Source organism: Triticum urartu, chromosome 3A, assembly GCF_056163025.1.
Source record: "Triticum urartu cultivar PI428250 chromosome 3A, HENAU_Tu73, whole genome shotgun sequence".
Lineage (NCBI taxonomy): Eukaryota > Viridiplantae > Streptophyta > Magnoliopsida > Poales > Poaceae > Triticum > Triticum urartu.
In genome coordinates this window covers 132038127-132110215 of record NC_141875.1, presented here as the reverse complement: position 1 = coordinate 132110215, position 72089 = coordinate 132038127, and the positions used below count along the sequence as shown (strand labels likewise).

The 72089-nt window shown below is 48.9% G+C and overlaps 1 pseudogene; it reads left to right on the top strand.

Annotated features, from left to right (window-relative positions):
• The first annotated feature begins 32400 nt into the window (after positions 1–32400).
• Positions 32401–39874, top strand: LOC147978927 (uncharacterized; annotated as a pseudogene).
• Positions 39875–72089: the final 32215 nt, after the last annotated feature.

Below are 72089 nucleotides of genomic sequence, written 5' to 3'. Positions count from 1 at the left end.
TGACCTAACTAAGCATATTATGAGATATAACTTAGAGCTTACTTCATTTTGGAGAAGAAGAAGAAAATCTTCTTCTTTTCTTCTTCTTCTTCTTCTTCTTCTTCTTCTTCTTCTTCTTCTTTTCTTCCTACTACTTCTTTTCTTCCTCTTCCTTGATTTTCTTCATCTTATTATGTCATTTGTGGACTAAATAGGCTAAATTATGTCATAAATGGACTAAATGGGCTAAATAAGAAGAAAAATTCCATTTTTGAGCTTACCTAGCTAATTATGACATTTTTTGACCTAACTAAGCATATCATGCCATTTTTGATATAACTTAGAGCTAATTTCATTTTGGAGAAGAAAAAGAAGGAGAAGAAGAAGAAGATCTTCTTCTTCTTCTAGTCTTCTTCTTCTTCTCCTTTCTTCTTCTAGTCTTCTTCTCCTCCTCCTTCTTCTTCTTCTTTTTCTTCTTTTCTTCCCATTCCTTCTTTCCTTCCACTTCCTTGATTTTCTTCACCTTATTATGTCATTTGTGGACTAAATAGGCTAAATTATGTCATAGATGCACTAAACACGCTAAATAAGAAGAAAAATACCGTTATCACGGAGGTGTAGGAATGGTCGGGGCTGCGCCAGTGCCAGACGGAGGTGAAGGACCGGTCGGGGTTCCGGCGTTGGCAGAAGGAGTGGTCGATGCTTGTCTAGAGCCATGCTGCACCAAAGATCATTTCCAATAATGTCTCGTTAGCAAGTTCGCAAACTGAAATGTGAATAGTGGTAAGCAACGACAATTCAAATCAAACTCACCGTGGTCGCCGGAGCAATCTGGGGCATCGGCGGAGGGGCCTGGCTGTTTTTCTCGCACATGGTCTGCACATTTGGTTCTCACGAGTCAGTCATATTAGATAGTAATGCGAACATTACGTGCATGATTGGGCTAATATGCACGAGAAACGTACCATGATGAGCTCGTATAGGGCCCGGTTAGCGCTGTCGTTCTAGTTCCTCTCCTCCTCCAACAGCTTAGCAGTCATCTCTTCCATCTCCTTTTGTGCCTCCCTTTTGCCTCCTCCACAAGCTTCTTCGTCTTCAATCTCTCTTTCTCAACAATAGCCTGCAACACACCACTCCTCGTTAGCATTGTAATCATCGATGGACGCACACACAATGTAATGGAGCAAAGGTGAGAGAGTCTGTATAACTAACCGCCATGGCAATCTCTGCGGGCTGTGCACGAGGTGTTATCTCAGGATCAGAGCTAATCAGGCACTTCTTGATCTGCGGGAGAGTCTTAGGACAACGTATCAGTCCATCACCAATGGCTAGAGAGCCATGGGACCTCCCGCCACCAGATATCATCACCAGCTCTGTATCAAAAGGATCCTGGCTCGGGTTAAAGTCCTCCCCTTTCCTGGCCTTCCCCTCATGTCTATACTTCACAAGCTTGTGGTGGGAGGTCTTGTTGGTGAAGCTCTCTGGATCATCTAGGTCAGACTCCGTGAATGGCTTGGCCCTCTTGTATGGGGCCATATGGGCCATGCCATAGAGGCTGAACAGACCCAGCACAGGCTTCTTGTGGTGGTGCGCCTGAGAGAGAGGAACAAAATATTATTTAAGGGCTCAAGCTAGCATGAAGAATGATATTGCTATGTAAATAGGTCATTTTGGAGCTAACTAGCTAAGATTAGTTTAGGTCATTATTGAGATATCAAAGGTAGTTATGCCATTTTTTAACTGACTAAAGCATATTAAGTCATTTTATAGAGTTATCTAAGGTTATTATGTCATTTTAGAGCTAAATATGTCATAAATGAACTATCTAGCATGAAGAATGAATTGCATGAATCATGTAGCAAACCACATACCCAGTTATCCCCGTACTCAAACAGGTTGGAGCTGCCTTGATGGTGTGGCACACCTTCCATTTGGTCACTGAGGGAGTCCTGGATTAGGGGGTATCTGGACAGCCGGACTATATCTTTGGCCGGACTGTTGGACTACGAAGATACAAGATTGAGGACTTCGTCCCGTGTCCGGATGGGACTCTCCTTGGCGTGGAAGGCAAGCTTGGCAATACGGATATGTAGATCTCCTTCCTTGTAACTGACTCTGTGTAACCCTAGCCCCCTCCGGTGTCTATATAAACCGGAGGGTTTTAGTCCGTAGGACAACATACAATCATACCATAGGCTAGCTTCTAGGGTTTTGCCTCTCTGATCTCGTGGTAAATCAACTCTTGTACTACTCATATCATCAAGAACAATCAAGAAGGACGTAGGGTTTTACCTCCATCAAGAGGGCCCGAACCTGGGTAAACATCGTGTCCCCTGCCTCCTGTTACCATCCGCTTAGATGCACAGTTCGGGACCCCCTACCCGAGATCCGCCGGTTTTGACACCGACAGTCACGCTTATCCTTGGCCCTTTGGTGTTTCACATTCCATTGGGCAGAGCACCACGCATCTACCGACACCTCCCAACAGTCCATCTTATCCAAACACCATCTCTGGGGCACCTAAGTGAGTCAAGAGAAATTTCAGCGCTACGCCTACGAATAAAATCAATAAAACTAAGTTCAAGACCTTAAGAATAGGTAATTACCTGCATGTACTTCTCCTTACTCAAAAACTTGCCGCGACACTTCTGCTTGCCCCACCTAATACCCTTCGAGGCGTAGTATCTCGAACGGCCTGCACCCGAGCCTCGTGCCTTAAGTTCTGAAGTAGGCGCTTGCACTCGTTGTCGACAACCATACACGCAGCCACCTGCTATCCCTCTAAAACCATGTAGAAGGTCTGCAATCAAACAAGACAACACTGATTAGTACAATCACTAGGTAGTGTTGATTTTTAATTTCGTAATGGAGAAATTACCCAAAACCGACGGAACACAATGTCAGTCACTATCTCGCACAAGACATCGTCGACCCGCTCCTCCGGCGGGGCCGGGACAACCGAGTACAGCTCCCAGGTCAGTGCTAGCTGTGGAACCTGACCCTCATCGGGCAACGTGACCCACCCAGGGAAGTGCTGCTGGCAAAGCACACCAAGGACCTGGTTGGGCCTACGGGAACCATGGGGGCGTACCCAGCCCCTGCAGTATGACAAGGCCAACTCATTAGATATTAATTTGAAGGAACATGAAGGCAAAAGGTTAAAAATAGTAAATGCACTTACTTCAACCCTTTAGGCGCAATCAACCACCTCTGGTCAGGGGTCGTCGGCACGGGCGGGAGCTTTGTAGCGCCACGCTTGTAGACCTTCTTTCCCTTCTCAACCAGCTCGTCGTCGATGTAGCTATGATCTGAAAAGGTGTCCTCACTACCATCCTTCGAGCCAGTAGCCTCCGGAGTCTCGTGGGCCGAAGACCCCGTGACCGGAGTCTTCTGGGATGAAGACCCCGTGATCGGAGTCTTCTGGGACCAACACCCCGTGATCGGAGTCTTCTAAGACAAAGACTCTGGGACCGGACTCACGTGGGGCGAAGGATCGGCGACCCGAGTCTGGTCGGGCGAAGGATCAGCGACCGAAGGCCCATGGACTGGAGTCCGAGACGGGTCCACGTCAAACGGAGCACTCCTGTGGTCAGGTGAATCAGCTGAGGGTGGCGGCGAGGAAGGCGTAACAGCCTTCCTACCTCTCCCACTGCCACGTCCACCTCTAGCAGGCTTCTTCGTCCTCCCCCGACCTCTCCCAGCCGAAGAAGAAGCGCCCGCCGTAGTTGTCTGCATACTGTCTAGCAGCGATCTCCGAAGGGGCTGGGCTGGAATAATGGAACCACCCCTCCCAGTAGCGCTCGCAGGAGGATCGGGGCGCTCTGCACCCTTGCCCACCATCCTATCAACACCTGCAATGACAAAAAGTAAACGAAATTAGTACAACATAAAAAAATTGGATACCTGACATGAACATAATAATATGTATATAATTTAAGTGTATCATAATAAAAATACACCCGATCAACACAAATATATATGGGGTCGGGGTGTGGTTTCAGGGTGTCGGGTCGGGGTGTCAGGGTCGGGGTGTGGTGTCAGGGTGTCGGGGGTCGGGGTAAGGGTGGGTGTGGTGTCAGGGTGTTGGTGGTCGGCGTCGCGGTCGGGGTGTCGGTGGTCGGGGTCGGGGTCGGGGTGTGGTGTCAGGGTGTCGGGGTGTCGGGGTCGGGGTGTCGTGCCGGGGTGTCGTGTCGCGGTCAGGGTCGAGGTCGGGGTGTGGTGTCAGGGTGTCGGTTGGTCGGGGGTCGGGGTGTGGTATCAGGGTGTCGGGGGTCGGGGGTCGGGGTTGGGGTGTCGTGCTGAGGTGTCGGGGTGTCAGTGTCGGGGGTCGGGGTCTCTTTTTTCCTTTTCTTCTTCTCTTCTTCTTCTTCTTCTTCTTCTTCTTCTTCTTCTTCTTCTTCTTCTTCTTCTTTTTCTTCTTCTCCTCCTCCTCTCCTATTTCTTCTCCTCCTCATCTTCTCTTTCTTCTTCTTCTTCTTCTTCTTCTTCTTCTTCTTCTTATTTTTCTTCTTCTTTCATCTCCTCCTCTTCTTGTTCTTCTTCTCCTTTTTCCTCTTCTTAAACCTAGCACTAATTAACCTAAAACAAAACAGGAAAAATACACCTAAACCTAGCTATTCTTCTTCTCCTCCTCTTCTTCTAATTATTCTTAGTTTTTTTCATGACTAAACATAAACCTAAAACTAAACTAAACCTATGACCAAACTAAAAGTAATCTAAACTAAACTAAATTCACAACAAAACTAACAGTAATCTAAACTAAACTAAATCTAAAACAAAACTAAAAGTAATCTAAAGTAAAAAAAGGAGAAGAGGGGTGCGGCCGGGGCTCACCTGTGGCAACCCCAGGGGCACCGGGCGGCTGGGTTGCTCGGCGGCAGAGGGGCACTAGATGGGCGGAGGGGGCACCGGGCGGTTGTGGCGACGGGGCCGCAAGGCTTCGGGGTGGCGCTGGCTGAGCGGAGGGGGCGTCGGGCGATGCTGGCGACGAGGCCGGGGGGCTCCGGGGTGGTGCTACGGCGGGGTGGGGCGGCGGCAGCGTGGGGGGCGGCAGCGGGGCGGCGCTGGCCGGGCGGTGGTGGCGACGGGGCTGCAGGGCTCCGGGGCGGCGGGTTGGTGCTGCGGCGGTATGGCGGCGGCGGTGTTCGACGGTGGCGTTGGGGGCGCGGGCGCGGTTGAGTTGGGAGAGACAAAGAGCGAGCATAGGAGGGGGGAGACGGCCGTTAGCTGGGCCATTTCTTTGTCGTCAGCCAGTGAACGACAAAGGTCCATAAGGCAGACGGCAAAAACCAGATAGACGGCAAAGGTCCATAAGGCAGACGGCAAAGACCAGGCTCATGGCAAATAGACTTTTTGCCATCTGCCCATTCTTTGTCGTCCGCTATGTGGAAGCATATGACAAAGAGGCTCTATGCCGTCCGCTGGCGGACGACAAAGAGTTGGCACACGGCAAATTACCAGATTTTAGTAGTGTCATAAGAAACAAGTTGCCTTGCAGGAAATATTTAACTTTGTTCAAATTAATGAAGAGAGTCTCCCACAAGCTTGGGGGGGGGGGGGGCTTTGCCAATTACTTAATGTTTTGCCTGATCATCCTCTTAAGAAAAATGAAATACTTGATATCTCTTATAATGGACTAAACAATGTTTCTAGGGATTTCCTAGATTGTTGTGCCGATTGTGTTTTCAAGGAACAAACTGTTGGTGAAGCTGAAGAATTATTGAATAACATATTGAAAAATTATGATGATTGGACTCTCCCTGAACCACCGGTTAAACCCACTCCGAAGAAGAGGGGTATATTATATGTCTGTCCTGAAGCTTCGCAAGAGGTATAGAAATCTATGAAGTAAAATGTATTAAAGCCGAGGATGTTAAAAATTGACCTCCTATTGAAGAAATACATGGGCTTAATACACCACCACCTCCTAAGGTGGTAGAGGTAAATTCTCTTATGATATTCAATGATAATGAAAATCCTCACAATATGCCCTAGCCAATTCCTTTATGAGTTTGAAAACTATACTAGAAAACAAGATCACTTCAATGCAAATGTCATGAAACAATTGAAATACAATTCTGATAAGATTGCTCACTTGAGTGACTTGTTATTTAGAATCTCAAATGATGTTAGAGGTGTTGGAAAGCATGCTTCTATGATACAAACCTAGTTAGAACAAGTTGCTAAATCTCAAAGAGAGTTGCTAGATGAAATAAGTAATAATATACATGACTTTGCTGTTACAGGTGCAACTAGAGGAGGTAAAATGACTCAGGAGTCACTTTATCCTGAGGGACACCCAAAAATAATTGAACAAGATTTACAAAGAGCTAACACTAGTGCACCTAGTTCTTCTACAAGGAAAAAGAAAAAGAAAAATGATAGGACTTTACATGCTTCCAGTGAACCTGAAGTAGAAAAACCTCCTGATAATGATAATGAAGTTAATATCTCTGATGCTAGAACTCAGTGTGGCAATGAACATTCACCTTCTGATAATGAAAAAGATAATGTTCATGTTTATTAAGACTCTCAAACTAATAATAATAAAGAACCAGACAATGGTGTTGAGATAGAACCACCAGTTGATCTTGATAACCCACAACCTAAGAATAAAAGATATGATAAAAATGACTTTCTGGCTAGAAAACACGGTAAATAAAGAGAACCATGGGTTCAAAAACCTATGCCTTTTCCACCTAAGTCAACTAAAAATAAAGATGATGAAGAATTTGAACACTTTGCTGAAATGATGAGGCCAGTGTTTTTGCATACTCGTTTGACTGATATCTTGAAAATGCCTCCTCATGCAAAGTATATGAAAGACATCATCACTAATAAAAGAAAAATACTGGAAGCTGAAATCTCCACTATCCTTGCTAATTATACTTTTAAAGATGGAGTACCTAAAAAACTTGGAGATCCGGGAATACCAGCTATACCTTGCTCCATGAAAAAGAAATATGTGAACACTGCTTTGTGTGATTTAGGAGCCGGTGTTAGTGTTATGCCTTTCTCTTTATATAAAAGGCTTGATTTGAATAAACTCACACCTACTGAAATATCTTCGCAAATGGCTGATAAATTAACTGGCATACCTATCGGCATCTGTGAGGATGTGCCCGTTGTTGTTGCTAATGTTACTATTTTGACTGACTTTGTTATACTTGAGATGCCCGAGCCCGACAACATGTCGATTATCCTTGGTAGACCCTTCTTGAATACTGCAGGGGCTGTTATTGATTGCAACAAATGCAAGGTCACTTTTCATATCAATGGTAATGTGCATACGATGCATTTTCCAAATAAACAATTCCAAGTGAATGGTATTAATGTTATTGAAAAATCTCTGGCAATCACTATTGGAAGTTTTCAAATACCTCTACCTACTGTCAAAAAGAAATATGAAATGCTTATTGTTGGGGACATTCATATCCCCATTGAGGTAACTTAGTAATTTATGAAAGTTCTTCGGTTTCATGCTAACCAAAAGTGGTTATTAATAAGACCTGATCAACCTTATTAATGAATCATTTTTGAGCGGTATGAAGTTGATGAATTTAGTAAGCACTACCTTCTATCTCTACTTTTTGTTTTCTGTTTTTATTAGTTAAATAAAATAAAATGCCTTGTTTTGTCTTTTTTCTAAATTTCACGTGCAAAAAAATGACCCAAAAATAAAAGTTCTCAGTATGCCCTCAAAATTTAATATGATTTATTTCTGAATATTTCTGAATTTATGGTGCAAATATCATCAAAGGGAGGTGCACCGGGTAGGCACAACCCACCTGGGCACGCCAGGAACCCTAGGCGCGCCCTAGTGGGTTGTGGTCCCCACGTGGGCCCCCTCACTTACCTCTTTACACCACATCATCACTTACCTCCAGAATAAATTCCCCATTGCTCTCTCCCGTGTTCTTGCTCTCAAGCTCGTGGATTTCGATCTCTTTGCTCGAAGCTCCGTTTCCAAAACTGTTTCAGGGGATTGTTGCTTGGTATGTGAATCCGCCGTTTGTCCAACTAGTTTTTGTTTTAGTGGTTTATATTTTGAATAATTTGCTACTCTTGGTGCTGATGTAGATGAGCTTGCATGTTGAATTCTTAGAGTTCTCAATAGTTTGAATGCTTGATAAGGTCTCTATGTATCCCTATGAGTAGTTTCTATCAATTTTGCGAAGTTTTGTTGAGAAAAATTTATGGGCTAATAAATTTCAGAATTTTGTTCATAGGAAAACCATGAATGTCTTTAGGAAGTTTGATTCCAAGAATAACTCCAAGGGTGTTACTGGGGAGTCATCTGACAGTGATCTCCATCCTCGGAGGTTGATGGAAGTACGGCCATGCGAATGGCCGCACACCCCGTTCATGGAATAGGCTAGGATCCTTCAGGAGTTCACACAATATTCTGTTAATGCTAGCCTCACCGACTTCATCGCAGCTGAATGCGAACCGTATCATCTCCTCAGAAACTCCTTTGTTCAAAGCTTTACTTTCCTTCATAGGAATAATCCTCCTGAAGTACGGTTTGTTTTATATGCTGACACCCATCAGATACCACTTACTAAAGTTTGTAACATATGCATGATCCCTTCTGATGCGAGTTTATTTGAGCATCGGACGATAGAGTTTGAGGCCTTTTATCGTACCTTGAGGATGGGAGATGAGAGAGGGTTGTCAACTATCACTGCCGCTAGCTTGCATTTTCCTACTATTCATTACTTTGATCTTTTCATTGCCAAATGCTTGCTTGCTAGAGAGAAGGTGGGTGCCGCTTAGCTCAACAGACCTTGCTATTTTGCGTCGTGCATTAGAGGGCGACAACACTTATAGCTTGGGAGGTATTGTGGCACATTGCCTAGACATTAATAGGTCCAAGTGTAAAATACATGGTGGGAATTTCTCTACTCGTTTGGCGGCTCACTTCGAGGTTGAGATAGACCTTCATGATTACCCTCTCATGAAGGTTTACCTAGACCGGGCAGCCATGGAACACCACCATTTTATTGCATGAGATTACCCTCACATCCCTATTCCTTATAGCTTGGTTTTTAGCATTGAAACTCATGATATTATTCCATTGCATGCTCCTGCTTTGTTTGATCATGTTGTCAGGGGCGGATACAAGATTATGCCTACGGACATCATCACCTACTGGAACGATCAGCATACTGTAGAGGAGGAAGAAGAGCCTCAGCAGTGGGATCAGTGGTTGCCCGCTCCTCAGTACCCCAACTACTATCCAGGCTTCTGATCCATTACCAAGCTAGGCCAAAAGCCTAAGCTTGGGGGAGTACGTGTTTCCCACCAACATTACATTCATGTTCACTTATTTAATCTGTCGGTGTTCACACTTTTTCAATGTATCAGCCATGGTTAATTTTATTTTCTTGCTTTCTTCTTGTGTGTTTGGAAAACTTTAGAAAAAACCAAAAAAATTAGTTGTACTTAGCTTACTTTCTATGCATGCTTAGTTGTAGTACTAAAAAGAAAACCCAAAAAGATTTCCTTGTTCTTCTTTTGCTTGTTGGGAGCTTTCCCGTGTAAATAGTTTTTCTCGTTTTTACTTTTCCCTTTTATTCTCTTGTTCAAGAAAACCAAAAACTCCAAAAATATTTCAGTGTGTTTCTCTGAATTTCTTTTCTTCCTATTCGAGTCACCCCGAAGAGAAGACCACGATGAAAATGTTGAGTGGCTCTCATATGAATAAGTGTTGATCTAATAAAGAGCACATTTTACCTTGTCTTCTCCTATTGAATAAAATGTTTTGCCGATTCCAGCTTAGTCCACGACACTCTTGTACTATTATTATTTTCACATCATTCGGTCATGCAAGTGAAAGGCAATAATGACGATATTCGATGAACTGGTCGTGGCAGAGAGAAACTGGTATGCACTCGACTTGTTCTGTTTGTGTAAGTATGTTTAACCTAGTATCCATGATTCAGCCCATTATGATTAAACATGTTTGCAATGACAATTAGAGATTGTAGTTTCTGATGCCATGCATAAGTAGCTAGGAGTAGATAATGATTTATCTTAGATATCAACATTGCGTTAAAATGATTGTGATGTAGTATGATGATATTGTATCCTCCTCTAAATGTTCGAGTGGCTTGACTTGCCACATGTTCATGCATGTAGTTGAATCAAAACCAACATTGCCTCTATGACATTTATGTTCATGGTGTTCATATCCTACTCATGCTAGTGTCCAATGTTACTTATGCATAATGCATGTTCATGACCGTTGTTGCTCTCTAACTGGCCGCTTCTCAATCTAATTACTAGCCTTTGCCTGTACTAAGTGGGAATTCTTCTTGTACATCAAAAACCTTGAACCAAAAATTATTCCAGATGAGTCCATCATACCAACATATATGCGGTATTACCCTGCCGTCCTAAATAAATTTGCATGTGCCACCTCGAAAAACTTCTAAAAATATATCCTTTGTGTGTGCCTGGATCGTTCATGGAACGACAGGAGGTGGTCGGTATCTTCCATGCTAAGCGGGTTATTCTCAGGTCGAATGTTTATTCACTTGCCATCGCACGAGAAAAGGGCGGTAAAAGGGACTCCCAGTCCCGAACTAAAAAATGCAAATAATTAAACAAAACTCCTCAGGATTTTTGTTGGTTTGGACGACACCCATTGTTTCGGACAAGCCGTGGAGTGTGATTGCTGGTGGAGGGGGAGTAAACCATTACTTTTATCGTTTGGGAACCGCCACTAGTGTGCTTAGCATGGAAGATATTTATAACCGATGGTCGTGAAGTAAAGGAGAAGGGTCCATGTCTCAAAATATCATTTACCTCTGTTTTAAAAACTTTAGCTCTAGCGCCTCTACAAATCACTCCTTCCATCTGCGAAGGGACTAAGTTTTATGTTGTGTCATCACCTTCCACAACAAGCGCTAGAACCCGGGAGCACTGCTGTCATGATTTATGCATTGTGTGTAGCTAATGTTGGGTGCATCATGACTGGATCTTTTCTACCATGAATTAAAATGTTTTTTCGCTGCTTGGACTTTGGAGGTGCTCTGAATTTATGTTTTGCAGTCTCAGAAAGGGCTAGCGAGATACCACTATTGTCATATTATATGACGGTTGTTTGGACAACATGTTGTTGTCTAGGATATCTTATTATTGCTCGCTAGCTGATTATGTCATTGATATGAGTTAATATAATATTTAAGAGTTATTGTCAGCATGGTTAGTTATAATGTTGGCTGAAAACTTGGGTGTTGTTTAAGCTTATTTATGCAAACAAGAGCAAAAGAGTTCGTAAAAGTTTTTCTTTTTCACTTTCAGTTTATCAACTGAATTGCTTGAGGACATGCAAAGGATTAAGCTTGGGGGAGTTGATATGTTTCCTACATATCTACTTTTCCTAACAATTTTCCTCTTGTTTTGGACTCTAATTTGCAAGATTTGAATGAAACTAACCCCGGACTGACGCTGTTTTAAGCAGAACTACCATGGTGTTGTTTTTGTGCAGAAATAAAAGTTCTTGGAATGTAACAAAACTTTGCGAGGAATTTTATACAATAAACAAGAATTTATGGAGCCAATGCCAATCGGAGAGGGAAAACTTTTTTTTGCCACTCTAGCTTTTGCCCACTTTGCTTATGCCACTCTAGAATTTAACATTTCACTTTTGCCACTCTTAGCTTTTGACAATATATCAATTTTGCCATTTAGTGGCAAAAGCAAAATTTTCAGAGTGGCAATTATGATACATTGCAAAACCTAAGAGTGGCAAAAGTGAAATGAAAAATTATCGTTTTGGCTAAGTGAAATGGCAAAAGTGAGATGTCAAATTCTAGAGTGGCATAAGTAAAGTGGGAAAAAACTAGAGTGGCAAAAACAAAGTTTTCCCTACCGGAGAGGGGCACCTGGGTGGGCACAACCCACTAGGGCGCGCCCCCCTCTCCTGGCGTGCCTAGGTGGGATTTCCCCACCTAGTGGCCTCGTAGAATTATTGTGATCCACGAGACGGAGCCGCCATCACCTCCTGTTCTTCATTGGGAGGTCAGATCTGGAGTCCGTTTGGGGCTCCGGAGAGGGGGATCTTTGTTCTTCGTCATCACCAACCCTTCTCCATTGCCAATTCCATGATGCTCCCCACCGGGAGGGAGTAATTCCTTCGTAGGATCGCTGGTCGGTGAGGAGTTGGATGAGATTCATCATGTAATCGAGTTAGTTTTGTTAGAGCTTGATCCCTAGTATACACTATGTCCTAAGATTGATGTTACTATGACTTTTTCATGCTTAATGCTTGTCACTTTTGGCCCAGCATCCATGATACGTCTCTATCGTATCTACTTTTCCAAACACTTTTGCCCTTGTTTTGGACACTAACTTGCATGATTTGAATGGAACTAACCCAGACTAAAGCTGTTTTCAGCAGAATTGCCATGGTGTTATTTTTGTGCAGAAATAAAAGTTCTCGGAATGACCTGAAAATCAACGGAGAATTATTTTGGAATATATTAAAAATACTGGAAGAAGAATCCAAGTCAGGGGGGCCTCCACCTGTCCATGAGGGTGGGGGCGCGCCTGCCCCCCTAGGCGCCCCCTGCCTTGTGGGGCCCCTGATGCTCCACCAACCTCAACTCCAACTCTATATATTCGTGTTCGGAGAGAAAAAAATCAGAGAGAAGGATTCATCACGTTTTACGATACGGAGCCGCCGCCAAGCCCTAAACTCTCTCGGGAGGGCTGATCTGGAGTCCGTTTGGGGCTCCGGAGAGGGGAATCTGTCGCCATCATCATCATCAACCTTCCTCCATCACCAATTTCATGATGCTCACTGCCGTGCGTGAGTAATTCCATTGTAGGCTTGCTGGACGGTGATGGGTAGGATGAGATTTATCATGTAATCGAGTTAGTTTTGTTAGGGTTTGATCCCTAGTATCCACTATGTTCTGAGATTGATGTTGCTATGACTTTGCTATGCTTAATGCTTGTCACTAGGGCCCGAGTGCCATGATTTCAGATCTGAACCTATTATGTTTTCACCAAAATATGAGAGTTCTTGATCCTATCTTGCAAGTCTATAGTCACCTATTATGTGTTATGATCCGTTAACCCCGAAGTGACAATAATCGGGATACTTACCGGTGATGACCGTAGTTTGAGGAGTTCATGTATTCACTATGTGTTAATGCTTTGGTCCGGTACTCTATTAAAAGGAGGCCTTAATATCCCTTAGTTTCCACTAGGACCCCGCTGCCACGGGAGGGTAGGACAAAAGATGTCATGCAAGTTCTTTTCCATAAGCACATATGACTATATTCGGAATACATGCCTACATTACATTGACGAACTGGAGCTAGTTCTGTGTCACCCTATGTTATAACTATTGCATGAATAATCGCATCCGGCATAATTCTCCATCATTGATCCAATGCCTACGAGCTTTCCATATATTGTTCTTCGCTTATTTACTTTTCCGTTGCTATTGTTACAATCACTACAAAACACCAAAAATATTACTTTTGCTACCGTTACCACTACTATCATATTACCTTGCTACTAAATACTTTGCTGCAGATATTATGTTATCTAGGTGTGGTTGAATTGACAACTCAGCTGCTAATACTTGAGAATATTCTTTGGCTCCTAAGGGAGTCCTGGATTAGGAGGTGTTCGGATAGCCGGACTATACCTTCAGCCAGACTCCTGGACTATGAAGATACAAGATTGAAGACTTCGTCCCGTGTCCGGAAGGGACTTTCCTTGGCGTGGAAGGCAAGCTTGACTGTAGCGACCAGACCTCAAACGGTCTGATCTCTGTGCTCCGGTGTCATCCCTGGATCAGTAATGCTGACACCACACAATACTCGGAGGATTTATGGCAGAGTAGCAATCACACACTCATTACATTGAGTGTCTCAAAAGAGAAGTTATTACAATAAATATGGCTTAAGGCCATCTAATAATGATAATAGCGGAAGGCTTGGAAGATAAGTGAGTCCATCAACTCCAACGGCATCACTGAGTATAGAACCATGACCTAAAACTCCTTAATCGTCGTCTGAAAAGTCTGCAATATTAACTTTGCAGCCCGAAAACGGGTCAGCACATGGAATATGCTGGCAAGGTACACATAGAGAGTAATGGAATGAAACCGCTATACTATATGCATATTTGGCTGGTGAAAAGCTCTATGGTTACAGTTTTGCGTAAAGCCAATTTTTCCCTACTTCAAAGGAATAAATTTATTTAACTATCATGGTGGTTGTTAAACATTGAGAATGGTTGACAGCATTCTCAATCCCAATTAAGCATCATCATTAAACATAACCCAACAAAATTAATTTAGAGTAACATGTTGAGATTCACATGATAATCCAAGTACTAGATACTCAAGATGTCCATAACCGGGGACACGGCTAACCATGATTAGTTTGTTACACTTTGCAGAGGTTTGCGCACTTTTCCCCACAAGACTCGATCGCCTCCGTTTGGTTTCTCGCACTACAAGGTGTTTGAGAAGACGGATGACCGAGACATTGTCTTTCAGAAGCGCTAGTACCTTACGATCGGGTAGACCGTACAACCTACATCTCCTACATCTGCTAGTCTACAAATATAAGAGTTCGCACGACTTAGTCAACTATGCTAGAGCCCATAATAGCTTGTGGCTGCACACGGAAGTTTCTAGTATGAATAGTCTCATGATCCCTTTGAGCCTGGGTGGCGGTCCAAAAGAAAACAGGCAAGTCCTGGAATACCCAGGTGCCTCAATCCATCCAGATGTGTGTTTAAGTTGCCACCTTAGATAAACCATTAATTAACAATCTCACATCTATCATGGATATCACTCACCCAATCCACGTCTACTAGCATAGCTTGGCATAATAAGCAAACGTAGAAGTAACTCCCAAAGGTTTGATAATAACAGGTAATAGGTACTACCTCATCTACTTCCCATCCCACAATTTAATTAGATCCTAATCATGCAATGTGTGAGGTTTGATCTAATGCAATAAAACTGGGTAGTAGAAAAGGTATGATCAAAGTGTTACTTTCCTTGCTGATGATCCGGGAAACCTAACGATTCGAAGTAGCAAGCGGCGCACTCCGGGTATTCTATCGTAGACAAACAAACAAGAATACAATAATTACTCATCTAATGCACAGGTAAAACTCAAATAAGAGATCTAACCAAAAGGTTCAACTTAAGAACTCCGGTTGGCAAAAAGAATCAAATCGAACGAAGCAACGAAAGTCAAATGGCGAAAGAAAACAACTTCGTTCTAGTAATCTGGATCTAAGGCAAATTTTACAGTAGCAAAATCTTGTTTAAGTTGGTTAAACGGATAGAGGGTTTCGAGACAAATCTCTAGGCGCTTGAATCGCCTGATTCCGATAAATGAACGAAAAGTTATACTAAAACGAAAATTGGATCAGGAATCGCGATCAGAAAAATCGCGGATTTAATCCGAGAAAAAGAAAAACGACTGACGCTCGCTAGAACAAACGAACGGATGAACGCTTGCTATTTAAATAAACCGGAAAACCGATCTATTTAAAAAAAACCGAATCTAAAAAAACCGACGAAAACCGATCTATTTTTAAAAAAAACATTGGCACGGAAGTCGAGGCGGCGGCGAATCTCGGCGGCGGCGGCGGCTTCCGGCGATGGCGGCGCGGCGACGGCGGCGGCGGGACCGGGTGGCGGCTAGGGATGGGGCTGGGGTGGCTAGGGTTCCCCGGGGCTGGGCCTCGGCTTATAAAGGCCCCCTCGGGCCCGAGTCCTAGTCGGACACGGCCCGTAGGTCGTTTCGTTTTTTTTAATTATGCTGCTCGGAAGAAAAATAAAAAGAAATACTAAATGGACTCCAAAAATTCCGAAATAAATTTTCACGGGCTTCTAAAATCCAGCCGCACAAGGTGAACATTTATTTGGGACCTAAATGCAATTTTGAAAAACGCACATTTTTCCTAAATTCAAATAAAACACCGAAAAACTCCGAAATAAAATCTTATTTTATTTTATTATTAAATCCTCAATATTTCTTTATTTTGGGAAAGTCATTTTATTCCCTCTCTCATATTTTTGTCATAGAAATAATTGATGATAAAATATATAAAATCAAATGATCCTATTCTCAAAATTCGAGAGAACTCAAATATGAAAATAGCGAAATCCCCAACTCTCTCGGTGGGTCATTGAGTTGCGTAGAATTTCTAGGATCCACCAAAATGCAAAATAAAATATGGTATGCATTGATGATCTAATGTATAACATTCCAAATTGAAAATTTGGGATGTTACAACCCTACCACCCTTAAGATGAATCTCGCCCTCGAGATTCAGGTTGGCTACAAAATAGGTGAGGGTGGTCTTTGAGCAAGTGTTCCTCTCATTCCCAGGTGGCTTCATCCTCTGTGTGGTGGCTCCATTGAACTTTGCAAAACTTGATAACCTTGATGCGGGTGACTCGGCTGGCAAACTCGAGAATCTTAACTGGTTTCTCCTCGTAGGTCAAATCGTTATCCAACTGAATAGTTTCTAAGGGCACTGTGTCTCTCAACGGTATGTCAGCCATCTCCGGGTGACATTTCTTTAACTGAGAAACGTGGAACACATCATGAACTCCTGACAATCCTTCAGGCAATTCCAACTTGTAGGCCACTTCTCCCATACGCTCCAAAACTCGATATGGTCCTACAAATCGTGGCGCTAACTTCCCTTTAACTCCAAAACGCTTTGTTCCCCGAAGTGGAGATACTCAAAGATAAGCTCTATCTCCGACTTCGTAAACTGTCTCCTTGCGTTTATAATCTGGATAACTCTTCTGCCTGGACTGGGCTACTTTGAGCCTATCGCGAATCAACTTCACCTTCTGTTCAGACTCTTTAATCAAGTCAGGACCAAACAACTGGCGGTCTCCAACTTCGTCCCATGACAATGGTGTCCTGCACCTCCTTCCGTACAAGGCTTCGAAAGGGGCCATCTTTAAACTGGTTTGATAATTGTTGTTGTAAGAGAACTCTGCGTATGGCAAATTATCGTCCCAACTAGATCCATAATCTAGCGCACAAGCTCTCAGCATATCCTCCAAAATCTGATTGACTCTCTCGGTCTATCCATCTGTCTGTGGATGAAAAGCTGTACTGAGGTAAACTGGGTTCCTCTATCTAATACGATACTCCTTGGAACTCCATGCAAACATACGATCCTGGTCATGTATATCTTTGCCAACTTCGCACTGGTGTAAGTGGTCTTTACTGGGATCAAATGAGCTACTTTCGTCAATCAATCGACTACAATCCAAATCGAGTCATAGCTTGAACGAGTCCTGGGCAATCCTGTGATAAAATCCATGCTAGCTTATCCCACTTCCATTCAGGTATCGGTAATGGTTGTAACAATCCTGCTGGCTTCTGATGCTCTGCCTTTACTCTCTGACATACATAACAAACTGCTACATACCCCACAATATCCTTCTTCATTCCGGTCCACCAGAAAATATCCTTCAAATCCAAATACATCTTTGTAGTTCCTGGGTGAATTGAATACGGTGAATCGTGTGCCTCTTGCAAAATCAACTTCCTGATCTCCGGGTCATTGGGCACGTAAACGCGGTCTTCAAACCATAGGGTGTCGTGCTCATCCTCACGAAATCCTTTAGCTTTTCCTTTGCTCAGTTTCTCCTTTATAGCGGCAATATCTTTGTCAGCTTTCTGAGCTTCCCTGATTTTATCCATCAAAGTTGACTGAATATCCAATGCTGCTACATAGCCTCTCGGAACTATTTCCAAACACAGTTCACGAAGATTTTCGGCTAACTCCCTTGGTATTTCTCCCGTCATTTACGTATTGACATGGCTCTTACGGCTTAATGCGTCCGCTACTACATTAGCCTTTCCAGGATGATAATGCAATTTCATATCATAATCCTTGATAAGCTCCAACCATCTCCTTTGTCTGAGATTTAACACCTTCTGTGTGAAAATGTACTTCAAACACTTATGATCCGTGTACACCTCACAATGATTTCCAATGAGGAAATGTCTCCATGTTTTCAATGCATGCACTATGGCTGCTAACTCCAAATCATGTGTGGCATAATTCAACTCATGGGGCTTCAGTTGTCTTGAGGCATATGAAACAACTCTCCCTTCCTGCATAAGCACTGCTCCAAGTCCTCGACGTGAAGCATCGCAATACACCTCATAATCTTTGGTCTGGTCTGGCAAAATCAATACTGGTGAGGTAACCAAACGTTTCTTCAACTCTTGGAAACTAGCCTCACATTCCTCTGTCCATATGAACTTGGTATCTTTTTTCAGCAACTCCATCATAGGCTTCGCAATCTTTGAGAAATTCTCAATAAATCTCCGGTAGTATCCTGCGAGTCCAGGAAAACTCCGGATCTCTCCAATTGTGGTTGGGGCTTCCCACTTGGTCACGGTATCAACTTTAGTGGGATCAACTGCTATTCCTTCTCCGGATATAACGTGTCCAAGGAATCCTACTTCCTTCAACCAAAACTCACATTTGGTGAACTTGTCATATAACTGATGTTCTCTGAGCTTTCCAAGTACCAAACGCAAATGCTCCTTATGCTCCTCTTCATTCTTTGAGTAAACCAGGATATCATCAATAAACACTATGAAGAACTTATCCAAGAACTCCATAAACACTTTGTTCATCATGTTCATAAAATAGGCAGGTGCATTAGTCAGACCAAATGACATAACGGTATAGTCATACAGCCCATACCTGGTGGTAAAAGCTATCTTCGGAATATCCTGTTCTCGAATCTTCAACTGGTGGTATCCTGATCGCAGATCGATCTTGGAAAATACCTTAGCTCCTTGCAATCGATCAAACAGATCATTGATCATTGGTAGTGGGTACTTGTTCTTGATCGTTACTTCATTCAATCCTCGATAATCAACAACCATCCTTAATGATCCATCCTTCTTGGCTGGGGTTGATGGGTTGGTGCGGTTCTGGCCGTTGCTTCCTCCATTGCCATTACCATTCTTCGTGCCATTGTGATTGTGCGAGCTACCTCCTCCATGGGTATGCTGAAAATGTCCTCCCGGTCTAGGGGTAAAACGTGGCTTCTGCTGAGCTCCTGAAGTGTACTTTCCTTGTCCATACTTCCTCTTGCTATTCTCAATTTGCTGCTGCTTGCCTTCAATCATAAGAGCATGATCTACCAACTCCTGGTAGTTGTTGAAGGTGGCTACCATCAACTGCATGCTCAACTCATCATTCAGTCCTTCCAGAAATTTCTCCTGCTTAGCTGCATCCTTAGCAACGTCATCTGGGGCATAACGTGCTAGCTTACTAAATTCCTCCACATACTGGCCAACTGTCCGTCCTCCTTGGCGCAAGTTGCGAAAGTCACGCTTCTTCATGGCCATAGCTCCTGCTGAAACATGTGCAGTTCGAAAAGCCTGCTGAAACTGGTCCCATGTGACAGTGTCGACTGGGAAAGTGGCGGTGAAATTCTCCCACCATGATGCTACGGGTCCTTCTAGCTGATGTGCGGCAAACTTCACCTTCTCCGCATCTGTGCATCCTGCTGTGGTCAACTCCCTAGCTGTCTTGCGGAGCCAATCATCTGCTACTATCGGCTCGGTGCTACTGGAAAACACCGGCGGATTCAACCTAAGAAAACGGGCTAAGTGGTCAACAGGTGGTGGTGGGTTGTTGTTGTTGTTCCCCTGATTCTTATTCTGGACTAGCAACTGCATCAATGTGTTCTGCTGCTGGATCAACTGGGTGAGCTCCGGTGGAAAGGTAAATCCGGGGTCACGTCTCGGAGGCATCTGAGGGTTTAGAAAAGATGAGATATAAGAATAGAGGGGGTCTAAAGAGAAAACACTACCCATATGCACATGAGGCAAAAGCAAACAATTCACTTCAATCAATCAAACAAGGGCATACAATCGATCTATCTATCGCAAAAGTGCTTGGACTACTATATTTACATGGTGGACTACTACTACTACTGATGAGGTGGTCTACTAGAAATATTCTTCGGTTGCAGACTCCATGATGTCTGCTCCAGCTTCATCAACATAGTCATCATCGCTACTATCTGGTTCCGAGTCGGTGCCGTCGATGATGATGTAGTCTTCCGGGCTAATCTCCTTGGGTTCTTCGTCTTCCTCTACTGGCGTAGGGCCTCCCATAAATATTCCAATCTTCTTGATCGAGTCGTCATTCTTCTCCACCAATACTTCAATTTCCTCTTCATAATCTTCACGTGTAGCCTTGAGTTGTTCCTCCAGTTCCTTGATTCTAGTCTTAGCCTTCTTCAGATCTATCATGTCGGCGCACATCTGGTTCTCTTGTCGTCGAATGTGCTGGTTTAACTCCTGGATAAAAGCTGTGATTGATCTATCCTTCCTGGTGCTGATCATCTCCCAGTGTACATCTCGGCGCCCACAAATCTGGTAGATAGTATCATTGAGATCCTTGCGGTAGACTTCTCGAATGCGTCCCATGGTGATGTGAGCTGCCATGCTCTTTGCTAGACTCCAAGTTGGTGCATCAAAAGAAAACTCTATGGGCTCAGTGACTGGCATGAACGTCCTTCCTGGAACTTGTACTTGAATCATCCAGTGCTCTTCTTCAGGTAAAGTGGCATTGTAGGTTCCCTTGAAGCTTGGTACTCCTATGTTCAGGTATCTAGTGACTTCCTTCAAGTGACATCCAAAGGGTGTATCCTCATCCGGTTGTGTGAACTTGTTCCTTGCATCTGCCATCCTAAAGAGTAGAAAAGATGAGAGGTCAGAAGAGAAGAGAGTGAATAGTGATCTAGGTCTTTAGCTTAGTGGTCGTGTCCTACAGTCAGCGTGTGCTCTGATACCATCTCTGTAGCGACCAGACCTCAAACGGTCTGATCTCTGTGCTCCGGTGTCATCCCTGGATCAGTAATGCTGACACCACACAGTACTCGGAGGATTTATAGCAGAGTAGCAATCACACACTTATTACATCGAGTGTCTCAAAAGAGAACTTATTACAATAAATATGGCTTAAGGCCATCTAATAACGATAACAGCGGAAGGCTTGGAAGATAAGTGAGTCCATCAACTCCAACGGCATCACTGAGTATAGAACCATGACCTAAAACTTCTTAATCATCGTCTGAAAAGTCTGCAACATTAACGTTGCAGCCCGAAAATGGGTCAGCACATGGAATATGCTGGCAAGGTACGCATAGAGAGTAATGGAATGAAATAGCTATACTATGTGCATATTTGGCTGGTGGAAAGCTCTATGGTTATAGTTTTGCGTAAAGCCAATTTTTCCCTACTTCAAAGGAATAAATTTATTTAACTATCATGGTGGTTGTTAAACATTGAGAATGGTTGACAGCATTCTCAATCCCTATTAAGCATCATCATTAAACATAACCCAACAAAATTAATTTAGAGTAACATGTTGATATTCACATGATAATCCAAGTACTAGATACTCAAGACGTCCATAACCAGGGACACGGCTAACCATGATTAGTTCGTTACACTCTGCAGAGGTTTGCGCACTTTTCCCCACAAGACTCGATTGCCTCCGTTTGGTTTCTCGCACTACAAGGTGTTTGAGAAGATGGATGACCGAGACATAGTCTTTCAGAAGCGCTAGCACCTTACGATCGGGTAGACCGTTCCACCTACATCCCCTACATCTGCTAGTCTACCACTGTAAGAGTTCGCAGGACTTAGTCAACTATGCTAGAGCTCATAATAGCTTGTGGCTGCACACGGAAGTTTCTAGTATGAATAGTCTCATGATCCCTTTGAGCCTGGGTGGCGGTCCAAAAGAAAACAGGCAAGTCCTGGAATACCCAGGTGCCTCAATCCACCCAGATGTGTGTTTAAGTTGCCACCTTAGATAAACCATTAATTAACAATCTCACATCTGTCATGGATATCACTCACCCAATCCACGTCTACTAGCATAGCTTGGCATAATAAGAAAACGTAGACGTAACTCCCAAAGGTTTGATAATAACAGGTATAGGTACTACCTCATCTACTTCCCATCCCACAATTTAATTAGATCCTAATCATGCAATGTGTGAGGTTTGATCTAATGCAATAAAACTGGGTAGTAGAAAAGGTATGATCAAAGTGTTACTTGCCTTGCTGATGATCCGGGAAACTAACGATTCGAAGTAACAAGCGGCGCACTCCGGGTATTCTATCACAGACAAACAAACAAGCATACAATAAGTACTCATCTAATGCACAGGTAAAACTCAAATAAGAGATCTAACCAGAAGGTTCAACTTAAGAACTCAGGTTGGCAAGAAGAATCAAATAGAACGAAGCAACGAAAGTCAAACGACGAAAGAAAACAACTTCGTTCTAGTAATCTGGATCTAAGGCAAATTTTACAGTATCAAAATCTTATTTAAGTTGGTTAAACGGATAGAGGGTTTCGAGACGAAACTCTAGGCGCTCGAATCGCCTGATTCCGATAAACGAGCGAAAAGTTATACTAAAACGAAAATCGGATCAGGAATCGCGATCAGAAAAATCACGGATTTAATCCGAGAAAAAGAAAAACGACGAACGCTCGCTAGAACGAACGAACGGACGAATGCTCGCTATTTAAATAAACCGGAAAAACCGATTTATTAAAAAAATCGAATCTAAATAAACCCGATGAAAACCGATCTATTTGTAGAAAAAAAAACGTCGGCACAGAAGTCTAGGCGGCAGCGAACCTCGGCGGCGGCGGCGTTCGGCAACGGCGGCGCGGGGCGGCGCGGTGGCGGGCGGCGGCGGCGGCGGCGGTGGGATCGGGTGGCGGCTAGGGTTGGGGCTGGGGCGGCTAGGGTTCCCCGGGGCTGGGCCTCGGCTTATAAAGGCCCCCTCGGGCCGGAGTCCAAGTCGGACACGGCCTGTAGGTCGGTTCGTTTTTTTTTTAATTATTCCGCTCGGAAGAAAATTAAAAATAAATACTAAATGGACTCCAAAAATTCCGAAATAAATTTTCACGGGCTTCTAAAATCAAGCCGCACAAGTTGAACATTTATTTGGGACCTAAATGCAATTTTGAAAAACGCACATTTTTCCTAAATTCAAATAAAACACCGAAAAACTCCGAAATAAAATCTTATTTGATTTTATTATTAAATCCTCAATATTTCTTTATTTTGGGAAAGCCATTTTATTCCCTCTCTCATATTTTTGTAATAGAAATAATTAATGATAAAATATATAAAATCAAATGATCTTATTCTCAAAATTTGAGAGAACTCAAATATGAAAATAGCGAAATCCCGAACTCTCTCCGTGGGTCATTGAGTTGCGTAGAATTTCTAGGATCCACCAAAATGCAAAATAAAATATGGTATGCATTGATGATCTAATGTATAACATTCCAAATTGAAAATTTGGGATGTTACATTGGCGATACGAATATGTGGATCTCCTACCATTGTACCCGACTTTGTAACCCTAACCCTCTCTGGTGTCTATATAAACCGGAGGGTTTTAGTCCGTAGGACAACATACACAACAACAATCATAGCATAGGCTAGCTTCTAGGGTTTAGCCTCTCCGATCTCGTGGTAGATCTACTCTTGTATTACCCATATCATCAATATTAATCAAGCAGGACGTAGGGTTTTACCTCTATCCAGAGGGCCCGAACCTGGGTAAAACTTCGTGTCCCTTGCCTCCTGTTACCATCCGGCCTAGACGCACAGTTCGGGAACCCCTACCCGAGATCCGCCGGTTTTGACACCGACATTGGTGCTTTCACTGAGAGTTCCTCTGTGTCGTCGCCGCCAGGCTCGATGGCTCCTACGATCATCAATAGTGATGCAGTCCAGGGTGAGACCTTCCTCCCCGGACAGATCTTCGTCTTCGGCGGCTTCGCACTGCGGGCCAATTCACTTGGCTGTCTGGAGCAGATCGAAAGCTACGCCCCTGGCCGTCAGGTCAGATTTGGAAGTTTAAACTACACGGCTGACATCCGCGGGGACTTGATCTTCGACGGATTCGAGCCACTGCCGAGCACACCACACTGCCGCCGAACAGTGCCCTGGAGGCCACACCCGCATCAGCTTCGACCCTTAATTCGGAGCCAACTGCGCCGATCGAGGATGAGCGGTTGGATGCCACCTCGGGGGCTGCGGTCCCAACGGCGATGGAGCCGAACACCAGCCCCGCACTCTGTGAAACTCGTGACTCCAAGGAGCCGGACTCCTCTCCGGACTCCGAACCCTCTGCGCCCCTGCCGATCGAGTCTTATTGGGCGCCGATCATGGAGTTTACTACCGCGGACATCTTTTAGCACTCGCCTTTCGGCGATATTCTGAAGACACTGAAGTCTCTCTCTTTATCAGGAGAGCTCTGGCCGGACTACAATCAGCAAGGTTGGGGTACGAACGATGAAGAAATTCAAAGCCCACCCACCACCCACTTTGTAGCCACTGTCGACGACTTAACTGACATGCTCGACTTCGACTCCAAAGACATCGACGGTATGGACGCCGATGAAGGAGATGATGAAGAACCAGCGCCTACTAGGCCCTGGAAAGCCACCTCGTCATATGACACATACATGGTGGACACCCCAAAAGAAGGAGATGGCGATGGAACAGCAGAGGATGACCCCTCCAAGAAACAGCCTAAGCGGCAGCGTCAGCGGCGCCGCTCAAAATCCGGCCAAAACAAATACGGTGATTCCAGCACGGGAGATAATAACACACCGGAAAGTGCCGAAGAAAATCCCCTCCAGCAAGATTTAGCACAGGAGGATGGAGAAACCAGCCCTCATGAGAGAGCGGCAGACAGAGAGGTCGAGGACGGTAATTATATGCCTCCCTCCGAAGACGAGGCAAGCCTCGATGACGACGAATTCGTCGTGCCAGAGGATCCCGTCGAGCAAGAGCGTTTTCAACGCAGGCTTATGGCCACGGTAAGAAGCCTCAAGAAAAAATAGCAACAGCTTAGAGCTGATCAAGATTTGCTAGTCGACAGATGGACTGAAGTCCTTGCGGCCGAAGAGCATAAACTCGAATGCCCCTCCAAGAGCTACCCAAAGCGCAGGTTGCTACCCCGATTAGAGGAGGAAGCACTTGATGCGGCCGACCGGCCAACCCATGGTCGTGACAGAGAGGCCTCTCGGCCCTCCACTCAAGCCGCACCCCGTACCAAGGCATTGGAATATGCGCCAGACTAATGAGATATGTTGGAGGACAAGGCAAGGCAAACAAGATCGATTTATAGATCGCGGGGGCGCCCCACGACGCGAGACGATTACCGTCACGCCGGCCACAAATTCGGCAGGGCCGAATACAGTAGACAAAGCTCATTGGAGCTACGTCATGATATAGCCCAGTACAGAGGCACTGCACACCCACTATGCTTCACACACGAAATAATGGATTATCGAATCCCGGAGGGTTTCAAACCCGTAAACATCGAATCATATGATGGCACAACAGATCCTGCGGTATGGATCGAGGATTATCTCCTTCATATCCACATGGCCCGCGGCGATGATTTCCACGCCATCAAATACCTCCCACTCAAGCTTAAAGGACCAGCCCGGCATTGGCTTAACAGCTTGCCAACAGGATCAATCAGTTGTTGGGAGGAACTGGAAGCCGCATTCCTCGACAATTTCCAGGGAACTTATGTGCGACCCCCAGACGCTGATGACCTAAGTCACGTAATTCAGCAGCCAGAGGAATCGGCCAGGCAATTCTGGACACGGTTCCTAACAAAGAAAAATCAAATAGTCGACTGTCCGGACGCTGAGGCCCTAGCAGCCTTCAAGCACAATATCCTTGACGAGTGGCTGGCCTGGCACCTTGGACAAGAAAAGCCGAAATCTATGGCAGCACTCACGACACTCCTGACCCGCTTTTGCGCGGGAGAAGACAGCTGGCTTGCTCGTAGCAACAATATGACCAAGAACCCTGGTAATTCGGACACCAGGGACACTGGTGGAAGGTCACGTCGCAACAAGCAGAAGCGCCGCATTAACGGCGACAATGCTGAGGATACGGCAGTTAATGCCGGATTCAGAGGCTCTAAATCCGGTCAGCGGAAAAAGCCATTCAAAAGGAATCCTAGGGGCCTGTCCAGTTTGGACCGAATACTCGACCGCTTGTGCCAGATACATGGTACCCCCGAAAAGCCGACCAATCACACCAACAGGGATTGTTGGGTGTTCAAGCAGGCAGGCATGTTAAACGCCGAAAATGAAGACAAGGGGCTGCATAGCGATGACGACGAGGAGCCCCGGCTACCGAACTACAATGGACAGAAGGGTTTTCCCCCACAAGTGCAGACGGTGAACATGATATATGCAACCCACGTCCCCAAAAGGGAGCGGAAGCGTGCGTTAAGGGATGTATACGTGGTAGAGCCAGTCGCCCCAAAGTTCAACCCATGGTCCTCCTGCCCGATCACCTTTGATCGAAGGGAACATCCCACTAGCATTGGTTCTAGACCCAATTATTGACGGATTTCATCTCACTAGAGTCCTTATGGACGGCGGCAGCAGCCTGAACCTGCTTTACCAGGATACAGTGCGGAAAATGGGCATAGATCCCTTGAGGATTAAGCCCACCAAAACGACCTTTAAAGGCGTTATACCAGGTGTAGAGGCCAACTGTACAGGCTCAGTCACACTTGAAGTGGTGTTCGGATATCCAGATAATTTCTGAAGCGAGGAGTTAATCTTCGACATAGTCCCGCTCCGCAGTGGTTATCACGCACTGCTCGGGCAAACCACATTCGCCAAGTTCAATGCGGTACCGCACTACGCATACCTTAAGCTCAAGATGCCAGGCCCTCGAGGAGTAATTACGGTCAATGGAAACACCAAACGCTCCCTCCGAATGGAGGAGCACACGGCGGCCCTTGCAGCGGAAGTACAAAGCAGCCTCTCCAGGCAGTTCTCCTGCCTAGCCACTAAAAGACCGGACACCGTCAAGCGCGCCCGGAGTAACCTACAACAAGACCTCCTGGCACGATCCGAGCAGGCGTAGCAATGCGGCCCCAACCCCAACCCTCGCAAAAAGGCGACGCCAGTACTTCGCATACATAACTACGCTCTAGAGATACCATGGGTACAGGGGGAGGGGCACCATCACGGCATGCCCGAAACACGGCTTAAAACGTACCAGGGGCTGCCGATTTTTTAATTTTCTCTTACTTTCAGGACTCCATCCTTCGGAAGGCCTGTTCGGCAGTTCAATTGCCGCATAAATGATGCAAGAACCAGGGAAGCAGACAAGCCACGCCGCATTACGGAACTCCCAGGTGGTCTCTATCACGAGCAATATACCTGTTCCGCATACTATTCCGCAGCTTGCCCCTGGAACGGACATGTTAACTAGTCCAACCTTTCACATATCGCATTATTTGTATCGTTCTGCTTTGATCGCAGCCCTTCTTAATAAACAATGCATAGCTTTCGTCTATTTTTGCATTACCTTTTTTCTTTATATATGTTCCTTAACGACATGTTGCACCCGTACACGCTGGTACGGCCAAAATACGCCAGGGGCTTTAGTACCTCTCAATATGGTGTGAGAAGTCCGAACACTTTAACAAGTGCGGCACCCCGAACTTATAGCATTATATGCATCGGCTCCGAATCATGTCTTGGGTCAATGGTTGGGTTTGCCCGGCTCCTATGTTTTGGTGCCTTACGTTCCGCTATATCGGCTAAGGTAGCACTAGGAGAACCACTGCGATTGTGCCCCAGTTGAGCTGGGTCGAGCACCTCAGTGGAGAAAGCTAAAAATGACTGTTGTGATGAAGCGAGAGCTGGTCGCTATTCGAGAGGTTTTTCGAGTCCCTAAAGACTTATGCCGCTTAGGGCAAGGAGCCGGCTCTGTCCGGCCAAGGCGTGGATAGCGCCCCGAACTCGGTCTTCCGAATACCAGGGGCTTCGCCGAAATTTAAAATTATAGAATTCTATGGCTAAGTGAGAGTGTTCACGCATTATAGTATGATTGCCTTGTTCGTTGGGCTGAGCGCCTCCCTCAAAGGACCCAAACATGGGAAAAAGAGTGCTCAGGTTTATCCCCGAACACCCCAGCACTAGCGGCACGGGGGCAGAAGCCGACGACTTGCCATCTCTCAGAATTAATAAACAGCCGCACAGAAGGTAATATTTTAAATTCAAACAGTATTGCTTAGCGCATATGAACAAGACAAAACGAGCAAGTTTCACTCAAAAATTACATCCCTAGAACATTCATCCGCCACAAGGCAGGCACCCTTCAGAACATCCTTATAATAATTCTCGGGCTTGCGATGCTCTTTCCCCGGCGGTGGCCCGTCCTTCACAAGCTTCTTAGCATCCAGCTTGCCCCAGTGCACCTTAGCACGGGCAAGGGCCCTACGGGCACCTTCAATGCAGACGGAGCGCTTGATGACTTCGAGCCTTGGACATACCTCCACCAGCCCAAAATAGCTCCCAGGCAGAGCCCCTCCAGGCCACAGCCGAACTATGAGGCCCTTCATGGCCTGTTCGGCGGCCTTGTGGAGCCCGACCAGTTGCTTCAGCTGGTCGCTCAGGGGCACGGGGTGTCCGGCCTCAGCATACTGAGACCAGAACACCTTCTCTGTCGAGCTGCCCTCCTCAGCTCGATAGAATGCCCGCGGCATCAGACACACTCTGGGGAAGATCTGCGAACGCTCCTGGAGAGCTCCGGATTCGGGTAAGTAACAAGTAACTCACGTTTATGTGTTTGCTTTGCATAAAGAATGCCTTACCCGCTGCTATCTTCTTCACCTCATCCAACTCCTGGAGGGTCTTCTGGGATTCGACCTTGGCAGACTTGGCATTTTCAATAGCCACCGCGAGCTCGGACGCTCGCGTCTTTGAGTCAAGATCCAAGCTCTCATGTTTTTCCATGAGAGCCTGGAGCTCTTGCCGTACCTTTCCAACCTCGGCCTCATACTTCTCCCGCTCGATGCGCTCCGTGGCCGCCTTCTTCTCGGCCTCGACCAGCGCTTGCTTAAGGGTTGCCACCTCAGACGTGGCCCCTACAATAGCCATGATAATCCTGTCATCTTTTGTAATTGCACCTTTTTATATATATTTAAACAAGGTATTTCTTACCTTCATTGTCCTCGAGCTGCTTCTTGGCACGACCGAGCTCTTGCTTGGACCGCTCAAGGTTCTGCTTTAGCGTGTCCACTTCCGCAGTCAGTGCGGCGGACGCAAGCAAAGAAGCCTGCATACGCATATGGACTCATTTTTGTTAGACCCCTACGGATTTTATTTGATCCTCTATTCGGCTTTTCTTCCGGAACGCCAAACAGAGCATCAGGGGCTACTGTCGATGCGGTAATATTATTTACACATTCTTTACTTACCTCAAAGCCTATTAAAAGGCTAGTACAAGCTTCAGTCAGTCCGCTCTTGGAGGACTGAACCTTCTGGACCACCGCACTCATAATGGTGCGGTGCCCCTCGTCGATGGAGGCGCCTTGGAGCGCCTCCAACAGATTGTCCGGCGCCTCCGGTTGGACGGGGGTCACCGGCACGGTGGGCTCGCTCCCCTTGGAAGGAGGTCCCCCGCCGGACTCTGGAACCTTTGAAGGTTCCGGAGCAGTGTCCGGCCTAGAGCCGGACTTGGAGCCCTGGGGGGTTTCATCCCCTTTACTCCTGGAGTCCGGGAGGTCGCCTTGCGGCGCCTCCAGGACCACCTCCTCCCGGCTTGGAACCTGTTGGGACAACACTTCGGTGTCCTCCGTAGGGCGGGGGGAGGAAGCCGTCAGAAGCGAGTTCACATCCGACGAGTCCAATGAACCGCTCGACGACGCGTCGAGCTGGTCTTTGGGTGGGCTGCATAAACATATTCGACATAAGGGAAAGCTGTGCAATAAACGAATACTATGAATTACTCTGGTATCCGGATACTTACGATTTTGCCAGGGGTTGGCCCTAGGCAGCCACTCCTCTCCGCCGTCGTTGGCGTCGATGGAGTAGTCCGGAGGAAGGGTTTTCCCCTTCTTGGACCCTCCGGCCTCCCTAGAGAGGGCGGCCTTCCTTTTCTTCTCTCCTACCGCTGGAGGGGGAGAGGTCTCTTCTTCTTCCTCCTCGTCTTCACAGGAGGAATGCGCCTCGGAAGCGTCGGATGATGGATCCGACACCTCCTGGCGCCGGGCACTCTTTCGAGTCCCCGTGGCCTTTTTCGCGGCCTTCTTCTCCGGCACCACATAGGGTGCCGGAACCAGCAGCTTCGCCAAGCGAGCGTCCCTGGGCCTTCGGGCAAAGGAGCCGCACAGTTGATCTGTCCGGACATCACCTGTCAATCCTGTCAAAGGTAAGGGAGCTTAGATCCCGCATCGAGTCAAACTATGAAAAACTGATACCCTGTAAAAGGAAAAAACAGCTTACTGCAAGTGCGTGACGCTGCGCACTGAATCCGCGATCCTCGATAGCGGATGCGGGAGCCTCGGCGCCCTTGAAAAGCACCTTCCAGGCATCTTCGTACGTCATGTCGAAGAGCTTGCTCAGAGTTTGGTGCCACGCCGGGTCGAACTCCCACGGGTTGAAAGCCCGTTGTTGACACGGGAGGATCAAGTGGACGAGCATAACCTGGACTACGTTGATAAGTTTGAGCTTCTTGTCCACCAGGGTTTGGACGCATGTTTGTAGTCCAGTCAGCTCTCCTTTTTTACCCCACGACAGGCCCGTCTCCTTCCAGGAGGTGAGCCGCGTAGGGGGTCCGGATCGAAACTCGGGGGGTGCGACCCATTCGGCGTCGCGCGGCTCGGTGATGTAAAACCACCCCGATTGCCACCCCTTCAGGGTCTCCACAAAGGAGCCCTCGAGCCATAGGACGTTGGCCATCTTGCCCACCATTGCGCCTCCTCACTCCGCCTGGTTGCCGTGCACCACCTTCGGCTTGACATTGAAAGTCTTGAGCCATAGGCCGAAATGGGGGCAGATGCGGAGGAAAGCCTCGCACATGACGATAAACGCCGAGATGTTGAGGACAAAGTTCGGGGCCAGATCGTGGAAATCTAGGCCGTAGTAGAACATGAGCCCTCGCACAAATGGGTGAAGAGGGAAGCCCAGTCCGTGGAGGAAATGGGGGAGGAACACCACCCTCTCATGGGGCCTAGGGGTGGGGATGAGCTGCCCCTTTTTGGGAAGACGTTACGCGATGTCGTTAGACAGGTATCCGGCCTTCCTCAGCTTTTTGATGTGTCCCTCCATGATGGAGGAGACCATCCACTTGCCTCCCGCTCCGGACATGGCTGGAGAAGGTTGAGGTGGGGAGTGCAGACTTGGGGGCTGGAGCTCAAGTGCGCAAGAATGGATAGGCAAAGGAGGAAGAAGGCGTAGGTGAAAAGGTGGATCCTTATCCCCTTATATGGGTGGACGCAACTACATGTCCCCACCAGCCTGGTAAAACTCGCTTTATCTCCAAACGCCGTAATCAATGGCGCGGTTGGGTTACCCATGCCCGTATTGATGAGAATCCCGGGATAAGGGGACACGATCTCTTCTTTAACAAGACATGCCAAGGAAACCGCCTCGCATGATGCGCTGAGGTGGGATAATGAAACGACTCGGATAAAGGCTTGGCCATGGTGTGTCACGCTACGGAATATGTCAGCAGATTAGATTGGTGTAAATATTATTCTCTCTATGGCAGTATGTGGAAACTTATTTTGCAGAGCCGGACACTATCTTTGTGTTCAAAATCTTCTATGAAGTACTTGGAGGAGGAACCCGCCTTGCAATGCCGAAGACAATCTGCGCGCCGGACTTGTCGTCATTGAAGCCTGATTCAGGGGCTACTGAGGGAGTCCTGGATTAGGGGGTGTTCGGATAGCCGGACTATACCTTCAGCTGGACTCTTGGACTATGAAGATACAAGATTGAAGACTTCGTCCCGTGTCCGGAAGGGACTTTCCTTGGCGTGGAAGGCAAGCTTGGCGATACGGATATGTAGATCTCCTACCATTGTAACCGACTTTGTAACCCTAACCCTCTCTGGTGTCTATATAAACTGGAGGGTTTTAGTCCGTAGGACAACATACACAACAACAATCATACCGTAGGCTAGCTTCTAGGGTTTAGCCTCTCCAATCTTGTGGTAGATCTACTCTTGTATTACCCATATCATCAATATTAATCAAGCAGGACGTAGGGTTTTACCTCCATCGAGAGGGCCCGAACGTGGGTAAAACTTCGTGTCCCTTGCCTCCTGTTACCATCCGGCCTAGACGCACAGTTCGGGACCCCCTACCCGAGATCCGCCGGTTTTGACACCGACAGCTCCCGTTGTGTCGAATCTATAAATTTGGGTTGAATACTCTACCCTCTAAAACTGTTGCGATCCCCTATACTTGTGGGTTATCAAGACTATTTTCTGGCGCCATTGCTGGGGATCATAGCTCTATTCTTTGAGTCACTTCGGATTTATATCTGCTTATCATTATGAAGAACTTGAAAGATCAAAGAAACAAGATTTTTCCCTCAACTGCGAGGGGAGGTAAGGAACTGCCATGTAGCTCTGCACTTGATTCACCTTCTATTTTGAGTAAGCTTGCGACACCTAAACCTGCTTCTGCTATTAATTCTGATATGTCACATGTTATTGATGATGCCACTTCTGCTATGCATGATACTTATGATGAAACTACTTCTATGCTTGATACTACTGTGCCACTAGGTGAATTTCTTGATGAACAACTTGCTAGGGCTAGAGAGAATGAAAATATTGAAACTGATAATATTAATGAAAGTGATGATGAAAATTCTCCCCCTAGATATGAATTGCCTGTTGTTCCTGAGGGTTATGTTATGGATGAAGAAACTACTAGAGATTTTCTTGCTTGCAATGATAGGAGTGATCTTAAGAAACTATTAGCTAAGCTGAAACAAAAATCTCTAAATGCTAGAATGAAATATGATCCTGCTTATGCTACTTCACCTATATTTGTTACTGATAAGGATTATGAATTCTCTGTTGATCCTGAGTTAATTACTTTGGTTGAGTCTGATCCTTTCTATGTCTATGAATCTGAAACTGTTGTGGCACATCTTACTAAATTAAATGATATAGCTACCATGTTCACTAATGATGAGAAAACTCGCTACTATTATATCCTTAATTTATTTTTGTTCTCATTAAAGGGTGATGCTAAAACATGGTTTAATTATCTTGATCCTAGTTGTGTGCCTAGTCTCCAGGACATGATTTATTACTTTTCTGCTAAATATTTCCACGCTCATAAGAAACAAGCTTCTTTAAGGGAAATATATAATTTTGTGCAAATTGAAGAAGAGAGTCTCCCACAAGCTTGGGGGAGGATTCTCTAATTACTTAATGATTTTCCTGATGATCCTCTGAAGAAAAATGAAATACTTGATATCTTTTATAATGGACTAACTGATGCTTCCAGAGATTACCTGGATAGTTGTGCTGGTTGTGTTTTCAGGGAAAGAATTGTTGATCAACCTAAAATTCTATTGAATAATATGCTGACTAATGAAAATAATTGGACACTTCCTGCACCAACACCTAAGCCAACTCCAAAGAAAAGGGGTATTCTATTTCTCAGTCCTGAAGATATGCAAGAAGCAAAGAAATCTATGAAAGAAAAGGGTATTAAAGCTGAACATGTTAAGAATTTACCTCCTATTGAAGAAATACATGGTCTTAATTTTCCGCCTGTTGAAGAAATACATGGTCTTGATAACTCGACACAGGTAGTAAAGGTAAATTCTCTCTATACATTTTATGAACGTGATATTCCTCGTTATAAGTCTGCTAGCCAATGCTTAGATGAGTTTGATAATTTTATTGTTAAACAAGAAAACTTCAATGGTTATGTTGGTAGACAATTGAAACATAATGCTTATATGATTGAAAACTTGAGTGATTATATGGCTAATGTTAAGGGTGAACTTAAACTTATTAGTAAACATGCTTCTATGGTTACCGCTCAAGTAGAACAAGTACTTAAAGCTCAGAATGATTTGCTTGATGAATTGAATAGTAAAAACAATGACTTTGCTGTTAGAGTTGACACTAGAGGAGGTAAAGTGACTCAGGAACCTTTGTATCCTGAGGGCCATCCTAAGAGAGTTGAGAAAGATTTTTAGAGAACTAATGTAGATGCACCTAGTCCTTCTAAAAGGAAGAGAAAGAAAAATGATAGGACTTTGCATGCTTCTAGTGAACCTGTTGTAGACAAACCTAAGAATCCTAATGATATTTCTATTTCTGATGTAGAAACACAACCTGGTAATGAACATGAACCTAGTGATATTGTTAATGATAATGTTCCTGTTCATGCTCAACCTAGTAATGACAATGATGTAGAGATTGAACCTGCTGTTGATCTTGATAACCCACAATCAAAGAATCAATGTTATGATAAGAGAGACTTCGTTGCTAGGAAGCATGGTAAAGAAAGAGAACCATGGGTTCAGAAACCCATGCCGTTTCCTCCTAAACCATCCAAGAAAAAGGATGATGAGGATATTGAGCGCTTTGCTGAAATGATTAGACCTATCTTTTTGCATATGCATTTGACTGATATGCTTAAAATGAATCCTTATGCTAAGTATATGATGGGTATTGTTACAAATAAGAGGAAGATACCGGAAGCTGAAATTTCCACCATGCTTGCTAATTATACTTTTAACGGTGGAATACTACAGAAACTTGGAGATCCAGGAGTACCAACTATACCATGCTCCATTAAAAGAAACTATGTTAAAACTGCTTTATGTGATCTTGGAGCTGGTGTTAGTGTTATGCCTCTCTCTTTATATCGTAGACTTGATTTGAATAAGTTGACACCTACTGAAATATCTTTGCAAATGGATAATAAATCAACTGCTATACCTGTCGGTATTTGTGAGGATGTGCCTGTTTTTGTTGCAAACGTTACTATTTAAACGGACTTTGTTATTCTTGATATTCCCGAGGACGATAGTATGTATATTATTCTTGGAAGACCCTTTTTGAATACTGCAGGGGCTGTTATTGATTACACCAAAGGCAGTGTCACTTTTCATGTTAATGGTAATGAGCATACGGTACACTTTCTGAAGAAACAACCTCAAGTCCACAGTATCAATTCTATTGGAAAAATTTCAACTATTACTATAGGAGATTTTGAATTTCCACTTCCTACTGTCAAGAAAAAATATGATATTCTTATTGTTGGGGACATGCATATCCCTATTGAGGTAATCTAGTGTTACTCCAAAATTCTCCGGTTCCATGTTATTCGGAATGAGTTTGTTAACAAGACTTGATCAACCTTCTTAGTGGATTCCTTTTGATGAGCATGAGATGGATGAATTTAGAAAACACAACTCTCTGTACCCTCTTTTTACTTTCTGTTATTTATATTAAATAAAGAAAAAAATAGTATTTTCTGTCTGTTTTCTGAATTATCCATGCAATAAAAAATACCCCAAAAATAAAAGTTTTCCAAATGACCTGAAATTTAAATATGATTTTTTCTAGAATATTTGAGAATATCTGGCACTGAGAACACAATAGGGGGAGCAAGCACCTGGCCACAAGGGTCCAGGGCGCGCCCCCTGCCTCGTGGGCCCACGGTAGGTCCCCTCCACTTATTCCAGCTACCACACACTCCTTCTTCCTCCCAAAAAAAATCACCAACCAGCTCAAACTCGAGTTCTAGCTCATCTTGCTATCATTTTCGATATGCTAGCTCAAAGCTCTATTCACAAAACTGCTTTGGGGGATTGTTCTTTGGCATGTGACTCCTCCAATGGTCCAATTAGTTTTTGTTCTAGTGCTTTATTTATTGCAATTTTTTGCTGCTTAGGTGACCCTATTCTTCAGCTTGCATGTCAAATTTATATGGTCAAAAGTAGTTTTAATGCATGATATATCGTCTAGGCACTTGTGGGAGTAGTTGCTATCAATTTTGTTGAGCTTGGTTTACTTTTATTTTGAAGTTACTAAAAATTTCAGATATTTTTAGAAAAAGATAAAGAGATTTTTGAGGGGTTCATCGAGCCGAAGCTCGAAGGATAAGCAAAGTGAGGAGGATAAGAGGCCCTAATATAATCTCCCTCGCACCGCGGAAGTTCAGTCGTGTGAATGGCCTTGCGATAATTTCTTGAGATTAGCCGGGATTTATGATGATTTTTATGAGTTGGCTGAGAATGCAGGCCTCACCGCCTTCATCCACGACCAACGCGAACAGTATCTCTTACTCACCAATATCTTTGTGCAAAACATTCATTTCAATGCTAGGAGCTCACCACCTTCGGGGGAATTTTATTTATATGATGAGCATAAGGAGATGTCACTTCGTTACTTTTGTCGGATTTGTTTGATCGCTTTTGAGGGCAGTGTAGCGGAACCGGATCGTGACGATGTGGAAGGGTTTATTGATACAATTGTTGTAGGGGAAACGAGGAAAGTTTCTGATGCAAGAATCACTAGCATACATTTTCCTGTTTTACGTTACTTTGCAATATTTGCTAGTAGATGCTTAAGTGGCCGCAAAAACTATGGCAACCTTAGTGCCCCTGATATTGTTATTTTGTGCCATGCTTTGTTTTGTGATGACACATTTAGTATGGGCGCTATTTTTGCAAAGCGGTTGAACCTTAACCATACTAAGGGCCCCATCTTGGTAGGTATCTTTGCCTCGCGCCTCGCTGCACACTTTAACATACCTATTAGGCATTATGAGAAGGAAGAGAAGTTGCTGCCTCCTGTTTTTCTAGACTATAAGAGTATGGTAGAACATGATTTTATCGTTAAGAATAAGGAAAAGATGCTCAAGTACAAGATGATATTTGATAAAAATCACCCTAAGAATATTACTTTACCTACTCCTTCCTTGTTTGACTTATCTGCAGGCAAGTACCTTGTTCCGCCGGAGGCCATTCACGCCTACTGAAACCCCACACCAGCTACAGAGCCAGAGCCGGAACCACAATTAGATCCTCACCGGTAGTCTGTTTATCAGGGGAATCCGGAAGAGATCGCCAACCAGTGGCACCAGGGGGATCCTTCTCAGTACGACCCCAGTTACAACTTTGGATATCCACCAGGCCAGCCGTGGCCATAGACCAACTTAGGCTAAAAGGCTATGCTTGGGGGAGTACGTATTTCTCACCGACATTACATTCATGTTCACACACTCATGCTAGTTGTCGGTGCTCATACTTTTTCATTGTATCATCCATGCTAGTTTACTTCCTTTCTTGCTTTTTTCTTGTGTGTTTGATAAACCTTAATAAAAACAAAAAAATAGTTGTAGCTTTTAGCTAGTTTACTTTCCATGCCTGTAGTAATAGTAATTAAAAAGAAAACCCAAAAACATTTCTCGTTCTTCTTCTGCTTGTTGGGAGCTTTCCCGTGTAAATAATTTTATTTCTTTCTTGTTCTTTGGCGGTTGAGAGGATAAGACCATGATTAAAATGTTGAGTGGCTCTCATATGCATTATTGTTGATCTAACAAAGAGCACATATTACCTTGTCTTCTCTCTTGAATTGAATGCTTGCAGATTCCAGCTTAGTCCAATGCACGTACACTATTATTATTATCCACACTATTCGGTCATGCAAGTGAAAGGCAAGAATGATGATTATATGATGAACTTATTGAGATGAGAAAAGCTGGTATGAACTCGACCTCTCTTGTTTTTGTAAATATCATTAGTTCATCATGCCTGATTCAGCCTATTATGAATAAACATGTTTGCAATGACAATTAGAGATTGTAGTTGCTTATGCCATGCTTAATTAGCTAGGAGTTTATAATGGTTTACCTTGCGTGCCAACATGTTATTAAAATGGTTGTGATGTGGTATGATAGGGTGGTATCCTCTTTTGAATGATTCGAGTGGCTTGACTTGGCACATGTTCACACATGTAGTTGAAACAAAATCAACATAGCCTCTACGATATTTATGTTCATGGTGCATTATATCCTACTCATGCTTGCATTCGGTGTTGATTAATTTTAATGGATGTTCATGACTATTGTCGCTCTCTAGATGGTTGCTTCCCAGTCTTTTTCTAGCCTTCACTTGTACTAAGCGGGAATATTGCTTGTGTATCCAGTTCCATAAACCCCAAAGTTATTCCATATGAGTCCACCATACCTACCTATACACAGTGTCTACCTGCCGTTCCAAGTAAATTTGTATGTGCCAAACTCTAAACCTTCAAATAAACATTCTGTTTTGTATGCTCGAATAGCTCATGTATCAACTAGGGTTGTCTGTATCTTCCATGCTAGGCGGGTTATTCTCAAGAGGAGTGGACTCCGCTCCTCGCTCACGAGAACATGGCTGGTCACGGGGATTCCCAGTCTGTCGGGGTTCCGGCAAACCCTTAAGGTTCGAACACTGGGGTGCGCGCAAAGTCTTTCCCTCCTACCGATCTACGCTCTAGCTCACTAAGATCTTGCGGACGAACTCGATGAACTCATAACACAGAAAGACACGGGGTTTATACTGGTTTGGGCCACCGCTGTGGTGTAATACCCTACTCTAGTGTGGTGGTGGTGGATTGCCTCTTGGGATGATGATGAACAGTACAAGGGAAGAAAAGCTAAGATGAGATGATATCCCCCTTACTATGGTGGTGGCTAGTCCTATTTATAGAAGCCATTGTCCTCTTCCCAAATATTGAGCGGGAAGGGAGCCAACAATGGCAGGATAATTTGAAGGGGGACAACTAGTACAATCTTTCCTGACAAAAGGTAGTCTATGCCTGTGAAAGGCTCTGGGGTGACGCCGTCTTGGGCTCCACGATGACCTCCATCTTGTCGTCCTTCTGATCTTGATCTTGTTGCACCAAAATCGTAACCTTTGCCTGAGGCCTCGGTACTCCACGGCTGCGCTTGCCTCCTTTGCACCAAAGGGGAAACAAGGACGCTTCGCGCGCTGGCGCCCGCCTGGCACCCGCTTGGTGTCGATCGTCATGGCTCACGTCACGAGAGCCTCATGAGATTCGCCTCGCCTTGATATCTCGGCCCCTCGCGAGCCTGCATGGCTAGGCCACTCCAGAGGAGGTCTTGCGTCGTCCGCCTCGCGAGGCTTGGCCCCTGGCGAGGGTCTTGGGTGCCCTGTTGGTGAAGATGGGCCGTACGGCCTGCTGCTTGGCCATGCCGTGGGCCGCAGGCAAGCAAGTCTGGGACCCCCGTTCCCAGAACGCCGACAGTAGCCCCCGGGCCCAAAGTGCGCTCGGGCTTGGATTCGTGGCGAAGTCAAGGGTCAAGTTCGGAGCACCGCGGGACCCAAAAGCATGCGGCCTCGGTTGACGCGTGGCGGTTGATTGGACGTGGGCGTCTCCGCTTCCCTATGCTGCCTCGGCAATTGCACGACTTGACAAGTCCCTGTGACATGCAAGGGAAACCATCATTACCTGCGATCGTGGGAGGTGCCGGTTGGCCTTCTTCCGCTATAAATGGAGAGGGGGGCAGAGCCCCCGTCGCCCATCTCCTCCTCGATTGCTTGCTTCTTCCTCCTTGCTCTACTTCTTACTCGAATGACGCCTATCAGAAGGTTCTCCACCGAAGAGAAGGGGAAAGCCCCTCGGGATGTCCCGGAGCCAATCCCGCCGAAGAAGAGGGCGATGCAGGTGGTGACGAGGCCTTGGTGCGAGCGGCCTCCACCGGGGTACCCGCTACCCCTGTACGCCCAAGCCGAGGGCTCGGGAGGATGAAGTGACGAGCAGCGCCGCCCACGGTGCATCCAGGGTCGCCGCGCCACGGCAATGCGTGTCGTCCACACTGCAGACTCCTCGCGCGAGTTGGTGCTGTGGGCGCCGATCCCTCCGAGCTCCTGGATCTGCTTCCCGCGGTTCTTCTCTGACGTGATGCCGCCGATGGGGCCTCTCGAGCTCCGGCTGCAGCACGCCGACTGCAGCGCTCTGGGAGACTGGAGCGGAGATTGAAGCGTTCCCCACCGGCAAGATCTTCATGACCCGCGACTGGGGGGAGATCGCATGGGTCTGCCGTGCGAGGGGCACCCTCGTGATCCACTTGGAGTACGACGGCGCCTCCACGCGCTTCTTTAGGGTCTTCGACGCCGAGAGCCGTCGCCTGGAGTGCTGCTCCGGAGAAGAGCGCGAGGCCGATGCGCGCTCCGCTCGCGACCACTCCAGCAGCAGCAGCAGCCCTTGGGAGTCCAGCAACTCTCTTGAGCTGTACGAGACTCCGGAGACGAGCGACGACAGCTACGTGCCCCCGAGCTCTCGCCGCGCTCAGAGCAGGGCTGCGGCGTCCAGCCGCTGCCACCGCTGATCTGGATGGGGTTGGCGCCGGCCTCCTGTGGCCCACTATTGATGATGGCGTCCGCCACGGAAGGATGTATATAGGATTCCACTTAGCATCAGCTTTTTTTCCTACGAAGAATCATGAATCACCCCGTGGGGGCATGTAAGGATCTGCAATGCCTTTGTACTTATCTTCCTTGTTATGAAGATTTGATGAACACGTGTCCCGTTAAGGCTCGGTCCCTCCTTTATTTCCTCGCGATGGCTTGTTGCTCTACGCTGACGGGTCCCGGTCCCAAGGCGGCTACAGCCGTCGCTGCTATGCCAGGTCGCCATGCCATGGTCGAGGCCAGGAGGTGCGCGGCCCGATGTCCAGTAAGAGCCCCTGAGGTGCGATGCTCAGGAGGTCCCCCTTAGCGCCCAAGCAGCCATGGTAAGGAAAGAAAGGAAGATGACTTGGCCGCAACGGGGTTGCGGCATGGTGTGAGCGACTACTAGGCCCGAATATTTAGCTGATCCGAGGACGAGACTTATCTTGTTGACTTCGCGGTGATTCCTGATGTTGCGCTAGGGCTGTGCACCAACTTACGCGACATAGCTAGGCCGGTCCGTACGAGTTTTCCTTCTCCCGAGCTCTTCTTAGTGCTCTATGTCCTCAGGTCCCGGCCCTCGAGCGAGCTCATCCGCCGCTGGTATGCCAGGTCGCGATGCCATGGTCAAGGCCAAGGGGTGAGGGCTGGAGAGCCAGTAAGAGCTCTTGAGTCACGATGCTCAGGAGCCCCCCTTTTAACGTGCAAGCGGGTTGCATGGGATAAACAGACCTGCGGCGAGCGGCAACTGAGCAGGAGATAGCCATCGGCATGTTAAGCATGAAGAGCAGATCGAGTGGGATAAATGCAGGAAGATACATGCCACTGGGTCTGGCCCGAGCGGCTTAGGGATGATGCAGCCCGAGGGGCGCCCCCATCAAGGTAAGCTAAAGACATAAGTAAAAGGGATACAAGCCACAGGGGCAGACCCATGTGGCCTGGGAATAATGCAGCCCGAGGGGCGCTCCTAGCTTAAATGAACTTGGAATATGTCACCTGGTTCTATAGACGAAGTAGAGTTGGTGCAGCTGAAGCCATGCGTTGAAGGAATGGCTCCTCATGAGCCACTGGGACCCTGAGCCTCGGGAGGTTTCCTGAAGACCGTCCCCATCTCCTCCAGAACGGCATGGAACCTGGCCTCTTGAGCCGCCAGGACTTGCCGCACGTTGCGCTGATAGGCCGACGCCACGCTCGGCAAGCCGAAGGGCATGCGAACGAAGCTGTGTGATGGCCTGAAGCGTTCCTGAGATGCAGCCCTGTTGAGCCCTGGGACATCGACACAGACATGCAGCCTGGCATTCTTGCCTGGATGGGGGGCTGTGCCTTGTGAGCGGCTGTGGCCGCGCATGGCTCTTGCTTTTTGCAGCTCTTGGGTGCTCTTGGTGATGAACTACTGGGTGGTGGGCACTCCTTGCCCTGTGCTCTCTTGAGGAAAGCGTGCCGTGAAGCACGCTTCCAAGTGGTGCCCAAGCGCCTCCCTCGTGAGGTTGGCAAGGTCTAAGGCTCTCCAGAAGAGAGCCCCCGAGTCCTGCCTGAGGAGGGCGCTGGGCGCGCTTTCTTATGCGGTGGAGGGAGGTGCCCCTGGAGCGGGCGCTGATCCTGACGAGGCTCCAGACGCGACGCCATCTTCTTGGGGTCCTGCGCGGCACGGCTGCTTCTTCTTGGGGATGGTCTCCGGAGGACCTTCACTTCTGCTGTCAGGGTTGTCAATTGCTGTGGCTTGGAAGGCGCGCTCAAGGGAGCACACCGCATCCCTTTCTTCACATGGGACCGTGATGATTCCCCCGCTTCCTGGCATCTTGAGGACGTTGTAGCCATGGTGACTGACTGCCATGAACTTGGCCAGGGCTGGATACCTGAGGATGGCATTGTACGGCAGGCGGATGTGTGCGACGTCGAAGTCGATCAGCTCGGTGCGGTAGTTCTTGCGCTCCCCGAAGGTGACAGGCAGGCGGACTTGCCCTATCGGTGTGGTGGAACCGTCAGTCACTCCTGAGAAAGGCTTGGTTGGTTGGAGCTGCTCATAGGGCACTTGGAGGTTGTCGAACGTGTCGACGGATAGGACGTTGAACCCTGTGCCGCCGTCGATGAGAGTCTTGGTGACTTGCACATTGCTGATGACTGGGGAGCACAGCATAGAGAGGGCGCCAGCAGTGGCTGCGCACTTGAGCTGGTCTGCCGAGTCGAAGGTGATGGCGCATTGGGACCACCTAAGCGGGCGCGTGGCCTCGAGTTTGGGGAGCGCCGCGTTCGCCTCGCGAGCGAACTGTTTAAAGATGCGCTGAGAGGCTGGGGCCTGAGCACCGCCCAAGATGCAAGTGATCGCACGCGGCTCCTGGAAGTTGGTGACAAAGCGGTCGCGCATCTCGTCCGAAGAGGAGATCGAGCCGTGCTGCAGGTTTAGGAGCCAGGAGCGGGCCCCATCCTTGAGAGCCATGGGAAACCAGTTCGCCATGACTTTTTCGTCGGTGTTAGCCGCTTCGATGCTCAACTCGTAGAGCTGCAGGAACTCCATGGGGTCGGCGGTGCCGTCGTATCGAGGAGGTAGATCTGGCTTGAACTTGCCTGGCCAGGCGACGCTATGCAGTTCGGGGGTGAAGGCGCGGCAGCCAGCCGTGGTCGCCGGGGCCCGCTTCTGAGGCAGAGCTTGGTCTTGGCGAGGTCCACGCTACGCCACTTCAGGCGGCACGCAGTCTTGATGAGGTGGCGTGGGGAGCGCCGGTGCAGCTTCTCGTGGCCGCGAGATTTCTTGGCAGCTTATTTCTTCACACGTGGGCGCCGGGCACGGTGGATCACGCCACGGAGGCACACGACTTGGTGCCAAGGCACCGTCTTGGGGTCGAGGCGTTGGAGGCATTCCATGAGCCCCGTCACCCGTAGTTGGTTGAGGGGGAGGCAGAGAGTGGGACGGCGCCGGAGAGCCCCTTGCGGCACGGACGAGCTCGGTGACGCGGTCGAGCCACTCCTTATAGAGGTCGTTGACGGGGCGGTAACGCAGGAGCTCGTTCGCCGCGATGAGCGCGGCCCGTGCCTCCATGGGAGCACGGTGCGCGTGAGGCGAAGAACCAGCAGGGGTGAGTGATGGAGTAGCGGTGCGGCCGTCCTACCGCACTGAAGGATGCAGCGAGGAAGCCTGCTGCTCGTTCCCCACCGGGCCGGTGGAAGCGATGGCGGCGGGAGATGGAGAACGACGAGGCGGCCTGCTGACGGGGGCCGTCTGAGCGACGCGGGCGGCGAGGGCAGCCCGACGCTTAGCTCGAGCACGGCGAGCGTCCGCCATGGAGATGACGGAGCGACGGAGCGACGGACTGACGGAAAGGAAGCTACGACGCACCCCTACCTGGCGCACCAAATGTCGGATGTGGGGTTCCGGCAAACCCTTAAGGTTCAAACACTGGGGTGTGCGCGAAGTCTTTCCCTCCTACCGATCTACGCTCTAGCTCACTAAGATCTTGCGGACGAACTCGATGAACTCACAACACAAAAAGACACGGGTTTATACTAGTTCGGGCCACCGTTGTGGTGTAATACCCTACTCCAGTGTGGTGGTGGTGGATTGCCTCTTGGGCTGATGATGAACACTACAAGGGAAGAATAGCCTCCTGAGGTTGGGGTGTTCTTGTGCGTATGAACTTGTGGTGTGTAGATTCCCTCAAGCTAAGATGAGATGAGATCCCCCCTACTATGGTGGTGGCTAGTCCTATTTATAGAGGCCATGGTCCTCTTCCCAAATATTGAGTGGGAAGGGAGCCGACAATGGCGGGCTAATTTGAAGGGGGACATCTAGTAAAAGTTATCCTGACAAAAGATAGTCTGCGCCTGTGAAAGGCTCTGGGGTGACGCCGTCTTGGGCTCCACGATGACCTCCATCTTGCCGTCATTCTGGTCTTGGTCTTGTTGCACCAAAATGGCAACCTTTGCCTGAGGCCTCGGTACTCCGCGGTTGCGCTTGCCTCCTTTGCACCAAAGGGGAAACAAGGACGCTGCGCATGTTGGCGCCCGCCTGGTGTCGATCGTGATGGCTCACGTCACGAGAGCCTCATGAGGTTCGCCTCGCCTTGATATCTCCGCCCCTCGTGAGCTTGCCTAGCTAGGCCACTCCAGAGGAGGTCTTGTGTCATCTGCCTCACGAGGCTTGGCCCCTCGCGAGGGTCTTGGGTGCCTTGTTGGTGAAGATGGGCCGTACAGCCTACTGCTTGGCCATGCCGTGGGCCGCAGGCAGGCAAATCTGGGGACTCCCGTTCCCAGAACGCCGACGCAGTCCCATGCTTTAAGCAAATCAAATCAATATAATTGCAAACAAAACTCACTCGGGACTCTTGTTAGTTGGAGGCACTCGTTGTTTCGAGCAAGCCATGGACTGATGCTTGTTGGTGGAGGGGGAGTATAAATTTACCATTCTGTTTGAGAACCGCCTACAATGTGTGTAGCATGGAACATATCGAGATCTCTCGGTTGTTATGTTGACAATGAAAGTATACCGCTCAAAATATTATTCATATCTATTTCAAAACCGAGCTCTGGCACCTCTACAAATCCCTACTTCCCTTTGCGAAGGGCCTATCTATTTACTTTTATGTTGAGTCATTATCCTCTTATTAAAAAGCACCAGTTAGATAGCACATCCATCATTAGCATCCATTACTGTTAGTTTACATTGAGTATGACTTGACTGGATCTCTTTTACCATGAATTACAATGTCTAGTCAGCACTTGATCTTTAAAGGTGCTCTGCATTTATGTTTTGTGGTCTCAGAAAGGGCTAGCGAGATACCATCTTGTTATATCATATCATGATTGTTTTCAAAGTGTTGTCATCTGAGATTTATTATTATTGCTTGCTAGTTGATTATGCCATTGATATGAGTAAACATGAGACCTAAGCGTTATTGTGAATATGGTTAGTTCATAATCTTTGCTGAAAACTAGGATGCTGGCTTTACATATTTGCAACAACAAGAGCAAACAGAGTTTGTAAAAGTTTTCCTTTATCACTTTCAGTTTATCAACTGAATTTCTTGAGGTCAAGCAAAGGTTTAAGCTTTTCCAAACACTTTTGCCCTTGTTTTGGACTCTAACTTGCATGATTTGAATGGAACTAACCCGGACTGACATTGTCTTCACCAGAATTGCCATGGTGTTATTTTTGTGCAGAAATAAAAGTTCTCAGAATGACCTGAAAATCAACTGAGAATTATTTTGGAATATATAAAAATACTGGAAGAAGAATCCACGCCAGGGGGCCTCCACCTGTCCACGAGGGTGGGGCCGGGCCTGCTGAGGGAGTCCTGGACTAAGGGTTCCTCGCGCGTCCAGCCTGTTATCTATGGGCCGGACTGATGGGCTGATAAGATATCAAGACCGAAGACTGTACCCGTGTCCGTATGGGACTCTCCATGGCGTGGAAGTCAAGCTTGGCGAACAACTATGAAGATTCCATCATATGTAACTGACTTTATGTAACCCTAGATCCCCCCCGGTGTCCATATAAACCGGAGGATGTTGTCCGAAAAGTATATACTCAATACCATAGTCATACAGGCTAGACTTCTAGGGTTTAGCCATTATGATCTTGTGGTAGATCAACTCTTGTAATACTCATATTCATCAAAATCAATCAAGTAGGAAGTAGTGTATTACCTCCATAGAGAGGGCCCGAACCTGGGTAAACATCGTGTCCCTTGTCTCCTGTTACCATCAACCTTAGACGCATAGTTCGGGACCCCCTACCCGAGATGCGCCGGTTTTGACACCGACATTGGTGCTTTCATTGTGAGTTCCTCTGTGCTATCGCTGAAAGGTTTGATGGCCCCTTCAATCGTCAATAACAACGCTATCTGTGGAGAAACTTTCCTCCCGGACAGATCTTTATGTTTGGCGGCGTCGCACTGCAGGCCAACTCGTTTGGCCATCTGGAGCAGATCGAAAGCTACGCCCCTAGCCACCAGGTTAGATTCGGGAGCTTGAACTACGTCGCGGACATCCGTGGAGACTTGATCTTCGCCGGATTCGATACCGCGGTAGCCGCTCCCGATCACCCCGATGATCATGACCTAAATCTGTCATCGGACAGCATCCAGGAGATCGCTCCTGTAACCGCTCTGGCCTTAGCACTGGAGCAGGCCGTGCCATCCAAAGGCGGGAGGATTAACCCCACCACAGAGGCCGCAGATTCCACGGCGTTGGAGCCGCACATGGACCTGGTCCCGCACAATGCCTATGCCACCGGAACGCCGGACTCGTCTCCGGCCATAGGTTCCGAACCACGCGAGCCCACGAACGCCGAGCTGGATCGTTTATCGATCTTCAAATTCAGCGCCGCAGACATCTTCCAGCACTCACCTCTGGGCAATGTGTTAAACTCATTAAAAAGCCTGTCCTTGGTGGAGGACTCTCAGCCGAACTATATCCGGCTTGAACTAGGGGCTGACGATGGAGAATTTCGCTTCCCACCCGCCACCCACTTTATAGCCACGGTCGAGGATTTGACCGATGAACTTGATTACGACTCCGAGGACATCGACGGTTTGGACGACGATGCTGGAGAAGAAGAGGCCCAGAACCCGCCGTTCACCGGATGCTTGACGGCCACTTCCTCGTATGACGTATACATGGTGGATGCACCAAAGAAAAACAGCAGCGACAACAAGGGAAACCTAGTCGAGGATAAACCTTCTGAAATATAGTCCAAGCGACGGCGTTAGTGGCGCCGCTCTAAGTCACGCCGCAGTATAGATAGCAACACCGGCACAACAGAAGGTGCCGAAGACAACGAAGACCCCATCGACATAACAAACGAACAAGATGAACGGGAAAACGAGCAGGTTAGCCCTGTTAAACAGGCCACGCACAAAGATTCGAAGGACGATAGTTACCTTCCACTCTCTGAGGATGAGGTGAGCCTCGGCACCGAGGATTTCATCATGCCTGAGGAATATCTTGAGCAGGAGCGCTTCAAGCGCCAGCTAATAGCCACTACAAGGAGCCTCAAAAAGAAGCTGCAGCAGCTTCAAGCTGACCAAGATCTGCTCAATGACAAATGGACTGATGTCCTAGCAGCTGAAGAATACAGCCTCAAGCGCCCAACCAAAAGCTACCCATAGTGTAAATTGCTACCTCAGTTCGACGAGGAGGCGCCAGAGTATATACCACCATCATACAATGCGGCTGACTGACCACCGCGTGGTCGGGACAAAACAGCAGCTCATGCCGAACACCAGCCCACACCACCTCATCACTCAGGCAGGGGTAAATCAGCCCATGGCCATACATATGACCTCCGGCAGAACCTGAACAATAAAGCAGGACACACCAGATCAATCTACGGATCGCGAGGATGTGCCTCAACACATGACAACGGCCACCTGTTCGGACGTGACAAACCCAGTCACGCGCGGGCCGAACACCAGAGACGGACTCCATCAGAGCTGTGTCATGATAGGTCCGATATAGAGGCCCCGCACACCCTCATTGCTTCACTGATGAGGTCCTGGATCACGAATTCCCAAAAGGATTGAAACCAGTGAATATAGAATCATACGATGGAACCACGGAGCCCGCGGTGTGGATAGAGGACTTCATTCTCCACATCCATATGGCCCGCGGAGATGATCTCCACGCCATCAAATACCTCCCTCTAAAACTCAAAGGGCCAGCTCGGCATTGGCTAAATAGTCTGCCTGAAAATTCCATTGGCAGCTGGGAGGACTTGGAAGAGGCTTTCAAGGATAACTTCCAAGGTACATATGTTCGACCTCCGGACGCTGATGACATAAGCCATATAGTTCAACATCCTGGAGAGTCCGCCAGGAAATTCTGGACAAGGTTTCTAACTAAAAAGAACCAAATCGTTGACTGTCTGGATGCTGAAGCTCTAGCATCTTTCAAACATAGCATCCGTGATGAATGGCTCGCTCGCCACCTCGGCCAAGAAAAGCCAAAATCCATGGCGGCCCTCATGGCACTCATGACCCGCTTTTGTGCGGGCGAGGACAGTTGGTTGGCCCATTGCAAAAACAATGCAAGCGACACCGGCACCTCTGAAGTAAAAATCAACCAAGACAAGTCTCGACGCAATAGATACAAGCGCCGAAACAACAGTGACAACACCGAGGATACGGCGGTCATCGCCGAATTCAGTGGCTCTAAGTCCGATCAGCGGAAGAAGCTGATCCAAAAGAACAATTCGGGCCCATCCAGCTTGGACCGCATACTTGATCGTCCATGCAAGATTCACGGCACCCCCGACAAGCCTCCTAATCATACAAATAGAGAGTGCTGGGTTTTCAAACAGGCTGACAAATTAAACACCAAGAACAGGGAAAAAGGATCGCAAAGCGAGGAGGACGACGAAGAGCCACAGCAGCCAAACAAAGGGGGATAGAGGAAGTTTCCCCCTCAGGTCAAAATGGTGAACATGATATATGCCACCCACATCCCCAAGAGGGAGCGCAAGCGTGCGCTTAGGGACGTCTACGCGGTAGAGCCAGTCGCCCCAAAATTCAATCCATGGTCGTCGTGCCCGATCACTTTCGATTGCCGGGACCACCCGACCAGTATCCGTCATGGGGGCTCAGCCGCACTAGTCTTAGACCCAATAATTGATGGGTTTCACCTGACTCGCGTCCTTATGGACGGTGGTAGCAGCCTCAATCTACTCTATCAGGAGACAGCGCGGAAAATGGGCAATTAACCCATCAAGGATCAAGCCTACAAGGACTACCTTTAAATGAGTCATACCAGGTGTAGATGCCCGCTGTACGGGCTCAAGCACATTAGAGGTTGTCTTCGGATCTCCGGACAACTTCCGAAGCGAGGAGTTAATCTTTGATATCGTCCCATTCCATGGCGGCTATCGTGCACTGCTCAGATGAACTGCATTTGCTCAATTCAATGCAGTGCCACACTAGGCTTATCTCAAGTTCAAGAGCCCAGTCCACGTGGTGTCACAACAGCCAATGGCAATACGGAACGCTCTCTCCATACAGAAGAGCACACAGCTGCCCTAGCAGCAGAAGTACAAAGTGGACTTCTCAAGCAGAACCTTTATTCGGTTGCCGGGCCCGCAGACACCCTTAAGAGGGTAGGAACTACTCTGCAGCAGGAGAGCTCGGCTTGTCAGGAGCTCAACTAGCAATCCGGCCTCCGTCTTAGTCCCGATAAAGTGGTAGCATTCTTGCCGCATGTACATAACTACGCACTTAAAATTCCATGGGAATTGACGGAGGCATAGATAGCTTGTGGTCCATGGCACGGCTCAACCGACATCGGATACACACATACTTTCACTTTTGCTTGTTTTCTTTTAGGTTTTAATCCTAAAGGCCCAATCGGGTGGTCTGGTCATCGGTCCTTTTGAAGGATAAATACACCAAGATGGCGAGGAGCGCAGAAACCTGGGGACTGTTTAGGTGATTCCATTAACGATAACTCTACCTGTTTTTCAAGACCCACATACAGCCCTCCCCTGGTTTCGGCATGTTAAATAGCCTATTTCTTATTGCACTATTCGTATCAATGCGCCTTGATGTACTAATTACCTTACAAGGAAAACAGTTTGTAGCTGGAGCTCTAGGACCCTAGCTTTTTAGCTTTACGTCTTCTTTGTTTTCTTTCTCTCTTTTCCTTTTCAGATTCCCTATGGATAACCCCATCAGCTAGCACCCGTACACTTTGGTACATTCGACGTTTGCAAGGGGCTTTATAGCACCCCACATTACGGCAACAAAAGTCCGAACACTTCTTATAAGTATAGTTCGGCACCCCGAATTTAGCATTATATGCATTGGCTCCGAATCATGTCTTTGGTAAATAGTTGGGTTGCCCGGCTCCTGTGCTTGCTACCCTATGTTTCGCTACATCTGCTTGGGTATGTGGAAGAGGAAAAAAAGGAGTTTCAGGTGGGCAAAAGAGCTTCTGAACGTGTCGGGCTTCTATTTACAACATATTGTGGTCATAATCCAGTAAATTTTACGACCTAGGATGTTCATTCTATGGACCTGACGAATCCATTTGACTGTGAGTGCCGAAAACCGTGCTGGAGATAGATGTTGGTGCCCTTTTCAACCTGGGTCTTTTTGTAAACATGATGAAGAATTAACACTTGTGCTTTTGTACAGTTTGTAAGCTCGAGTTAGATGCTCTTGCCATTTCCAACTCGGCTGTGACTATCATATTTTCTTTGAAGCAAGGCAAATGGCTTGCTAGTCGTTTAATTTAGAGTGAAATGTTGTAACAACTAACAAATCCCAACCAAGGGAAATAACATAACTCTCGCCGGCTGCTTGAGCTCACTGTGCATTACAGAAGCCAAGTGATTAGCTCCCACCAGCACCCACAAACTTATTCCAAACTAGCACATCAAATGGGTTGTAAATTTTCATAGGAAAGGCTGCATGACCGTGATAGATTTGGATTCTGACATTTGGGACCCGCGACGAAATAGCCTACCCAAGGTGGTGTCGACTTACTAGCCAGTCAACAAACGATTCTGCCTACCAGCCGTTGGATTGACATCCAACATCTGTCGAGTATCTTCTATCTCTTGTCTTCTTCTTCCTCCAGCCACCCGAACCAAACCACCCCATCGGGTCCGCCTGCTCCCGCCTCCCATGGCTGGCTGCGCCTCCGCCGCCCTACCGTACGTACCCTCCATCGTTGGCCAGTCCCTACCTCTATTCCCCCACACATCATGTTATTCTTTGGCGACGTCAGCCCCAACACGCACCCGCACCCGAACCAGTCAACCCTCGTACTCCCCTCTGCCAACGACTGGACCGGCGCATCTTCCACGACTCATGTTTGTTCTGTCCGAGGCCTCGTCGTCGTCCTCCGCCTTGCGGCCTTGGTTCGCTCGTCGTGCGCGGTGCACCGCCCTCTTGCGTTGTCAACGTCGTCAACAACCAAGAGGAATAAGGAGATGATTGTACATGGAGAGGATGACAGTAGGGACCCACCAGCGTCATGGCAGTACGCCAGCAAGTGCCTCTATATTACAAGCCAAAAAATATGGTTCCTCCTAATGGTTGGACATCTGGGGCTCACGCCATTGTCAATGTAGTCAATAAACGAGAGAATTACACTACGAGCGGCTGACACCAGGGACCCAGCAGGTCACGCTGTTTTTTTTGAGGAACAAGCAGTTGTTATTTATACCAGTTTTAGCGACGGATCAGGGTAGCAACGGGGCTGTGCGGGGGCTGTGGCCCGTCTAGCCAGGGTTTTATTTATGTTTACCACATCATGAGCCCAGTTGTGTTTTTTTTCTTGCTGAAAATGGCTAGCCCAGTTCTATTTTTTAAAAGAAATACCCAAACGAGGCCTACTTGCTTTATCAGCCCTGCTGGCTGCAATCTTTCAAGACGAGGAGAGTTTCATTCGGTTTGCCCAAAAATGGGTTGTACATTTTTTGAACACATCAAACTGGGAATTAGTTTCAATTCTTTTTCATTGCAACATTTTAAATTCCATTAATTTTTATGCATGGAAAATTATTTGGATTTTATATTTATATAAATTATTTTTAACATAGTTTGAATGTGAATCGATATTTCGGGATTAAAAACAGTTGACCGCACCGAAATATGCAAAAATTCGTATACTTTTTAACCGTGGCCACAATATGGGGTGTAATGCTAACAAAAAGAAGATGGGCTCCAGAAAAATTCTTAAGAATTAGCAAATGGGATGTACATTATTAGAAATAATGCACACGAGAGCAGTGACTATTGGATGTCCATCCAACGGCTGTCGTGCTTCTTCAATCTCTGCTTTTCCTGCTCCAGCCGCTCAAACAAGCACCGGCGGGACTACCTGCTCCCTCCTCCCGCGGCCGGCTATGCTGCCGCTTAGGCCTCACCGCCCCATCGTACTCCCATTGCTGGCCTAGCCATCCCTCTACTCAACCACACCTGCTGTTATTCTCCGGGGACGACAGACTATCGGCGTTCTGGGAACGGGGGTCCCCAGACTTGCCTGCCTGCGGCCTGCGGCGTGGCTCAAGTGGGGGCCCAGCGCGGCCCGTCTTCATCAGCTCAAACTCAATACGCTCACGAGGGGCCAAGCCTCGCGGTGCGGATGACAGAGAGCTTCCTCTGAGGCAGCCTCATCAGGCAGGCTCACGAGGAGGCAGAGAGATCAGGGCAGGGGTACCTCGTGAGGAACCCATGACGCAAGCCATGACGATCGAGACCAGGCGGGCGCCGGCCTGCGTAGTGTCCTTGTTTCCCCTTTGGTGCAAAGGGGGCAAGCACAGGCCAAGGCATCAGGCAAAGGTTACCATTCCGGTGCAACGAGACCAAGACCAGCAGAGCGTCAGGACGGAGGTCACCGTGGAGCCCAAGACGGCGTCATCACCAGTACTTTTGGCAGCCGAAGACCACCTTTGATCAGGATAACTTGTACTAGATGTTCCCCTTTAAAATGGCCAATTGTTGGCGCCCTTCCCGCTCATTATTTTGGGCAGAGGCCCATGGCCTCTATAAATAGAGCTAGCCACCATAGAGTAGAGGAGAGACGCCCCCGGAGACCCCGGAGAGATCAAGACACCCAGACATCTAGAGATCTGGTAGAACCCTAGCAGAGAGAGAGAGAGAGGCGACTGAACTCACCCTAGCAGTTTGTCGCACCAGCTCAAGAACACCTCTCGCGAGGCTCTTCTTCCTGTGTACTGTTCATCTGCAGCCCCTGAGGCAATCCACCGCACCACAAACTGGAGTAGGGTATTACACCACAACGGTGGACCGAACCAGTATAAACCTCGTGTCCCTTGTGTTGTTCGTTGTTTCCAGCTTAGATCACGCGAGGAGATTGGGCGTAGATCGGTAGGGGAGAGATCTCTGCGCGCACCCCAGTGTTCAAACCTCAAGGGTATGCCGGAACCCGAAATCCGACATTTGGCGTGCTAGGTAGGGGTGCGCCCGAATCTTTCTTCCGCTGTTTGCGTGTGATCTTTCGTCGTGTCCATGGCTGACGCTCGTCGGGCTCGCGCCGAGCGCCGGGCTTCTCTCGCCACCCGCGTCACCCAGACGGCGCCCGTCGGCGGACGTCCTCGTCGTTCCCCATCGCCTGCCGCCAACGCCGCCACCGGCCCAGCAGGGAACAAGCAGCAGGCGTCGTCCCAGCATCCTTCGGTACGGCAGGGGGGCCGCACCGCCACACCGTCGCTGACTACAGCCGCTTCATTGTCCCACGCCCACGCCCCCACGGACGCGCACACCGCGCTGCTCCTGGCAATAGAGCTCGTGCACAACCGCCCCGTCGACGACCTCTATGAGGACTGGCTTTCCCACATCACCGAGCTCGTCTGCACCGCAGGGGGCTCCCCCTTGCCGTCCCTCTCGCTGCCTCGCCCTCCATTCCGCACAGGAGGCGGGGATCAGGAGGCGCCGCCACCACCTCCTCCCCAAGAAGGCGCCCTGGCTCCAAGACGCGCAGCCCTAGGGCGAGACCCTCCGCGTCTGGCGCCTGCGCAGCAAGAAAGGAGCTGCCAAGAGATCCCTCGTCCCTAAGAAGGTGCTCACGCGCTCCCAGCGCCGGCGCGCCAAGACCGCGTCCTTGCACCTGCACGCCAAGACCCCGCGCTGCTCCAAGCGGCGGCGCGCGGTAATCCCCAGGAGCAAGTCCAGTACTAGCAAAAGGCACCGGTGGCCACAGCAGGCTGCCGCGCTCTCACCCCCGAGCTACGCGGCGTCGCATGGCCAGGCAAGTTCAAGCCTGACCTGCCCCCTCGCTACGATGGCACGGCGGACCCCGCGGAGTTCCTACAGCTCTACGAGCTGTGCATCGAAGCCACCAACGGAGACGAAAGGGTCATGGCGAACTGGTTTCCCATGGTGCTCAAGGACGGGGCCCGCACCTGGCTCCTGAACATGGCTCCTGGCACGATCTCCTCCTGGGACGAGATGCGCACTCGCTTGATTGCCAACTTCCAGGGCACTCGCGACCGGCCCCCGGCCGTGAGCGATCTGCGCCGCATCAAGCTGCAGCAAGGGGAAACCCTGCAGAAATATATCCAGCGCTTCAACAACACTCGCCTCAAGATCCCCAAGGTGACTGAAGAAGCCATCGTCTCGGCCTTCTCCGATGGCGTACGCGACATCAAGATGAAGGAGGAGCTAGCAATCAATGAAGACATGTGCACATCCCTGGAGCTGTTCAACTCGGTGACCAAGTGCGCCAGGGCTGAGGAAGGGCGCCTTCCCCTCCTCAAACTCCCGGCTGCCGACCCAGAAGAGAAGAAGCCCAAGGCCAAGGAAGTGAAGTGCAAGGGGCTGCCATGCTTGCAGCGGAGCCAGACACCAAGCGAGGCAGGGATCAGCCTGTGTCATCCAAGGGCAGCCGGTACTGAGTGTACCACGACCTCCACACCCACAACACCAACGAATGTCAAGAGCTCAGGGCCGTGAGAGATGGACGTGTCGGCCGACGCCCCGAGCGCAACGACAGGGGCTATGCCCGAGGAGGAGGAAGAGCTGGCAGACGATAGAAAGACCGTGGCCCTCACCAAGGGTGGCCTGACCGACCTCACGAGGATCACTGGCAGGACCAGCCTCGAGAGGGAGGCTAGAGAGGTCAGCCTCGTGAGGATCGCCCGCACGGCAACGCAGGCCTTCCTCCTCTGCCGCCACCGCCAAGGAGGAACGAAGACCGACATCAAGACGAGGGAGATGGGGGCTTCCAGGAGCCGCGCGCAATCGCTTGCATCTTGGGTGGCGTGCAGGCCCCAGCCTCACAGCGCATCTTCAAGCAGTTTGCTCGCGAGGTGAATGCAGTCCTCTCCAAGCTTGAGGCCACGCGCCCTCTCAGGTGGTCTGCGTGCGCTATCACGTTCAGCTCAGCGGATCAGCTCAAGTGCGCGGCAATGCCCGGAGTCCTCCCGATGCTTTGCTCCCCAGTCATCAGCAACGTGCAGGTCACCAGGACCCTCATGAACGGTGGAGCAGGACTCAACGTCCTATCCGTCGAGACGTTCGACAGTCTTCAAGTGCCATACGATCAACTTCAGCCAACCAAGCCATTCTCAGGAGTCACTGATGGTTCCACTGTTCCCATAGGGCAGGTTCGCCTTCCAGTCACCTTCGGATAGCACAACAACTACCGCACCAAGCTCATCGACTTCGACATTGCCCACATCTGCCTGCCATACAACGCCATCCTCAGGTACCCAGCCCTGGCCAAGTTCATGGCAGTGACTCACTGTGGATACAATGTCCTCAAGATGCCAGGAAGCGGTGGAATCATCACCGTACCCTGTGAAGAAAGGGACGCAGTGTGTTCACTTGAGCGCGCGTTCCAAGCCGCAGCAACCGAAGACCCGAACCACATAAACGGAAGACTTCCCGAGGCGACCCCCAAGAAGAAGAAGGTTACGCCTGGCCTAAGCCATAAGGTGGCAGGCGCCTCCAGAGGTGTTGGGCCAGGATCTGTGCCCACTCAGGGAGCGCCACCCTCTCTCGCATAGGAAGGCGCACCCAGCGCCCTCCTCAGGCAGGGCTCGGGGGCTCTTTCTTGGAAAGCCACCGACCTTTCCGAGGTCGCGAGGGAGGCGCTTGGGCACCACTTGGAGGGGTGCTTCCAGGCACGTTTCCCTCAGGAAGGTACAAGGCAAGGAAGACCAAACCCTCAGGAGTTCATCGCAAGCAACAGTCAGGAGCTACAGGAGTCGAGAGTCATGCGCGGCAGCCGCCACTTGCTCGCCATAGCCCAACATGCAGGCGAGGATAGTGGGCTGCACGTCTGCATTGACGTGCCAGGACTCAACCGAGCTGCGGCTCAGGAGCGCCTCTGGCCTTCGCGCGTGGGGCGTTGCGAGGGTCCACCTCACAGCTATGTTCGCATGCCTTTCGGCCTGCCGAGTGTGGTCGCCGCTCATCAGCGCCTGCTGAGGAGCATTCTGGAGGCTCAGGAGGTCAGGCATTGTGCGGTCCTGGCGGAGATGGAGATGGCCCTCGGAAACCCACTAGTGCCCCCGGATCCTCCCGAAGCTCCTAGGCCTGGGGGCTCATGAGGATCTACGTCTTCACCGCGCATCGCCCGCTTCTTCAACATCACTCCATCTTCAACGACACCAGGTGACATCTTTCTAAGTTCTGTTTTTAGCTGGGAGCGCCCACAGGGCCGCATCATTCCCAGGTCGTGTGGGTCCGTCCCTGCGGCATGTATCCGTTTTGCTTATGCTCTTTGCTTACCTTGTCGGGGGCACCCCTCGGGCTGCATCATCCCCGAGCTGCTCGGGCCTGGCCCAGTGGCGTTTGCTTTTCCCGCATCTACTTAAAATGAATTTGCTCTTGTGCGCTTACTTGTCACCTGCTGCTTATCACGAACTTCTCCGCTTTCATGCAAAGCGCTTGCACGTTAAAAGGGGGGTACCTGAGCATCGTGACTCATGGGCTCCTACTGGCTCTCCAGCCCTCACCCCCTGGCCTCGACCCACGGCATCGCGACCTGTCATACCAGCGGCGGCTGAGCTAGCTCGGGGGCCTGGACCTAAGGACGTAGAGCATTTGCATTCTAACCACCCTACAGGAACACACCATTGATAAAGGCCCAGAGCCAGGCGCAACCCGCCTCGAGGTAGGGCCTCGTGAGTCTCGCGCTGGCTCATGAGTGCCCAGATACACCTCTCCTAGCCCTACCGTGCCGGGCACGTGTCAGGGCGGGGCTGTACATGATGAAGCTGTGTACCTAGGGTAGGGTCACGGACCTGTCCTAACTGCCCTACCCAAGGACACCTCTAGAATAAATCACCTTTCAATCGACTTGGAGGTGTTCCACTCGACAGACTCGAAGACATTCGACCAAGAAGCAATTACTCGACCAAGATCCAACCACTCGAAGGCCAGGAGACCTAAAGTCACTCCGCACGCTAACGATCAGTCATTAAGTAGCTTTTATGGTCATCATAGCACTTTATTACTAGCATTATCAGTAACGCCCTACCTTAATGTACATTGAACCCTTCGTAACGAGGGCTGGCCGGGGTCCTGGCGCACTCTATATAAGCCACCCCCCTCCTCCGAGACAAGGGTTCGGACCTCTGTAGCTCATACACACATAATCCAGTCGACCGCCTCCAGGCTCCGTGACGTAGGGCTTTTACTTCTTCCGAGAAGGGCCTGAACTCGTAAACCTTGCGTCCTTACAACCTCTCCATAGCTAAGACCTCGCCTCTCCATACTTACCCCCCTACATCACTGTCAGAGTTAGAACCATGACAGTTGGCACCCACCGTGGGGCAAGGAGTCTTAGCGCCTAGTTGGAGAAGTTGCGATTTTTTCCGATCTCCTTGATCATGGTTTCGGGCGGAGCTTTGGTGGAGGGCCGCGAGATCCGTCTCGGCGCGCTCACGTTCATTGGCAATGACTCTGCTTGGCTTCAGGAGGCTCCACTCGATGTCGACGCGCTCCCCGTCCGCGGGGCGACGCACTTTCGCGCATGCATCCGTGGTGTCCTCCTGCGGCAGCCGTCGACCCAGTATCGGTCGGCTCCCGTGGCATCTCCCCGCCCTGTTTCTCGCCGGTGCAAGCGCTCCGGTCGGTCGAGGCTTCAGAGGTGGGTGAGGCATGCGGTGGCCCGCCAGTCGGCCACCCCACAAGTCGCGGCAATCGAGCCCGATGAATCCCTCTACGGCCTGTTCGACTGGCTCCGCAGAGACCGCATCCGAATGCGACAGCAGTGACCCAGCTGCAGAGGTTCTGGTGATCGATGGGCCACACAGTCCTCCCGGTTTCCCCCGCGCTGACGGAGGCGCGGATGGGGGCGACCCATCGCGTCCTCACGAGGAGTATCTCCCCGAGCCTCTCACGTCGTTGCAGCGGGAGGAACTTCGCCGCTGGAACATGGATGCACTCCACACTCCTATCGTTGGAGAAACCCCCGAGGCCCGAGCCTTGGAGGACGCGCGCTTGGCTAACTTGGCTGAGCGCACTCGACTGGAGAATCTCCAGTGAATACTCGACGAGCGAGCGCGTCAACGGGCTCCAGAATCCATTCGACGTCAAATCTTCCGCCCCCACAGGTATATCATACTCCGATTCAGAATTTGGCGGCTGCGGCCCGTATAGCAGATTCAATTAGCCCTCCCAGTCAGAGGCTGGCAGAGGCTTGTTGCAAATCAGAGCGTTGCTCCGGGCAGCGGGAGACCAGAATTCCGCTGTTTCTCAGTCACTGATTCGATCGTGATGATCAACGTCGAGTGCCAACCCCTCCCCCGAGGAGTGGATCATATGTGCCTCGACAGTAGGTGGACAGACGCCCTCATAGTGTTGGGCGGAGAATTCCAGTCGACCCCAGGGAACCGGGCTTTGATGCGAGATCCATTCTCATTCAAGGTTTGGTCGACAGGAATAGAGCTCACCGAGAAGGCCGCGACAGAGATGCACCTACCAGTAGCAGATTACATGTTTCAGGGCCGGAGTGTTTCAGTCGAGCCATCAGAGCCGCTGTAATTCCTCCCAACTTCAGGTTGGTGATTGGAGTTAGTAAGTTCATTGGTGATTCCAAGCCCGATACTTGGCTCGAAGATTATCGAGTGGCTGTCCAGATTGGCGGTGGGAACGATGAGGTAGCCATGAAGCACTTGCCTCTCATGTTAGAAGGCTCGTCCAGAGTGTGGCTGAATCAGTTAGCACCCAGCAGCATTTACACTTGGGAGGATCTCTCCCGAGTGTTTTTCACCACATTTGAAGGAACATGCAAGCGACCTGCAGGCCTTACGGAATTGAGGTCTTGCATGCAGAAACCGAATGAAACTCTGAGGGATTACATCCAGAGGTGGATCACATTGCATCACACAGTTGAAAATGTACCAGATCATCAAGCAGTTTGTGCCTTTAAAGAAGGCGTTGAGTACAGAGAATTGAATCTGAAGTTCGGTCGAACCGGAGAGATGTCTCTAAATCGGATGATGGAGATTGCCACCAAGTACGCTAATGGTGAAGATGAGGATCGACTCTGGAGTTGCAAGCATAAAGCAGTCGCCCAGGAAACCGGAGGAAATTCTAGTCGGAAACAGAAGCAGAAAGCCGAGCCAGCCGCTCCTAGGGAGGCCCTGGCCGTAACCTAGGGAAAATTTAAGGGAAAACCCAAAGGACCTTGGAACCCCAAGAAAGTTAAAGACCAAGATGGAAATGATGTTTTGGATCTACCGTGCCACATCCACACCAAGAAAGATGAAGAGGGTAAACTTATTTACCCAAAGCATACCACTCGACAGTGTCGGCTTCTGATCCAGCAGTTTCAGGGCAAGCAGTCCAAAGATAAGGAAAAGGAGTCGGACAAAGTTGAGGACAAGGAAGATAGTGACGATGGGTACCCCCAGGTCAATTCCCCGTGATGATTTTTGCTGATGTTGAGAGCAAAAGTCGACTGAAGGTTATTAACCATGAGGTAAATATGGTTGCTCCGGCAACACCTAATTATCTGAAGTGGTCCCAGACTGCCATCACATTCGACCAGTCTGATCACCCTACGCACATTGCCACCCCCGGGAGGCAAGCTCTGGTGGTCGACCCAGTTGTCGAAGGCACTAGACTGACCAAAGTCCTGATGGATGGAGGCAGCGGTTTGAACATACTGTATGCAGAAACATTGAAAGGGATGGGCATTCCAATGTCCAGGCTCAGCACCAGTAACATGAGTTTGCATGGAGTCATTCCTGGGAAGAAAGCCGAGTCACTCGGCCAAATTGCTCTTGATGTGGTTTTCGGTGATTCCAAGAATTACCGCAAGGAAAAGTTGACATTCGAAGTCGTGGATTTCCAAAGTGCTTATCATGCTATTTTGGGCAGGCCAGCCTATGCACGCTTCATGGCTCGACCATGTTATGTGTATCTCAAGTTGAAGATGCCTGGTCCCAAAGGTGTGATCACTGTTACAGGAAATCAGAAGAAAGCAGAAGAGTGTTTTCAGAAAGGCTCAAAGATTGCTGACGCTCAGATGGCGGTGGTCGAGCTGCAAGGGTATCAGAAGACTGCTGATCCGAGTGAGTTGCTACGAGCTAAGAAGCCTGCTTCAGAATCCGCTTTTCAGCCGTTCGGTGAAAGAAAGGCAGTTCACATTCACCCGACCGATCTAAACGCTGCTCCAACTCACATCTCAACAACGGTCGACTCCAAATAGGAAGAAGCGCTCATCCAGTTCCTCCGTGAGAACTGGGACATCTTCGCATGGAAGCCTGCTGACATGCCTGGAGTTCCCAGCGGGCTGGCTGAGCACCGTCTACGAGTCGACCCAAAATTTAAACCTATGAAAGAACATCTTCGACGGTCCGCCGTCCAGAAGAGGAAGGCCATTGGTGAGGAGGTGGCTCGGCTCTTAGCAGCGGAGTTCATCCGAGAAATTTACCACTCCGAGTGGCTCGCCAATGTTGTCATGGTCCCCAAGAAGGACAAGTCACTTCGCATGTGCATTGATTTCAAGCATATCAATCGGGCCTGCCCAAAAGATCATTTTCCTCTCCCCCGTATCGACCAGATAGTCGACTCGACTACGGGATGTGAGCGTTTGTCTTTCCTAGACGCCTATTCCGGGTACCATCAGATCCGTCTGTACGGGCCCGACGAGATCAAAACAGCTTTCATCACTCCATTTGGGTGCTTCTGTTATGTCACCATGCCGTTCGGCCTCAAGAATGCCGGAGCCACGTTCATGAGGATGATTCAGAAGTGTTTGCTCACTCAAATCAGTTGGAATGTGGAGGCATACATGGATGATATTGTGGTCAAGTCACGGAAGGGTTCCGACCTGGTGACTGACCTTGCTGAAACCTTTGCCAACCTCAGGAGGTATGATATCAAGCTCAATCCGTCAAAGTGCACGTTCAAAGCTCCAGGTGGGAAGTTACTCGGTTTTCTCGTTTCCGAACGGGGAATCGACGCTAATCCTGAAAAAATTGGTACTATACTCCGGATGAAACGTCCTGTGCGTGTGCATGACGTCCAGAAGCCTACAGGATGCTTGGCCGCTTTAAGTCGATTCATCTCTCACCTCGGTGAGAAGGCATTGCCTCTTTACCGACTGATGAAGAAGTCCGACAAGTTCGAGTGGACTCCAGAAGCTGATGCAGCGTTACAAAGCTCAAAGCTCTGCTCTCCACCCAGCCGGTGCTTGCTGCCCCAATCAGCAAGGAGCCTTTGTTGATTTACATTGCAGCCACAGGACAAGTTGTCAGTACAGTACTTATGGTCGAGCAGGAAGTAGAAGGAAAGGCCTTCAAAGTTCAGCGCCCAGTATATTATGTTTCTGAAGTTTTGACTCCTTCAAAGCAAAGATATCCTCATTACCAGAAGCTTGTATATGGGATTTATATGACCACGAAGAAGGTTGCACATTACTTCTCTGATCATTCCATTATAGTCGTCAGCGACGCTCCACTATCAGAGATTTTGCACAACAAAGATGCAACTGGTCGAGTGGCCAAATGGGCGATTGAACTTCTTCCCCTAGATATCAAGTTTGAGGCAAAGAAAGCTATCAAGTCCCAAGCAATTGCAGATTTCGTCGCCGAGTGGATCGAACAGCAACTTCCGACTCAAGGTCACTCGGAGCACTGGACCATGTTCTTCGATGGATGTAAGATGCTGACTGGTTCCGGTGCTGGGGTAGTATTGGTTTCCCCCCGAGGAGATAAGCTCAGATATGTTCTCCAGATTCACTTCGATTCCTCCAATAACGAAGCAGAACAAGCCCGGCAAGACGCAGTCGACCTCCTGGAAGAAGAAAGAGAAATGGGTATGATCCAATCGACCATTTATCAGCAAGACTTGCGTCGATTCCATGCCATAAATGTGAAGAGTCGAGCCTTCCAAGAAGGAGATGTGGTCCTCCGAGTGGATCAACAGAAACCACACAAGCTCGCTCCTACTTGGGAAGGTCCCTTCATCGTCACCAGAGTCCTCCACAATGGAGCGTATCACCTTTACAATGTCGATCGCCAGATCGATGAGCCACGAGCTTGGAATAAGAAAAACTTCTGTAGTCTATTTATCAAAGACAAGAGTGTTACAAATTTTCCTATAATTGTTGTTGCTTTTGTTTGCGTGTGAAATCCCCCAGTGGGTGGCTTAGCTGCGAATCCGTTTCGCCTAAGTTTGTAAAAAAAATAAAAATCGTACCGAGTGGCGAGCCAGACACCCACTCGGAGGCTTAGCTGCAGCTCAGTGCTCGCCTAAGTATTTAAAAATCCTACCGAGTGGTGAGCGAGACTCCCACTCGGAGGCTTAGCTGCAGCACAATGCTCGCCTAAGTGTTTAAAATTCCTACCGAGTGGCGAGCCAGACTCCCACTCGGAGGCTTAGCTGCAGCTCAGTGCTCGCCTAAGTGTTTAAAAATCCTACCGAGTGGTGAGCGAGACTCCCACTCGAAGGCTTAGCTGCAGCACAATGCTCGCCTAAGTGTTTAAAATTCCTACCGAGTGGTGAGCCAGACTCCCACTCGGAGGCTTAGCTGCAGCTCAGTGCTCGCCTAAGTGTTTAAAAATCCTACCGAGTGGTGAGCCAGACTCCCACTCGGAGGCTTAGCTGCATCCCAGTGCTCGCCTAAGTGTTTAAAAATCCTACCGACTGGAGAGAAAACCTCCCACTCGGAGGCTTAGCTGCAGCACAATGCTCGCCTAAGTGTTTAAAATTCCTACCGAGTGGTGAGCCAGACTCCCACTCGGAGGCTTAGCTGCAGCCCAGTGCTCGCCTAAGTGTTTAAAAATCCTACTGAGTGGTGAGCCAGACTTCCACTCGGAGGCTTAGCTGCAGCCCAGTGTCGCCTAAGTGTTTAAAAATCCTACCGAGTGGTGAGCCAGACTCCCACTCGGAGGCTTAGCTGCAGCCCAGTGCTCGCCTAAGTGTTTAAAAATCCTACCGAGTGGAGAGCAGACCTCCCAATCGGGGGCTTAGCTGCAGTCCAGTACTCGCCTAAGTTTGAAAAAAATCCTACCAAGTGGAGAGCAGACCTCCCACTCGGGGGCTTAGCTGCAGTCCAGTACTTGCCTAAGTTTGAAAAAATCCTACCGAGTGGAGAGCAGACCTCCCACTCGGGGGCTTAGCTGCAGTCCAGTACTCGCCTAAGTTTTTAAAATCCTACCGAGTGGAGAGCAGACCTTCCACTCGGAGGCTTAGCTGCAGCCCAGTGCTCGCCTAAGTACGGAAGACATCCCAATCCGCAAGGACGACGAGGTGCAAATCGACTGCTACCTTCTCCTTCGGAGCTACACCACAAATACAAAGTTATTTCGAGTGAAGAACAAGTTCCACTCGACAGATAATTCATGAAGATATTCAACGATAAATCAAGATCAGATAAGATCCAAAGGTTCTAGACCACAGATCAAAGTACTCGAGCCTCTAGCTCGACAAAGTTTAATGGTTACAAAAACCACTTGGCATTCCGAGGCAAATTTAAGGTGGGACATAAGAGTTTGTTCACTCCGCGGGAGGAGGGCTGACAGGCTCGACGAACTCATCCAGGTCGACGCCATCGGCTATTCGAGTGTCTGCAGCGATGAAAGTCTCCATAAAGGTTCGGAAGTCATGCTTCTGGGTGTTGGCGACCTTGATTGCTGCCAGCTTGTCTTGTCACACCTCCTTGCAGTGGACACGAACCAAGGACAGAGCCACATCAGCGCCACACCGAGCAGAAGACTTCTTCCACTCCTGCACTCGGTCAGGGATTCCGTTAAGTCGAGTCATCAGAGACTCGAGATCGTTTTGGAGCGTAGCCTCTGGCCAAAGTGCCGGGTCGATCCGTGACATGGCGACCTTCAGTCGAGCCAAGTAGTCCACGGCACCGTCGATGCGAGATTCCAGTCGGAGCAGATTCATGGCAGTTTCATCTTTCACGGGAGAGTTGATTGGATCCAAACCTGGTTCGATTGGATCCAAACCTGGTTCGATCCGCCCAGTCTCCTCTTCAAAGTTCTGGCAAAACTCTGCATTCACGATCCAAGGATAAGTCAATTTTCATACACTGAGTCGACACAAAAAAACACCAGTCAGAACTGAATGTGCACCTTCAAGCTTGATGTACAACTTCTTGGCGAGGCTCCTCAAGTAGCTCTCCAGATCGTCCCTCCTGCGAGCGATGCCTTCCATCTTTTCGTTCAGGTTGAGGTTATCCTTCTTCCAACGTGTACACTCCCTGTTGGCTTCATTCAGAGCGGTCTTCAGCCTGGTATTCTCTTCTTCTAACTGGCCGACCGAAGCCAGCTTCTGTTCGGCCAGAGCGGTCTTGTCGTCAGCCTCCTTACGGGCAGCAACCAAGTCCTGATCCTTCTTCGCCAGAGCTTCTCTCAGTTTTTCTGCAAAGAAATGATGATTGATTCGGAAATAGCAGAAGGGTACTCAAGCCTAAAAACTAACCAGTCGACAAAATCGTCTTACCTGCGGCGCCGTCTCTAACCTTTGGCAGCTCTGTCCTGGCCAGCTCCAGATCGAGGTTCAGTTGAATCTGCTGCTTCTCCAAGTCAGCAAAGCGAGCTCCAAGATCGCAAGATTTCTGAAATCAAAGGGGAGAAGTTATCGTTACAGCAAAAAAACAACAACAAAGGCAATAAATACTAAGACTACGGTCGACTGCCAGCAGTCCACCATAGTCTCGGGGACTACACCCAGTGGGTGCACTTAGCGTGCCCCCACCGGTTCTGATCCCACTCGACCGGCCCGCCGAAGTCGAGTTCAAAGAAAAAAGGGAGAAAGAAAGTAGAGCTTAGACTACAGTCGACTGCCAGCAGTCCACCATAGTCTCGGGGACTACACCCAGTGGGTGCACTTAGCGTGCCCCCACCGGTTCTGATCCCACTCGACCGGCCCACCGAAGTCGAGTGCAAGAGACAAACTACCAGTTTGGTTTATACATTCGGCAAAATACAAAGACTACAGTCGACTGCCAGCAGTCCACCGTAGTCTCCACTAGTCCAAAACTTCAATCGACGCAAGCAGTGGGTGTACAGACGCAAAGATTTTCAGAAAGAATCTTCAGATAGCCGACTAACCTGAACGTTGCTCTAGAGAGCCGAGCTAGAATCATAGGCGGCTTGGCTGGCGTCCCGCACCATCTTCATCTTCTCCATCATAATGCCCGCCTGGCGTATGGCTTCCCTAGTAGCATTCACCTCGTCCTCTAGGACATGATGGGTCGCAAAAACTGAAGGCGGGTCGACAGGGGCCTGAGCAGTCGAAGAAGAAGGCAAGGCACTCGACAGGGGCTCCGTGAAGGTAACAGAACCCCGATTGACGTTGCCAGCGTCCTGAACGACTGGTTCCGCCCTCGGCATCGACTGTAGTGCCTCACTTGCAGGAGCTCGCCTACTCTTCCTCGTCAAAGACCTCTCGGGCTCTTCATCATCATCAGGGAGGTCAATAATGTTGGGAGCTGTGCAAAGTTCAAATTGCCAAAATCACGTCACCCAGTGATGCACGATGTAGTTGAATCGACCAAAGAAAGATAGTATGGCGGAAATCATACCTGGATTAGAAGTGACCGCATCCTCCATCACCTCATCATCATCCCTGTAAGCTGAGGTCCCGGAAGTGGCAGCACTAACAATTCCAAAGTTCGTCCAGTCAAAACAAGAAAAACAAACAGCGCGGAGCGTCGAGTGAATACAAGGAGAGACACTCACGCGGAGGCGATAGGGATATCGATCTTGATCTTTGGCAGCGCCTTCCGAGTCTTCGGCTTTGCAACTTTGGGTTGTTTTGGCGCCTTCTCAGTCGGGGTTGGTGAAGAGACCCGAGGACGCTTCGAAGACTGGCCAGCCTGAGTAGTTGCCTTGTCGCGGGCACTTGGCCGTCCTTGGTCAAGCTTGGATCGTCTCTCTATGCGAGGAGGCGACTCGACTTCTTCCCCATCACTTGAGTCGTCACTTCCACCATCCCCTTCACCATCAAAAGTCCACTCGCCACTTTCTCCACCACTCGCCGCGCCTTCCAGAGCTTGCTCTTGCTCCCCATTGGGCATCGAATACATTTCAGTAATGGCCTGAAAGAAAGCAGGGAGAACAACGTCAGAATTCGGATTACAAGCAAAAACTCAGAATCAGACCTGCTCTGGTACACGCGACTGGTCGAAGGGGGGAACTCTCCTGGCTCCTCTCGGATTGTCCTTGTTCCCGGTAATGCTCGACAACCACTTCTCCAGTGTGTCGTCATCGACCTCCTCCGGGTAGATCCAAGTGGAGTCTTCTAGACCCGAATACATCCACATCGGGTGGTCTCGGCCTTGGAGAGGCTGGATGCGCCGCTGAAGGAAGACCTCCAAGAGATCCATACCAGTGACCCCGTCACGAATGAGCTGGACCACTCGGTTGACCAACACCTTCACGTGCGCCTTCTCCTCCGGGAGCACCTTCAAAGGGGAGGGTTTTTCCACTCGGTCCATGGTAAAGGGAGGGAGGCCAGTCGATTGCCCTGGCGTCGACTGGTCTGTGCAGTAGAACCATGTCGATTGCCATCCGCGAACTGAATCGGGAAGAATCATGGCTGGAAAGGAGATTTTTCCCCTCGTCTGGATGCCAAGACCCCCACACATCTGGATCACTTGGGTCCTCTCATCACTCGGATTAGCCTTTTTCACTGTCTGGGAGCGACAAGTGAAAATATGCTTGAAAAGACCCCAGTGAGGTCGACAACCCAAGAAGTTCTCACATAAGGAAATGAACGCGGCAAGATAAACGATTGAGTTGGGGGTAAAATGGTGGAGTTGAGCCCAAAAGAAGTTCACAAACCCTCGGAAGAAAGGATGAGCAGGCAAGGAAAACCCACGGTCGACGTGGGTGGAAAGAAGAACGCGCTCACCCTCCTGGGGTTGCGGCTCGGATTCCTTCCCCGGAAGCCGCGCCGAGTCATAGGGGATCAGCCCTCCCTCGGCCAAGTCGTCGAGGTCTTCTTGGGATCCAACCCTTCGGCAGGCCAGTCCGCGAGGAAGATCCGCCCCGGCTCGTCGCCTTCCCCTTTGACCTCGCCGTCGCCTTCTTTGCCCGCTCCAGAGCCACTGTCTTCTCCTTCACCATTGTCGTCGACGAGACGCGTGTGGCGCGGTGGCGCTGGAGCGAGAGCGAGCGCAGAGAAGAGGCGTGAGGAGGAGAAGAGATAATGGGGCGCACTGTTCGGGAGACTCCGGTCCAACGCCTTATATGAGGCTCCTTAGTCCCGTCCTGGTTTCCGGTCGGGGCTAACGCTGGGTGAGGTATGCGCGGGGCAGGGCCCTGCCGACGTAGAGCGCGAGCAAGTAGGGGAGAAAAATGCAAATTCCAGGAAATTCAAAGCAAATATTACAAGCCATAGATTGTTTCACGACGCCAACACACAAGTTTAAATGCCTCCGCGAGGCATGGTGCATGTTGCAGGAATAAAAGCAAGACAGAAGCCGCGAAGGGATTACTCTCCGGTGGCGCCGCCTCCTGGGGCTGCGGAGCTGGTGGCACCGCGCCCGGGCAAGATGCTAAAGGCGCGGAACCTCCCCAGTAAAGCTTTGGCTCGGCCTTTCACGACCTCAGTGGCAGCGGCGGCAAGGTCACCGCTCACGGGCTCCAGCAGGCTGTCGAGGTCGACGTTGGGGTCGCGCAGGTAGATGTGGCTGAGGACACACATCAGCGCCGCCGAAGACAGGGCGCGTGCCTCGGCCTTGGCCGTTGGGCCAAGGCCGTCTACAACATCTTCAAGCGCACGGACCTGGAAGGGAAGCAGCTTGGCGGGGCCGTCCTCCGCGCCGGCCAACGGCTCCTCCAAGCCGCTCTCATAAAGCGTCTTCAGCGCGGCACGAGCCCTCTTCTCCATCTTCATGAAGGCCACTCGATCCTCCGCCAGGACCTTCGCCTTGGCTTCCAGCTCGGTCCTCTCCGCCTGCAGCGAGTGCTCCAGCGTCTCCAATCGGCTGTGGCGGTCATCAAGCTCGGCGTCCCGGTCCTTGACGGCAGCCTCCCAAGCCTTCATCTCCTTCTCCTTCTCCTGGCGGCCGTGGACCTCCTTGGCGAGCTCGTCGCGCAGGCCTTTCTGCTCGACCTCCAGCTCCTTGCAGCGAGCCTTGGCAGCCGCAGTGTCGCCCAGGGCAGCGTCGCGAGCGGCCTTGGCTTGGTCGGTGGCCTGCTTCCCCCCATCGGAGGCCGCCACGGCCTGGCTCAACATTGCTCGGATAGAGGCAGCGGAACGGGCCCAGCCAGAAGCTAGCTCCAGGCGCCCGACCACCAGGCGAGGGTCCGCGCTCAGAAGATCCTCCCGCAGCTGGCTCAGCTCGCTGGAGACTTGGTCGAAGACGGCGGCAGAGGGAACAGAAGGAGCGGGAACCGGCGGAGCGGGCGAAGAAGACGGTAGCGTGATCATGGTTTGGCAGGAAAGAACCCCCTGGGCCTTCGCTGCCCTGGCTGCAGCATCGAGCACAGTCGAATCCAGGGTGAGTGGGGCCATGGGGGCTGACTCGTCGCCGAAGGGTCCCAATCGGCCTCGCGAGGACGACCGGGCAAGGGAAGCGCGAGCCGCTCCATCTTTGGACGAAGGCGCCATCTCGGCAGCTGGACTCGCCCCAAGCGGGGCCGTAGAAGACCCTTTCAACCTCTTCGCCGCAGGCGCCTGTCTGACAAAAGAATATGGACGTCAAGCCTCGGTGACAGAAATCAAGCAAAGCAGGAATCATGCACTTACTGGTCGTCGCTCACGGACCCAAGCAACCTCCGACCGAACTTGAAGCCCGAGAGCCTGCAGCTGGGATCAGCCTCGGGAGGCCCGGAAGCAGAAGCCACGTCGGGAGGGCTGGGGCTGGCCTCAGACCGCCCAGGTATCAGAGCGGACCCTGGGGGAACCAGCCCCGACCTGAAGGGAGAGTCCTCCCCTCCTCGCCTGGCGCCGGCATCATCGTCATCTGGCATGGAGCAGAGGGCCCGAGACCTGAGCCGAGGGAAGGATGATGTCTACTACACAACCCTCTTCTTGTAGACGTTGTTGGGCCTCCAAGTGTAGAGGTTTGTAGGACAGTATCAAATTTCCCTCAAGTGGATGACCTAAGGTTTATCAATTCATAGGAGGCGTAGGATGAAGATGGTCTCTCTCAAGCAACCCTGCAACCAAATAACAAAGAGTCTCTTGTGTCCCTAACACACCCAATACAATGGTAAATTGTATAGGTGCACTAGTTCGGTGAAGAGATGGTGATACAAGTGGTATATGGATGGTAGATAATAGTTTTTGTAATCTGAAATAATAAAAACAGCAAGGTAGCAAGTGATAAACGTAAGCGTAAACGGTATTGCAATGATAGGAAATAAGGCCTAGGGTTCATACTTTCACTAGTGTAAGTTCCCTCAACAATACTAACATAATTGGTTCATAAAACTATCCCTCAACATGCAACAAAGAGTCACTCCAAAGTCACTAATAGCGGAGAACGAACGAAGAGATTATGGTAGGGTATGAAACCACCTCAAAGTTATTCTTTCCAATCAATCCGTTGGGCTATTCCTAAAAGTGTCACAAACAGCCCTAGAATTCGTACTAGAATAACACCTTAAGACACAAATCAACCAAAACCCTAATGTCACCTAGATACTCCAATGTCACCTCAAGTATCCGTGGGTATGATAATACGATATGCGTCACACAATCTCAGATTCATCTATTCAACCAACACAAAGGACCTCAAAGAGTGCCCCAAAGTTCTACTGGAGAATCACGATGAAAACGTGTGCCAACCCCTATGCATAGGTTCATGGGCGGAACCCGCAAGTTGATCACCAAAACATACATCAAGTGAATCACATGATATCCCATTGTCACCACAGATACGCACGGCAAGACATACATCAAGTGTTCTCAAATCTATAAAGACTCAATCCGATAAGATAACTTCAAAGGGGAAACTCAATTCATTACAAGAGAGAAGAGGGGGGAGAAACATAGGATCCAACTATAATAGCAAAGCTCGCGATACATCAAGATCGTATCATCTCAAGAACACGAGAGAGAGAGAGATCAAACACATAGCTACTGGTACATACCCTCAGCCCCAAGGGAGAACTACTCCCTCCTCGTCATGGAGAGCACCGGGATGATGAAGATGGCCACCGGAGAAGGACTGCCCCCTCCGGCAGGGTGCCGGAACGGGTCTAGATTAGCTTCGGTGGCTACGGAGGCTTCTGGCGGCGGAACTCCCGATCTATTGTGCGTTCTGGAAGTTTTAGGTCACATAGGTATATATGGGTGCAGGAGGTATGTCAGGGGAGCCACGAGGGCCCCACAAGACAGGGGGGCACGCCCTAGGGGGGCGCCCCAACCCTCGTGATCACCTCATTTCTTCCTTGACGTGGGGTCCAAGTCCATCAGGTGTGTTTCCTTCCAGAAATAACTTCTCCAGTTGATTTCGTTCTGTTTCAACTTCGTCTGATATTCCTTTTCTTCAAAACACTGAAATAGGCATAAAACAACAAATCTGGGTTGGGCCTTCGGTTAATAGGTTAGTCCCAAAAATAATATTAAAGTGGATAATAAAGCCCAATATTACCCAAAACAGTAGATAATATAGCATGGAGCAATCAAAAATTATAGATACGTTGGAGACGTATCAAGCGTCCCCAAGCTTAATTCCTGCTCGTCCTCGAGCAGGTAAATGATAAAAAAGATAATTTTTGATGTGGAATGCTAGTTGGCATAATTTCAATGTAATTCTTCTTACTTGTGATATGAATATTTAGATCAGAAAGATTCAAGACAAAAGTTCATATTGACATAAAAATAATAATACTTCAAGCATACAAACTAAGCAATTATGTCTTCTCAAAATAACATGGCTAAAGAAAGCTATCCCTACAAAATCATATAGTCTGGCTATGCTCCATCTTCACCACACAAAATATTTAAATCATGCACACCCCCGATGACAAGCCAAGCAATTGTTTCATACTTTTGATGTTCTCAAACTTTTTCAATCTTCACGAAATACATGAGCGTGAGCCATGGACATAGCACTATAGGTGGAATAGAATGGTGGTTGTGGAGAAGACAAAAAGGGATAAGATAGTCTCACATCGACTAGGCGTATCAACGGGCTATCGAGATGCCCATCAATAGATATCAATGTGAGTGAGTAGGGATTGCCATGCAACGGATGCACTAGAGCTATAAATGTATGAAAGCTCAACAAAATAAACTAGTGGGTGTGCATCCAACTCGCTTTCTCACGAAGACCTAGGGCATTTTGAGGAAGCCCATCATTGGAATATACAAGCCAAGTTCTATAATGAAAGATTCCCACTAGTATATGGAAGTGACAACATATGAGACTCTCTATATGAAGAACATGGTGCTACTTTGAAGCACAATATATGAGACTCGCTATATCAAGGTGCTACTTTGAAGCACAAGTGTGGAATAAGGATAGTAGCATTGCCCCTTTTTATTTATTTTCTTTTTTTATTTGGCCTTTCCTTTTTTGCCTCTTTTTTTTATTTGGCCCCTTTTTTTGGCCTTTTTATTGGGACAATGCTCTATTGAATGATGATCATCACACTTCTATTTATTTACAACTCGATGATACAACTCGATACTAGAACAAAGATGACTCTATATGAATGCCTCCGGTGGTGTACCAGGATATGCAATGAATCAAGAGTGACAAGTATGAAAGAATTATGAACGGTGGCTTTGCCACAAGTACAATGTCAACTACATGATCATGCTAAGCAATATGACAATGATGGAGTGTGTCATAATAAATGGAATGGTGGAAAGTTGCATGGAAATATATCTCGGAATGGCTATGGAAATACCATAATAGGTAGGTATGGTGGCTGTTTTGAGGAAGGTATATGGTGGGTTTATGGTACCGGCGAA